The 69,260-nt window shown below is 40.0% G+C and overlaps 8 protein-coding genes across 19 annotated transcripts in view; 3 read left to right on the top strand and 5 right to left on the bottom strand.

The window, feature by feature from the left end:
- LOC4325033 (uncharacterized protein At3g49140) overlaps positions 1 to 2,409 on the top strand; it is a 4,965-nt gene extending 2,556 nt beyond the window's left edge. For 3 of the 5 annotated variants that reach the window (XM_015766913.3, XM_015766915.3, XM_015766914.3), the window contains 7 exons: positions 1 to 30; positions 674 to 830; positions 918 to 968; positions 1,049 to 1,158; positions 1,338 to 1,490; positions 1,610 to 1,705; positions 1,803 to 2,409. The exon at positions 1 to 30 is cut by the window's left edge and continues 66 nt beyond it. In XM_015766913.3, the coding sequence (XP_015622399.1) occupies positions 1 to 30; positions 674 to 830; positions 918 to 968; positions 1,049 to 1,158; positions 1,338 to 1,490; positions 1,610 to 1,705; positions 1,803 to 1,895 (690 nt within the window). In that variant the 3' untranslated portion in view covers positions 1,896 to 2,409. Of the gene's footprint in view, positions 31 to 673; positions 831 to 917; positions 969 to 1,048; positions 1,159 to 1,263; positions 1,491 to 1,609; positions 1,706 to 1,802 lie in introns of all 5 variants that reach the window. The other 2 variants (XR_010741226.1, XR_010741228.1) reach the window with 1 other exon arrangement.
- Positions 2,410 to 27,756: 25,347 nt separating this feature from the next.
- LOC4325031 (probable methyltransferase PMT19) lies at positions 27,757 to 31,350 on the top strand. The gene is made up of 6 exons (XM_015757708.3): positions 27,757 to 28,528; positions 28,782 to 28,992; positions 29,188 to 29,485; positions 29,910 to 30,281; positions 30,382 to 30,459; positions 30,654 to 31,350. Exons 1-6 carry the CDS (start codon positions 27,836 to 27,838, stop codon positions 30,871 to 30,873), a joined length of 1,872 nt encoding a protein of 623 aa, XP_015613194.1. The 5' UTR covers positions 27,757 to 27,835; the 3' UTR covers positions 30,874 to 31,350.
- A 454-nt stretch (positions 31,351 to 31,804) lies between these two features.
- LOC4325030 (papaya proteinase 4) lies at positions 31,805 to 34,948 on the bottom strand. The gene is made up of 5 exons (XM_015791093.3): positions 34,875 to 34,948; positions 34,553 to 34,621; positions 34,412 to 34,464; positions 32,509 to 32,600; positions 31,805 to 32,424 (listed from the first exon to the last, which is right to left on the bottom strand). The coding sequence occupies exons 2-5, from the start codon at positions 34,589 to 34,591 to the stop codon at positions 32,102 to 32,104; spliced, it is 507 nt and encodes a 168-aa protein (XP_015646579.1). The 5' UTR covers positions 34,592 to 34,621; positions 34,875 to 34,948; the 3' UTR covers positions 31,805 to 32,101.
- A 3,285-nt stretch (positions 34,949 to 38,233) lies between these two features.
- LOC4325029 (PTI1-like tyrosine-protein kinase 1) lies at positions 38,234 to 41,867 on the top strand. 3 transcript variants are annotated; one of them, XM_015765992.3, is made up of 8 exons: positions 38,234 to 38,438; positions 39,256 to 39,383; positions 39,514 to 39,764; positions 39,870 to 39,996; positions 40,135 to 40,408; positions 40,786 to 40,918; positions 41,109 to 41,195; positions 41,304 to 41,867. In XM_015765992.3, exons 2-8 carry the CDS (start codon positions 39,284 to 39,286, stop codon positions 41,439 to 41,441), a joined length of 1,110 nt encoding a protein of 369 aa, XP_015621478.1. In that variant the 5' UTR covers positions 38,234 to 38,438; positions 39,256 to 39,283; the 3' UTR covers positions 41,442 to 41,867. The 3 variants fall into 3 exon arrangements, with proteins under 3 accessions (XP_015621478.1, XP_015621477.1, NP_001415101.1); XM_015765991.3 differs by having other exon boundaries at positions 38,234 to 38,588; NM_001428172.1 differs by having other exon boundaries at positions 38,293 to 38,420; positions 41,304 to 41,866.
- Positions 41,868 to 42,570: 703 nt separating this feature from the next.
- LOC4325028 (CMP-sialic acid transporter 3-like) lies at positions 42,571 to 48,519 on the bottom strand. 3 transcript variants are annotated; one of them, NM_001428174.1, is made up of 16 exons: positions 48,323 to 48,519; positions 47,969 to 48,185; positions 47,136 to 47,252; positions 46,853 to 46,909; positions 46,442 to 46,519; positions 46,262 to 46,306; positions 45,928 to 45,987; positions 45,588 to 45,710; positions 44,932 to 45,009; positions 44,734 to 44,803; positions 44,140 to 44,247; positions 43,764 to 43,897; positions 43,612 to 43,682; positions 43,427 to 43,475; positions 43,268 to 43,352; positions 42,571 to 43,153 (listed from the first exon to the last, which is right to left on the bottom strand). In NM_001428174.1, exons 2-15 carry the CDS (start codon positions 48,134 to 48,136, stop codon positions 43,302 to 43,304), a joined length of 1,209 nt encoding a protein of 402 aa, NP_001415103.1. In that variant the 5' UTR covers positions 48,137 to 48,185; positions 48,323 to 48,519; the 3' UTR covers positions 42,571 to 43,153; positions 43,268 to 43,301. The 3 variants fall into 3 exon arrangements, with proteins under 3 accessions (NP_001415103.1, NP_001415102.1, XP_066166320.1); NM_001428173.1 differs by having other exon boundaries at positions 43,287 to 43,352; XM_066310223.1 differs by having other exon boundaries at positions 42,657 to 43,153; positions 43,259 to 43,352; positions 48,323 to 48,466.
- A 2,608-nt stretch (positions 48,520 to 51,127) lies between these two features.
- Positions 51,128 to 54,008, bottom strand: LOC4325113 (uncharacterized). The gene is made up of 2 exons (XM_015766037.3): positions 53,599 to 54,008; positions 51,128 to 51,875 (listed from the first exon to the last, which is right to left on the bottom strand). Exons 1-2 carry the CDS (start codon positions 53,996 to 53,998, stop codon positions 51,796 to 51,798), a joined length of 480 nt encoding a protein of 159 aa, XP_015621523.1. The 5' UTR covers positions 53,999 to 54,008; the 3' UTR covers positions 51,128 to 51,795.
- A 10,976-nt stretch (positions 54,009 to 64,984) lies between these two features.
- LOC4325111 (patatin-like protein 2) lies at positions 64,985 to 68,331 on the bottom strand. The gene is made up of 6 exons (XM_015768523.2): positions 67,256 to 68,331; positions 66,835 to 67,016; positions 66,422 to 66,620; positions 66,174 to 66,335; positions 65,645 to 65,947; positions 64,985 to 65,524 (listed from the first exon to the last, which is right to left on the bottom strand). Exons 1-6 carry the CDS (start codon positions 67,382 to 67,384, stop codon positions 65,264 to 65,266), a joined length of 1,236 nt encoding a protein of 411 aa, XP_015624009.1. The 5' UTR covers positions 67,385 to 68,331; the 3' UTR covers positions 64,985 to 65,263.
- Positions 68,077 to 69,260, bottom strand: part of LOC4325110 (uncharacterized) — a 2,065-nt gene continuing 881 nt past the window's right edge. For all 4 annotated transcript variants that reach the window (XM_015768535.3, XM_026022403.2, XM_015768550.3 and 1 more), the window contains exons 5-6: positions 68,792 to 68,879; positions 68,077 to 68,454 (exon numbers count right to left, since the gene is read on the bottom strand). In XM_015768535.3, coding sequence (XP_015624021.1) covers positions 68,351 to 68,454; positions 68,792 to 68,879 — 192 coding nt within the window. In that variant the 3' untranslated portion in view covers positions 68,077 to 68,350. The remainder of the gene's footprint in view (positions 68,455 to 68,791; positions 68,880 to 69,260) is intronic.

The following is a 69,260-nucleotide window of genomic DNA, read 5'->3' as shown; positions in this document are numbered from 1 at the left end:
CCAATTTATTTTGCGAAGTGTTTGACAAAGGTAAACCGTCAAAAGTTATTGCAAGCATCAGCAACCATTGAAATAGTGGAGCAGATGAAAACTTTAACTAGGATAACTTTCATAAATGTATTGGCAATGTGAACAATGAATATACTGTGAGTGATTAGTTAATTCCAACCTACATCATATTCTTAGAAATAATGTTGTGAAGGGTGCAAAGTCTTTATCTTCTGGTAACAAAAGTAAGAGCCTGGACCTCAACTTGATACTTCAAAAAGGGAAAAAGAAGGTAGAAATTCAAGGTATGGCCTTACCTATTTCAAGATACACTCTGTCAACTGTAACAGAAAAAAAAATAGAGATCTGAACTTAGTGGTCAGATAAAAGGAAGACAAAAGGCATTTTTGTCTCTTGTTCTGGGATATGTATTCAATCAGTTAGTACTGGTTGTATATGAAAGATATCATTAAAAAAATGAGTAAAATGGTAAACAAAAGAACAGGATGAACTTTTGAACCAGCAACTTGAACTTACTGTTTTGCTCCAAATTTTCCTATAACAGTTCATGAAAAGGTAGATGCTTTGGGAAGCATAGTTCGTAACCTAAATTATAACGAGCACCATATTACATATCAACCACCTAGTCCATGATAAATATACTGTGTATTCTTTTGCTATGCAGGCTGTTCATGATAAACACAGGGAAAAGATGGATAGTCCATCAAATGGTGTCTCAATTGTAGGATATTTGAGACCTGCTTTCATAGAAGAAGAATCTTATCTAAGGAGCTTATTTCATGGTGAGTGCAATGGTGATGGTTATTCGTCTGATTGGAGAGGTAATTCTTTGCTTTATCTTGGTTACTTCTGTTAATACTACTCTTTGATTCTGGTTTATTTGTTCTAATACACAAGAAATCAAATAGATGAATGCAAAAGAGAACCTGCACCAGCTTCTGGAACCAATGGCCTAATTGGTAAGTTGATCAGTTGTGATCAATTCATTCAGTGCACACTTTTGTTTAAATTTTGTTGCTAATGTTAATTCAATATTTAGATGATGATAAATCGAGATTTGATTTCACGAATGTGGGAAGTAGCACTGATTCAACAATCTACAAACTGGAAATAATGACGGTTGAGCTGTTTTCCATATATGGGAAGCAGGTAAGGACTTCCCTCTTCTGTCCAATGTATTGGATCTATACTGGTTCAGAATGCATACATGACTCGCATAACGGAAAGTTGAATCCATGTCTAAATGATAAACAGGAGATAATTTTCTCAACTTTCTTGGCTTGGTTGGTTGTTCTACGACATTACTTTCATTCTGTTAATATCTGCAGTTGATGATTGATCCACAAGATTTTCAAGATGCAGAACCAGATATTCTTGCAAATTCTGCTTCAGAAATTATAAATCGCATTAAAGAAAACGATGATCAGTGCGCTATGGCACTCAGGTCCCTCTGTCATAGGAAAAAAGGCCTCACTGTCGAGGTATGTTCCTGTTCATCAATGCCTTAATCCATGTTCCTTGTTCCTTATGTTTTCAGTTGGCATTTGGATTATTACTTCCATAGAGTAAGCTAAATTTTGCAGTATGGTATGTTTTACAGGAGGCTAGCTTGATTAGCATCGACAGTCTCGGTATCGATGTAAGAGCTTTCTCTGGTTTGGAAGCTCGGACAGTTAGATTTTCGTTTAATGCGCAGGTTAGCTCTTACTCTTAGACTCAATTTTTCGCATGTCCTGTCACCTATTTAATTTTCATGGAGCCTATAACAAATCATTTGGAACCTTTGGTTTCAGGCACTCTCTGAACGTTCAGCAGAGAAGAAGATAAGGCGAATGCTTTTCCCTCGTCGTAAGAACGTGAAACCTTCTACTGAAGATGAATGTTAACCTATCAAAACCTGGTTAGGACACAAGAGAGTAAAGGGATTCAGCATAAGATGTGCATCCAATCTGATGCGAATTCGTTAGAGATACTGCAAATCTGCCGACTATGAAAATGACCTCATTTCCTGAAGAGTTAGATAACTTTGATCCAGGTTTTGATCTGATTGGTGAAAGAAAAAAGAGAAAAGAAAGAAGGATCACCCATGGTTTCTTGCAAGCAAAGTGGTGGTCTTGTAAAGGTGAAAGAAGTGAAGTAAGATGCTAGCATCAATCCGCAACTGACAAAAAGTTTCATCAGCCACCCATAAATTTGTCATCAAAGAAAAAAAATAAACTGTAAAACAGGCCAGATTAATAAGATCTCTTTGGCCTGTAATAATCTCTCCATTTCCTATCAACCTGTAACTAATTTAACTGCCATTTTTCCCCCCTCATGCCTGAATAAAATGCAACTCCAATGTAAATCCACTGAGAAATCCTGATGTTTTCTGACAAGTGACATTCTCCTTTCTTGACAGGCGTGCGTGCTTGGTCATGAGTATTACTCTCTCTGTCCCATTTTAAGTGTAGTTCATCCGTCTTATTTAATTTTTTTATAATTAGTATTTTTATTGTTATTAGATGATAAAACATAAATAATATTTTATATGTGACTTATTTTTTTAAAAAAAAAGTTAAATAAGACGGACGATCAAACATTGAGGACAGACACCCACAACTGCACTTAAAATGGGATGGAGTAGAAATCTACATCAGAGAGAAAGTTTGCTATGAAAAATGTACTACTACTACCAATCTGTCTGTTGGTGAACATACTACTACAACTTTTTTAAAAATTCTTTTCCATCAATGAACTGACAAGTGATAAGGCTGTGAGCTAGTGAGGTTAGCAGGTTAATGTTCTTGTTCTTGATGGCATAGTGGCAGTCACCATCCTGAAACGAAACTAGTGGCGATGCTTTTCTGTACTAAGCTATAGCTCGATCGATGCAAGCACGAGTGTCAGTGTCATCTCTTTTTTGTTTTTTCTCGCTTTCTGCCTTGGATTGGTCTGGTCGTGCCCGCTTTTTTCCCGCGAAATTTGATTCGGGAGAGAAGCTGATGGGGAGAGCATTTCGGCGCCATCTTTGATTACCGCGTGTGTGCAGAAAAAGGCGCACCGGTGGCAGAGCAGAAATGAAAAGAGGATGCATTCACAGATTTAAGAGATATTTTACGGTCGTCGAGAATATTTTAAGGGTGAATAACATATCGCCTCTGGATAATATTTCGAGGACAATGAAGAATTATATTGAGTTAAATGCACCGATCACTTCAATTACGGGTAAAGGTAAAGAATTCTACTGAGACGATGCATCAGATGCATCAAATAGTTCAACCTAAAAGCTTAGTCCGATAAAAACTCTATTAACTCGAGACTTTTGGCTCAATGGAATATGTATACCAATCAACTGTTGGCAGCTTTTTTTTCAGTTCGAGCCCGGCTCGCAACAACAAGGCTTTTGGTCATATCATATCTCGGCGCCTCCCTTGACATGTTATAATGCATCCGCATTGGCAGCGAGTGGAAGAGTTGGGTTCGATTCCCTTTATACGCGATGTGGCGAAAAAGACTGATTCAACGAAATATGCCATGCCTGCATTAAGATTTAAAACGTGTCGTCTAGCACTAGACATCAACACCGTGGGGCCATTCCGGATAATGAGTTTCGCGCAGCGGTTTCGAAGACTGAAGCTCTTCTTGCAAGTATCAACAGGTCAGAATGCCAAATAAGAGTTTCTTGTGCCAAAGGTAAGGATCATCCCATACAGAGTAATGGGCTTCACCGCTGCGCGCCTTTTCCCTTTTAGCCTTTGACAAACCTGCAGGTAGCTCATTAGTGACCAAATAATGGAAAATATCCGCTGAGGTACTTGCATGCAGACCGGAGAGGAGGAGGAAAACTTAGAATGTCGTCTTTTGCGACATAACCAGGGCCCTCTTGCCCAAATTGAAACGTTAAATCCACGATGCGATGTCCATCTTTTTCATTTCATAATTTCCTGGAAAAAAAGAATTAACTAATGAATCAAACTTATCTTTATGGAAGATTCGGGAATATCTACACGAGTACTCATTTTGCAAACATAGCAGAAAATCTAAATGCGCCTTTGGTGTCTCGGCTGGTAACTTTCTCGTATTCTTAGTCCGTCAGAAGGGGATCGAGAAAATTAAATATAAACTAATGGTTTGCAAAATCAATGTCTTACTGGATTTCGTCTATCCTTAGCTTACTGCCCTAAGATTTATATGCTTGGATTATTCGTAATCTACCTCGTGGTTACGTTTTTTTATCTTAGAAGGAGTTGCAATCTACAAGGCCTATAACGCCGTATCAGATCTTTCCATTGCCCTATGGTCACTTGCTTAAAAACGGAAAAGAGACTGAACTTCACTTAGGCTTTCTCGCAAGCTTATTAGAGCATTGAATTGAGCTCTACTAAGAGTAAGATGGCTTTTATTCTACTAAATCCAAAGAATGCTGGCTAGGGTGACGCTCGTGCTTCTTTCGAGTAAGGCAAACTTAGTAAGGGGGTCGTGTTATTAAGTATATTTCTTAGCTACAAGCCTGGCCTTTCACTTTTCTTAGTTCCCCTTTTTCCAACCTTTTCCATTCCATATCTCACCACTCTTCTTTCCCGGATAGGTGCAGAAGCACACACATGGGGAGTGGATTCAATTAGTATTGCGCTCGCAAAAGGAATAGGAATAAGCCTCGTGATCTAGGCATCTTTCATCCCGAGGTAGTTCCCTACCAAACCCCCCATTGGTCTTTAAAAGGAAGGAACGGCATTTTTTACGAATGGGAGATCCTATAAAATGAAGAGCGGCTCAGGTGCTTTTTTCTCTTGCCTTCTGGATGGTTCTGAAGTAGTGAACAGCTTCCGACCATTATGACCTTTTATTGAATTTTGGATTTTCTATAGGAGCTCACTACTGCTGCATTTCAAATGTGCCCGCCTATTGCCTTAATTTACAGACCTCTGCGATTCACATATAGCCCCACTAATGTAAGACAGCTCAAGCGAGTCTAGCCTGAGATATAAAATCACACTAGCCAATAAAAAAAGTAGCCAAACAAAGCCAGGTAGTTTTCATCCAGGTGAACAAGTAGAAAGAGCTTACTTGGTAGTGGGGAACTCTTGCTGCATTATCTGAGTGTATATGCCTTTTAAAAACTAGCATCGTAGGAACTTTAAGAAAAAGGATATTGTTTTAGCAGCTCTTATTTCTATTTTACTGCTCAACTAGAAGGTAATGCCTTTTTTTTTGTGATTCGAGCAGTTCTTGTCACGAGATGATGGGCCAGAGAAAAGTTTGATAGGAAAGGAAGGCGACAGTTAAATAAAAAAAAGAAAGGGAAGATGATACTGATATAAGAGTACTGCTCTTTGCCCTAAGATTACGATCAGTCACTTTTTATGTTTCAATCAGCTCCTCACTTCTTATTAAGGTTTTCGTGACCGACAACAGAGAGGAAAAGAGGAAGCAAACATAGCTAGCTCACGAAAGAAAGCTTGCAACTACGCGTTATATATTTTATTTTCAACTGCGCTAATAAGGGCACATCCGCTTTCTCTGTATGTAGATTAAAAAAATACATACCATATTTTTTCCCTTGCTTTGCTATTTGAATGCTTACCTCAGTGCAAGAGCAGGGAAGAGGTTTGATTGCTAATAAAATGAGTGGAAGAAGGCCGTCATGGAAGAGTTTGGGGTCCAAAGCCACACCTTCTTTCTCCCATAGGAATAGAGGTCAGGAGCTGCCGGCAGGGCGCTGCTTTTAATCTGACTGATGGCTCAAGATAAGTTGGAGACGTACTTGAGATAGATAATTTATGTATTTCGCTACTCCACAGAGGGACTTTCCTGAATTAGTGATACGAAAAAGTAAACGAATAAATGCGGGAAAAGCAAGAAAACGTATGCGCAGGCGCAAGGGAATGAATATCAAATATTATCGGGACCCAATCGAATATGAAAGAAAAAAAGGGTTGATCGCCCTCCGATCTTTCCTTTGAACGAGCAGTTAGCGAAGCGATGAAAGTGCTTCGCGCGAGACTGCGGGTGGGTGTGGGAACTGTGGCGGCGTTGTGCGGATGGGTTCTTTTCCGCCTGGTGGAGGTTCCGCTAAATAAAGACCCTCTAAATCCCTGGGCGAGTACCGCTTCGCTCGTCTTATCAACTAATAGCGCTAGGTTAACTATTTAATATCTCTAGCGTATTCGCTCGTGCTGATGTTTAATCATGCGATGCCAATGATGTAAGCGCGGGCCCGCAGGTGCAGACAGGTTCGTCGGGGGTTATGCAAGCTTCAGAGGTGGGGGGTACGATTGTGGAAGATCGCGTGGAGGCAGGGGTTGGAGATGTGATGCAAGGATGCGGGGAATTGGGTGGAAGGACAGTCGTTAATGTGGAGTCAGGTTTGACGGGCGTGAGGCAAGAAGTGGAGGGAAGTGGGATCTAGATTAGAAGAGATAAATACGATATTCCTGATCTGATACTTTTCTTTTCTTGAGAAGTAGGGACCCAAGCCAAGAATTACGTATTACAAGTGGACTAGTATTCATAGGGGCCTTTTCTTTCGAGAAGGCTTTAATAAGAAAAGAATTTGGTTTGGCAGACCAAAAAAAACCTTCTGTCGACTAGAGTTTGATGTCGATTTATCCACACTTCCATGACTTTTAGAGGAAAGCTAACTGCTTGCTGGCTGGAAGCTGTATGAGCGACTGAGAATACCATAGCTATACTTAAAAGTAAAACACTAGGAAAAGCCCATATGCGACGAAGATTTTTTGTTGCTGTTGGAACAAGAAAAAGTCCAAACCCCATTGACATAATAACTGGAAGTGGGAGAAGAGGGATTACCCATGCATATTGATATGTATGTTCCATAAGAAAAGAAATTGCAATTTTTACTTGAAAATTTTACTTCAATTTTTCTATAAAATTGAAAAAAGTTTCCGATTCACCAAACTAATTCTTATCTATTTCTGAAGGAATAAAAAAAATACTAGAATTCTTAATTTTTCAAAAATTTTCTCATTGAAACAATCAAAAAATAAGAATAGGTTTTGTTGGTTAAAGTCAAAAAGTTAATGAAATAACTTCGTTACCTAGTTATTACCTAAAGAAGGACTTTTATTAAAATACAAAAAAAAGATTGAATCATTTTACTTTAATATTTTTTTGTATTAAAATGAAGCAGCTCCCTTGTTTCGTAACTCAAATTGATTGGAATTCAACCCTGCTATGATCCCTCCTGCCGAGAAGGGTGGAAGGACAGGGGAGCACGCCTGTGGTTGAGCTAGTGCTTCATACCTTACTGGACAAGGAAGGAAAGGCAAGGAGGATCAGTACGGGAGAGAAAGTGATTTAAGAATGTGAATTTGATTTGATAAGTAATCAAGGCAATTAGCTTAGGTTCATCCCGAATCCATTCCATGTTTCTTAAACAAGTCCTTCAAACCATCGTGCTAACAAGCCATTCTCCTCCGAAAGTCCCAGAGCTTTTTCTGGTCCATATGCAGCCTTGAAGAATCGAGATGCCATGTAGAACAAAGAGGCGCTGGTCTGGGCCTATTTACAAGCGAACCCGCTCTATGACGGCTAAGTTACATGCACACCCCCATTTTGAAGGCTTAGTTACACGTATAATAGTCTGCTTGCTCTCATGTTTAGCTGTGTACCCATTTTGGGGCTTTACTCTTTCATGATGGAACGAGGAGCTTGAGTTGATTTGCGGCAGCAGCGGCAAGCTTGTGTCGACTGCAGACAACTTGAATCCGTTAGCAACGGTAGTGCGAAGCAGCTTGAACTGACTTGTTCTAGCCATTGGCCGGCTGCGACTATGAGTCTTCCTTTTCTAGCCGAAGAAAACTATCATAATGCTTCCGGTCGAGGAAAGGTTGAAACCATTTTAGAGCTAGGCGTGGACGTATCGAACTGAAATAAGATCTAAGATTGACATCTTGATACAATGATTTACCATAATAATAAATAGAGTCAATGGTGACAAAGCCGTGGGAAGAGCCGCTTCTTTTTTGCGGCGGGGGCTTCCATTCACCAGCGGCAGCCCCACCCCCTGTAGAGTTACTCGGGCCAGCCTCCCCTTGTAGCTGGGGTAGACTGGTAGTAGTTTCACCTATAAAATTTTGCATTTGTGGAATGTAGGTTGGAACTACCTGTTCCGGGATTGTAGAAAGGAAGGGCTCCACAGTTGAAACTACCTGTTCTGGCATTTCCGAAAGGAAAGGCAGGACAGCTAAAAATAATTCGCTGTCAGCCGCAGTATAGATACTTCGAGTTTTGGTAACTCTGGAAGTAGCGCTACAGATTGAAGTTTTTCTGCCCCCGATTATAAGTTCTCGTCACTGCATTTCCTTAGTTGGATCCGCTCTTTCTCTCTCGTGCAGTTGTTGCTTCCGGCTATTTATTCAGTCGTCAATCAGCATTGATCCGGGTAGTTAGTCAGTCTCTCTCTTTTTTCCCGTCCTTCTCTATCTATGAAATTCCTAATTAAGGGCTCACCATTTCAATGTCTATATCTGTGGTTCCAGAAGTGGAATTGCCCGGAATCAAACCAGTGAAGGGAGTCCCGAGCGCACCCTTCCATCCCAAGCGTCCTTCCTTTTTTTTCCCGGTTCACCACCCACTCATTAAAGTGGCTACGTCCGGGGGGCTTACTTATCGACCACATACCCACTATTCTTTCCCGACGCCTCCTTTCTCTTGCTTGATGGAATAGTTCAATGCCCGAGCTCCTGCTTTGCTTGCGTTCTTCACCGGCACTCGCCAGATGTATCACTCATCCCGAAAATAAGGCAAGGAGTCTGCAGTTTGTTATAATCATTACGGCTTTCGCCCATTGCGGAAAATTCCCCACTGCTGCCTCCCGTAGGAGTCTGGGCCGTGTGGAGTTGTGGCATCCAAGACTTGTTTCTAGCAAGCGAGTTACATAAGAAACCGAATCTCTAAGTTCCTATGACTTTCGACTTGTTGAACCAGGTTCGGTACGACCTATAAGCGTAACTTTTGACTTCCTTGCCGTTTGTGAATTGAGTCAATCGAGTTACGTTTGCAAAATGAATGGAATTCTGGAGTGGACCGAATATCCATGGCAGAACCCCTTATTTGTGTTGTTGGTTGGTCTTTCTCAACGTGGTCTATAGCACGAAAAACCATTCTTTACAAGATAGGGCCGTTCACATGAAAGATAAGAAAAAATCCATTCTTCATGGTCGGGCGCATTTCTCCAAATCCTCCAGGATCACAAGTGGAACGCTAAGCAAGGGTGGGGAGGCTGCGAGCTCCGCGTCGAACAGAAAGAAGCAAGCAGGGGGTGTTGCCGTAGCGCGCTGGGGAGCAAGCGTAGGCAACCAAACTAAATAAGGCTAAAAAAAAGTAGAATCCAAAAATGTTGGGATTGTATTAATGGGCGATGGGTTGATGATACAAGAGGGCAGTTTTGTAAAAGCAACAGGAAGAATTGCTCAGATACCCGTGAGCGAGGCTTACTTGGGTCCTTATCCTGCAATTTGGAGAGTAGTTGATATGGTCTTTCTTGGCTTTGGCTTTCAAAGTGCAGTTCGAAAAGAGTGAGTTGCTGTCAATGGCGGGAATGAAATATATAAGGATAGGGTGGAAAAGAGTGAAATGAGACTACTATACGCGTTTTCCGAGGAGCAACATGATACTTTCTTTGCCGTTGGTTCCCAACTCTCCTTCCTTTTAATTTCCTTCCTCCCTTAAAGCTGAATCTCACCATTCGAGAAGCTATGGAATCGTCGACCCCCTTACCAAGTAGACTATGAAGTCACTTTCGTTTTTTTGGTTGTGTATGCTATGTGTTTGTGCCCCGTCATCTACGAAGTAAATTCGACAAGAAAGCTATCCGATGTATATTCGTTGGATATGATAATGAGCGAAAAGGGTGGAAGTGTTGTGACCCGAATACGAACCCTTGCTATACATCCTGAGTGTGGTCTTCGCAATTCTTGGGTTGGATGAATTATCGGAGGAGGATCGCGGCAATAATGAGCCAAACTAGTATTTGCGGTGAATCCCCCGGTTAAGTAGTCATGCATTACAATAGGAACCCCTAATTCCCTCGCAAATACAGCTCTCTTAATCATTTCTTCGCATGTACCTGCAGTCGCATTCAAGTAATGCCCCTTAATTTCACCGGTTTCGGCCTGTGCTTTATAAATAGCTTCGGCACAAAACACAAAACGGTCCCTCCAACGCATAAATGGTTGTGAGTTTACGTTTTCATCATCTTTGGTAAAATCAAGTCCACCACGTAGACACTCATAACATGCTCTCCAAGCAGAAATATCACAAGTACCGCCGCGACCAGGGCCGTCGCAAGGAAAACTATATCCAAAATCTTTTTTATCCGTGGCGAACCATGCTGCTTGCGTAGTGGGAGATGCCCGCCCGTCGGGCCCGGCCTGCTTCCTGCCCGAAAGAAGGCTAGCAGGACTAGTGCGAAGAACTGCTTCAAATACAGTATCGGGAAGCACTGCTTGGGGAACTTCAATATCCACAGGCTTATTCGCTAAATGGCAATTGGCACATACAATTCGTGGTCTGCAGCTCCTGCCTTTCTTTACCCTTCCGCTTTTCGGGAAACAGATTACGCTTTCACGTAGAAAATGGAAGGTCTTCGCTATATATAAAAGAGCTCTTTACCCTTGGCAATAGAGCAGCGCCTACGTACAGTACCTTTTATCCTTTTTTTATTCCTTTACTATTATGTATATGTATGTGGGTTTACATAACTTTTTATGAGCACAGGGTTTTTTATAATGTAAAATTTGGATAGGACCTTTTCAAAGGTTTACTACGACCAAGAAAGATGTCCCATCAGTTAATTCAGATAGTAAGCAAGAACTAGGTGGATTCAAACAATATTGTTCAGTTCTTTGAATAAATAATAAGACCTTTTTTTGTGCAGAAGCAATTGTCGTACGACCTGTAAGCGTAACTTTTGACTTCCTTGCCGTTTGTGAATTGAGTCAATCGAGTTACGTTTGCAAAATGAATGGAATTCTGGAGTGGACCGAATATCCATGGCAGAACCCCACACTGGTCAAAAATAAAAGTCAATCTCTCTAAAAAATAAGCACGCAGTATTTACAGAAAAAGTTTTCATTTATTGGGAAAGAATCAATGACATACAATGCATTACAGACGTATGATCATTACCCTTAGGGAAGCAAGAGTCTCATAGGGAAGGAGATCCTGCACAGACCAATCAGGAAGAGAGTCTTGTTGTCAATGAAAGCAATGAGACTATGTCACATATCTGCCTATCTCGTGTTGTGAGCTAAAAAGTACCCACCAGGGGGTGGACCAAGAAAGAGGCAGGCGATTGGGTCCTTCCCATCCTCTGTGATGTCAGTCTCTTTGTCATTCTTTCACCCTTGCTGAGTAGCGAAGTGAGCATACTCAAGATCCAATTCATCAATCATTTGAGTTGGTACGAACATAGGAATCCAGACTCCGCTTGATTCGATCTTCAGTTCGAAACCCGTGCTTAAATCCTACTCAAGGCCCACTACGGGTAGCGAGCAATTAACAAATAGAGACAAGGATGAGGAGAAATGACGCATATCAGCTGAAACAAAGAAGAGTTTGGTCCGCTCTTCATTCAGGCCCGGCCCGCCCATCTGCTGCTAGGTCCGAGAATGGCGCCAGGCGAGGGTGCCGCTATGCCCCGCAGCTCTGCTGTGGCCGGCCCCCAGACTATGCAAAAGAATCGAGGCCGGGGGATGTCGTCCATCAGGGCCCCCGCCTTACAAATGGGTCGTCCCCCTTAATGAATCGAATGGTCCTTCGACCCTCGTTTGATTCCGACGGCCGGCATAGATGAAATCCCATGAGACCCGCCCACTATTACTACAAAAAAGCCCTGCCCCTGGCACCTTCGCTACTTCATATTCATCATTTTCTAAAAAAAGGGTAAGGGGTCTCTTTTCTGCAACGGAAAAAAAATCAGCGGAGCTGATTTGACTCAGCACAACCTAACGATATATCCAATACCAATGATCTATGCCTACCGATACGATACTCAAAAAATAAATTACTATATAAAGAGCTAATGTCAATAAAAAGGCTAATGACAGAGAAGAGTCAATCTCCTTTACTCCTCCCGACACCTCAAGATGAGAAAATCCCTTCATCTAGGCGGGCGCTCATGCCTACTCAGGGAGCTACTTCTACCATGGCTGACACATTATCTCCACAAAAACCAACGACCCATCCCGAAGAGAAGTTGACTGACGGGGATGTCTCGAGAAGAAATTCCAGAATTGGTAGCTGGAATTTCACACCTATTTTCTCACTTCTGGACCAAGTCCTCAATTTACAGATAATCATGTTTTCTTGGTATCTATAATTATAGAGCATCTAAAAATTGTGATAGATTGCAGTCTTGATAATGCTAACATAGTATTGGTAATCTAACAAGCCTTTCGTTTCTTGTGCCACTCAGCCCTGAGGAGGGCGCCTGCTCGACCCAGTCAGGTACTACTCCGCCGCCGGCCCCGAGTAACTCTGCGGGGGTCGGTGCAGCCCTTTCTTCTATTCCGGAGTGTATAAACAAGGATCCTCAAAAAGTGAAATCATTTCGTTAATGGCATTTCAGAAATGAGTCATAGGCGCCTGTACAATGACAGAATAGAGAGTCCTTTTTTTCCAGAATGAATCATTCTATTCAAATGTCAATAGGAAACCTGGGTTCCGTTAGCCTCAATCGAAACATAGAGTTCAATCCCAGTGAGCTGTGGTTTCCTACTGTCCATTCGGCAAGAAGAAGTAAGTACATAGCGATTTCCGCCCTTTTTAAAGTCTATTTCCTCCCCTACACAGGATCACCAAAACGTTGTTTTTGTGCCTATGTTCACACTTCGTTCCTGCTCAACTGTGCTTTTTAGTTAAAACAAGCTAATTCGTTTGTTCTAGTCCGGTAAAACCTACTATTTGTGAGATTTCTTACTCCTCAATCCACTTATTCGTTCCCTTCTTTCATATACCTCCCCACCAATAGATAGAGACAAATGGAGGGATCTTGGAGTCATTTGTAGACTGGACGTGTTGTTCAGTTGAGTAGACTGTGCATATGGGAGTGGATCCTAGATGATAGGAAGCGCTCAATTTTTCGTGCTCTTGCTACAGTTAAACGATCCTCCTCCGATAATTCATCCAACCCAAGAATTGCGATAATGTCCTGAAGTTCTTTGTAACGTTGTAAAGTTTGCTTAACTCTTTGCGCAGTTTCATAATGTTCGTTGCCAACGATCCGAGGTTGTAACATAGTTGAGGTTGAATCTAAAGGCGGGATATCTTACTCAACTGCTAGCAGGATAGCCAAGCATTCCTTTTTATCTGGGATCCGCTTTCACTACGCTGGGTATGGTCCATCCCACAACCAAGTATCATAGCATCCTGGTCCGGATCGATGCCGTGAAGCATCTTATTCCTGTGGTTCTACAGCCGTAGGAGAAGATTGGTTTGGATTTCTCGCATCTTTTTGATAACTTGTTTTGCGAGTCTCCGACCAGGAAAAAAGGTATTACTTTACTGAACTGACCCCGGGCGTGTTAATATCAGTTGAAACACGCTTTGGTCCCTCATCCGTGAATCAATCCCTAGCGGGTCTTGTCTCGTAATCACCAGATCCTTTTTATCAAGCGTGCAGGACCAGTGAAGAAAAAAGATTTGCAAAAACACACATGAAACATATTGAACTCCTAAGAAACACCTGACCTCAGGTGCTTTTTTCTCTTGCCTTCTGGATGGTTCTGAAGTAGTGAACAGCTTCCGACCATTATGACCTTTTATTGAATTTTGGATTTTCTATAGGAGCTCACTACTGCTGCATTTCAAATGTGCCCGCCTATTGCCTTAATTTACAGACCTCTGCGATTCACATATAGCCCCACTAATGTAAGACAGCTCAAGCGAGTCTAGCCTGAGATATAAAATCACACTAGCCAATAAAAAAAGTAGCCAAACAAAGCCAGGTAGTTTTCATCCAGGTGAACAAGTAGAAAGAGCTTACTTGGTAGTGGGGAACTCTTGCCGACGAGGCGTAGAGCGTTTGCGATAAGATTGAATTGAAACTCGAAGTGAGGGCCTTTGGTGGTCTTATTGGCGCATACCACGGTGGGGTCTTCGGATTGTTTAAGCAATTCTCGTAATCGTCGACCCCTTGCCAATTGATTCTGACTTGTTTTATCGAGAGCAGAGGCGAATTGTGCAAAGGCTTGTAACTCTGCGAATTGAGCTAATTCCAATTTAGATTTGCCCAATCAGAATCTGAAGTCAGCGGGGTATTCCAATATAGCTACTTCTAAGGAGGTTCGCTAGCACTCAGAAACCCGGGAGGCCAGGCAGTGAAACGTTCCGTAGACTGCTCACCCGGCCACACCTCGGAGCCGATGAAGGCTGGCAATACAAGCATCATCTGTCCAACAGCCTACTTCTCATCCGTAAACATCACAGTTCGTTAGTGAAAGCGGCCGCGAAGCTTACCCAGGGGATGTTTTTTATTTGCATTCACGCCTTTTAGAAAGAGCCGCTAAATTAAATTCTCTTTTAGGGGAAGGAAGTATGACTGCTTTACCAATAGTTGAGACTCAATCTGGAGACGTTTCTGCCTATATTCCTACTAATGTAATCTCCATTACAGATGGACAAATCGTTGAAATGCCATAAAGCGCGAACCAACATCCATGATACGAAAACCAAAATCAGAATGAGGAAGAAAAAGATATCGTGATGTAAGTCAATGATTCCTTGCATCATAGGTGTTGCAGCGTCTTGAGATCCTAATTGCCATGGTTCCGCAGCATTACAAAGAGCGATTGTGAGGAATCGACATTCTAATGAACGAAGAATCATTGGAATTTCCCATCTTTTTTAGCTCTGCTCCTAGAAAGGAGACTGATCTTGACGTCGGCGTTGGTTTTTCCAACGAAAAACGAGAACATACTTTCACGAACTTCTAATCCAAAATGCTAGTTGCCTTGTAACGCATACACTGGAGCGTTTGTCCCATCGACGAAGGCCAATGAGACTACTATACGCGTTTTCCGAGGAGCAACATGATACTTTCTTTGCCAGGACCGACTTTCCCACTTGGATGTACTCATGATGGGTGACGTTTCCACGTCTTAGCGTTGAGTTGAAACCTGAAAACAATATTCAACTCCATGCCTTCAAGAGCATAAATGGGTAACAGCCAGAAATACATGAAGAATCACTTCTTTCGAGAATGTGCCTGAGCACGTGTTTCATTAAGAAGATACATGAAGAATCACATACCAGCAAAAATGTCTTCACTTAAATTTATACCACAGGAAGCCTTGCTAATGCCTCCTCTTGTAATGTTAAAAATCCTGTCGAACACATCAGGATGTCCATAGTGAAATCGTACCCTGCACAGAGAATGAAGTATGTCAGATACACAGCATTTAGACTACAAGTCTGATGCCTTCTGCCCTCTCAGACAGTACTGCCACACTTTATCCCGTCAACATGCTTAAACTTGAAAAGCTTCAATGCAGAAAAAAGTTTCAAGCAATGTAGATTATTGATCTAATCTGTAACACCTTATTTACTTGTAATCTCAGACACATGTTCATGTGCATTTTCAAGGGCAGAAAGAATATCCTTAAAGGGTCATCTCGCAATCTTTTTCTAGGCCAATTCTGGATCATCTTCTGGAATCGTATAACTGTCAAAAGTGAGTGACTGTTCATCGGAACTGTTATAGTCCGAATACTCATAAGGTTGGGTCGACGCCTGCCGTCCTTACATTCTATTTAGGATTAGGAATAGGTGTAATCAGACCTGCTTTTGACATATCTATCCTATCCTTATTTGGGTACCATATGCACTCGAAAGCGTTAGCACGCGCATCCGTTTTCTTGCTCCTTGGCTTCAAACAATCGATTGAATCTGGATTCCTTTGCTTATCCTTCCTGGCTATAGTCTCTCTTGTGCCTTCGGCAGTTCAGTTAAAGATTTCTGTATCAGTAGTTTGTTTCCCCATTTGCTAAACAATTATTTGGTTATGCCATTTTGGGCGTAGTACCGGTATTAGAGATCAGGAAAGTAGTTGGGAGAGCTCATGAGACTCTTTTTGTGAAATTCATAAGTCTCAATTCCCCAAAAACTCGAGTTCCTTTTGGATTTCCTTCTTGATTAATGACAACCGTCATCATATCGTATTATCATACCGTTGTCACGTTTGAGTTCTTTACATGTACGTACAATTACTGCTCAACTATATACTAATAAAGAATAAATATATAGTTGGTATTACGCTTGTCTGAAAACTTTGCAATCATTGGTATTATGAGAACCAAAATTATGCCACTTGCAATATCTCCTCTTGCCTAGTTCCTCAGCTGATGGAATTACATGACCAGCAGGAAGTTGAATTTGTTTTTCCCGAAGCAACAAATCGAAAATCTTATCAACCTTGGTGATATCAAAATCAAAATTTTCCTCTTTCCCAGAACTTCTCACCCATTGACATGGCACAACCTTCTTGCTCCTGACCCACTCGGCTGCTGCTACTCCGGATTCATCCTCTTCATCGGAACCATACATGTAAGTGTATATGTGGTTGATCTTTTTGAAATTTTTCTTCGCCTCTGCAAACCTTTGTTCGTGTAGGGTTACCTTCTGTGCAAGATGAGATAAGCTTTCAAACTATTATTACTATGAGATATTATTACTATGAAGGATAACCAAAGATCAAAACGCTGATTCAAAATTCTATTGCATCATCCGCCCACGAGGAATTGCCGCTTCAGGCTCGCGATTCGACTTTGATCGTTATGGATTGGTACCAAACCAAGATCAAGTCCTAGGCAAGCGGGAAACCTGAAAACCAAAATCATGCGATCATTCCTTCAAGAGCATAAATGGGTAACAACTAGAAATACATGAAGAATCACTTCTTTCGAGAATGTGCCTGAGCACGTGTTTCATTAAGAAGATACATGAAGAATCACATACCAGCAAAAATGTCTTCACTTAAATTTATACCACAGGAAGCCTTGCTAATGCCTCCTCTTGTAATGTTAAAAATCCTGTCGAACACATCAGGATGTCCATAGTGAAATCGTACCCTGCACAGAGAATGAAGTATGTCAGATACACAGCATTTAGACTACAAGTCTGATGCCTTCTGCCCTCTCAGACAGTACTGCCAGACTTGTGCGCGCTACAATTGCTTTAGAGGGAGCTGCTGTCGGTATTGGAAACGTCCTCAGTTCTTCGATTCATTCCGTGGCGCGAAATCCTTCATTGGCTAAACAATTATTTGGTTATGCCATTTTTGGCGTAGTACCGGTATTAGAGATCAGGAAAGTAGTTGGGAGAGCTCATGAGACTCTTTTTGTGAAATTCATAAGTCTCAATTCCCCAAAAACTCGAGTTCCTTTTGGATTTCCTTCTTGATTAATGACAACCGTCATCATATCGTATTATCATACCGTTGTCACGTTTGAGTTCTTTACATGAGTTTTTGAGCTCCATTATGTGGACTTCATCAATTTTTTAATTATGGACTTGGCGGTAGTGGTCAATACTAACTGCACCGTCTAAATGCTCCCTGACCAAGTTAGCGTACTCGCCAGGGTTGAGTTGAGGGGGCAGCCCGTGCGCTAATTGGGCTTCGAGGTTGGCTATACGCGAAAAAAGCTCGCTTTCTACTGAGCTGTCCTAAACTGTTCCAGAATGTTATTTGTTTCATAGGAAGATTCCAAAAGCACATTGTGATGCCGAAAGAATCTTCGGAACCGGTGGGGTTCTGATTGAAGGCTAGACAAATAACATGACTGAAATATGTAAATCAAACCAGTGAAATAGCTTTATAATATTATATAGATATAGAATACCAAAAGCCTGATAATGGGTTAAAAAAATCCAAAATAAGCTTTTTGCTTTCTTTTTATTTTGTGTGCGCTTTTCGCCTGCCTTCCCGACCACGGATAGGCTACGGGGCTTTGCACTTCTTCCGCGATATAGGACGATTCGCTCGCTATCTGAGGCGTTAATTTACCTACTAAAATATCGCCTGTTTCTACCCAGGACCCCAACTTCACAACTCCATTTCTTTCCAAATTGCGGAGTAAATGTTCTTCTAGATGTGGTATTTCTTTAGTGATTTTTTCAGCGGAGCCTTGGCTTGTCGTATCCGTCTGAATTTCATATTTTCGGATGTGAAAAGAAGTATAAATATCCTCATATACCAAACGTTCGCTAATCTCATTCCCACCCCGTCGTCGAGAGCAGCCAGCCCGACGTTTTTATGCGAGTGCCCCATGAAGAGATTTTCAATCTCGAATCTCCGTCTGGTTCCCAGGTGGGGTATTCATCCATTGATCGACCAACTGATAAAATAAGCAATTCTTCCACTTTCTCTCTGTTGCCTATCGGATTGTCGCCTGTTGATGGTAGGTTTGTTCTAGAGGTAGACGAGGCATTACTTTGGCTAGGTGGAGTGTTTGCGAGTACTGAAGTCAATCTTTTCCAAAAAAGGTTTAGTAAATGCACATCCTCGCCGCTCGGCTCCTCCCTCATTGCCCATAGTCCCTAAAGTCTGTATGTCTCTTGTCTCTTTGAGACCGGGGATTTCCCAACTGTTCCTTCCCTTACACCCTAATCTTAATACCCCTGTTACCCGCCTGTAGGCGGATCCTACCAACCAAAATAAAGTGACCGAAAGACACAATTGCATCGGTCCAATGAGACATGGAAGCACCAGTAGATATTGAAAGAAAAACTATTGTTCGGTATTATTGTTGTAGTTCTTTGTTCCTTTCGTCGATGAAAGTACAACCACCCATTTTCCACACTTTTTCATATTGACTTAAGTCAGCGAATTACCCGCGGCGAGGAGGAGAGATTAGAACTCCTGGATTGAAAAACTTTTTCTTCTCCTTGCTAATTGCCGTTCCTGCCCTTCGCTTCAGGCCATAGTGCTTCTGAATTATTTCTATACCCCTTTGATGATGCAGCCTCTGACTTTCGTGGGTAAACTCAAGTCTACCTCGTAAGCCACTTAAAGATCTTTGAGCAGCTCGAGAGAGAAATCCGTCTTCATTGGTACAAAATAACCTTCGACATTTGGTACTGGTCAATAACTTACGGCGAGACGAGCATCCCTATACCACGTGTATCCACACTCGTTTGTCCTTTTCTACTTAGTTGTACAGATCACTTCAGAAAATCGTATAAAAATCAAGCAAGAAAACGTATGCGCTTTAGCAACAAAGCGCTCATCCCTTCTTCTTTCGCTTGGAATCCCCTCGCTTCTTCTTTCGCTTCTACGCTCGTGCTTTCAGCAAGTTCGTACCAGTCGTCAGGAGCTCCAACCTCCGCGCCTAGCCGCAAGGAACCTAAATGCTGGTTCTATCCCGGCCAAGCAAGCAAGGTGAACCCCGGTGGGAAAGAAAGACCAGGGGGAAGAAGCTGTCAACACTTCTACAATCCAGTCTCTTAACACTAGCTTTACTTGGGAAAGTAGTGAAAGTCCTGCTGCTGGATAAAGATACTGGAAAAAGTCTCAAGTTCCACTAGGCGAGATGAAAAAGTTCAGAACTGGGATGCCAAAAAGAGCCGATTTACAAGCAAAATGAAAAAACTACCACTTTCCCACTATGTCGGAACTAGTTTTTTCGGCTAACCCTATCTATCTCCTTACCCTGTAAGAAAAGCAAGGCGCCCTCCAGTCTCGTTCGCTGGGTGGTCAGAGTACAGCTTCGCCTTCTCCTCAGGCGGCAACTTGAAAAACTCCATTCCAATCCCCAACAAAGCGGGATTCAAAATGATTGACAGGTACCAAAGCAAACATCCCTTTTCCCCTTGCCCCCATGAGGAATCCTTTGTCTACCTGGATCTTCAAAGAGCCTCATAGCCAAAAATTCTCAAGCAGAGAAGCCATTTCTTTCTCTCTTTGATACAAATTCCCATCTCATGAAATTTCTATTCAATTTTATTTTAAAAAATAGGGCTAAACTTCTATCTGAGCCTTTACGAGCAGGATCCGGAGTGGGTTGCGTTCATTCAGCAGATCACCGGCATACCTAGCGTAAAAGAAGAGTTGCTGCCCATCTGCATGTTCCATTACTTTTTCAAGAGCTAGGTCTAATGGAAAAATTCATTAATAAACTTGTTTTCATCTGGCAGATAAGCTTTTGAGAAGAGACCACTTTGATAACGAGCTTTCGGGTTGCCGTATTGATACCGCCCTTCGGGGGAACAGGATGACCTCGAAAAAGAATACAATTAAAGATGTTGATTCTAGAAGGACCTTAGAGTATTGTCACTGTTCCACTGGAATAAAAATATTTGTCAGTGGTCAGTTTAGTTCGAACAACAAAGTGAGTGGCTGGACTTCTAGTTTTGAACTCTGGCTAGAGTAACCAACCATCGAACCATCTCCAGGTCACAGTCACCCACCAGGAAGGCATAGAGGCAAGACAGAAAGTCAAGACAGCAGGAATCGAACCTAGTCATAGTAAAATGATCATTCAAAGTAGACTTTTGTCATAGGGCAAAGGAGCTTAGAAGGGTGATGTAGGGAAGTAGTAAGGGATGAAATCACTTAGATGTTGTATGACGGAACGGCCGGGATGAATCAAAGGCATGGAAAGGGAAGAGATAGCCCTACCCTTCAGTGAACCACTCAAGGTCAACCTACGCCTGATATCGGCGGTTATTATACGATGCAGTTCGTGGATTGGCAAAACCTGGGGCGCCCCGGCAGGAATTCTGTAAGCTTGACTTGCGCGCAGCGTTTGGGAATCAAAGATAAAAAATAACTCTATGGGACTTACGGAACTGGAAAGAAGGTAGCACCTAGGCGTAAGAAAGAAAGTAAATAGAGACAGCACCTACTACGCTATCTATTGAAGCTTACTATATAATATATAAAAGAAAAAAAAAGGCCATATAAGTGAGATCCTAGCCAGAGAAGAGCAACAGGAGCTATAAAAAAGGAACTTATGGACTTGAATCAGAGATTGGGTTGACATCCGAAACAGAGAGGAAAAGAGGAAGCAAACATAGCTAGCTCACGAAAGAAAGCTTGCAACTACGCGTTATATATTTTATTTTCAACTGCGCTAATAAGGGCACATCCGCTTTCTCTGTATGTAGATTAAAAAAATACATACCATATTTTTTCCCTTGCTTTGCTATTTGAATGCTTACCTCAGTGCAAGAGCAGGGAAGAGGTTTGATTGCTAATAAAATGAGTGGAAGAAGGCCGTCATGGAAGAGTTTGGGGTCCAAAGCCACACCTTCTTTCTCCCATAGGAACAGAGGTCAGGAGCTGCCGGCAGGGTGCTGCTTTTAATCTGACTGATGGCTCAAGATAAGTTGGAGACGTACTTGAGATAGATAATTTATGTATTTCGCTATTTCGAATACCTAAACTCAAGCGGTGCTAATTTGCTAATCCAAGCCGGTATTCTTAAAAAAAGAGGGGAAGCAGAACCAAGTCAAGATGATATGGGTCGCCCCTTCTTCTTGCGCCAAAGATCTTACCATTTCCGAAGGAACTGGGGCTACATTTCTTTTCAATTTCCATTCAAGAGTTTCTATCTGTTTCCACGCCTTCTAATCTAGATCCCACTTCCCTCCACTTCTTGCCTCACGCCCGTCAAACCTGACTCCACATTAACGACTGTCCTTCCACCCAATTCCCTGCATCCTTGCATCACATCTCCAACCCCTGCCCCAAGTAGCAATCAGAAAACCAATCAATCTTCCTTACACTACGACAATTCACTTGAACTACCAACATCATGAGTGACCCAGGCCGGCCGTATATGCGTCATTTCTCCTCATCCTTGTCTCTATTTGTTAATTGCTCGCTACCCGTAGTGGGCCTTGAGTAGGATTTAAGCACGGGTTTCTCTTTCGGTTACTCAGTGGAGTGATCTCTCTCTTAAATTCCCATAAGGATAAGGAAAAGTAGACGGTTCGAAACCCGTGCTTAAATCCTACTCAAGGCCCACTACGGGTAGCGAGCAATTAACAAATAGAGACAAGGATGAGGAGAAATGGCGCATATACGGCCGGCCTGGGTCACTCATGATGTTGGTAGTTCAAGTGAATTGTCGTAGTGTAAGGAAGATTGATTGGTTTTCTGATTGCTACTTGGCTGGCATAAGAAAGAAGGCGCCCCGGCAGGAATTCTATAAGCTTGACTTGCGTGCAGCGTTTGGGAATCAAAGATAAAAAATAACTCTATGGGACTTACGGAACTAGAAAGAAGGTAGCACCTAGGCGTAAGAAAGAAAGTAAATAGAGACAGCACCTACTACGCTATCTATTGAAGCTTACTATATAATATATAAAAGAAAAAAAAGGCCATATAGGCCTATTGGGTGCCGATCCACTCGATCCTATGCTATGCATTTGTGACCAAGGCGAGGTAAGATCATGAATACAAGATGGCGATGAGTCATGCCAAGTTTGGGGAGTGTTGCTCATACCCTCATTGCATGTTTTAAAATAGGGCATACTGCCTGTGATTTACTATTGATTTCCAAGTCGACACGAGATTCTATTTCTTTCCCTCTACACTATGTACTTACTTTTCCGGCTATGCGAGAGAGACTTTATCCTTGGTCTATAGGCACAAATCCAGTAGAAAATACCAATCCAACTTCCTCCTAAAATCACTTCTAACAGGCGAGCGTGACTTGTGCGTGCTACAATTGCTTTAGCGGGAGCTGCTGTCGGTATTGGAAACGTCCTCAGTTCTTCGATTCATTCCGTGGCGCGAAATCCTTCATTGGCTAAACAATTATTTGGTTATGCCATTTTGGGCGTAGTACCGGTATTAGAGATCAGGAAAGTAGTTGGGAGAGCTCATGAGACTCTTTTTGTGAAATTCATAAGTCTCAATTCCCCAAAAACTCGAGTTCCTTTTGGATTTCCTTCTTGATTAATGACAACCGTCATCATATCGTATTATCATACCGTTGTCACGTTTGAGTTCTTGTTCTTCCCCCGAAGAATCGCCACCAAAGACATTCTTCCATGGTTTTTTTTACATGGGGGGGGCTCGGTTTTGTAAAAGATTATGGGTTTGTGTCGAATTATTTTATTCTTCTTACCCAGTCCTTCGGTGGAATGATGAACATACAAAGCTCATGAATAGGATTGACTTCCCTAGGCGAGATTAGGGTTAGAGGAGATAGCAAACATGGAGATTAATGCTTCTTCAGGTTCTAATTGCTTTTCTGTTGCACTATTGCTTAACTCCTCCTGTGGATCTTCCTTTCACAAGTTGACAATCACAATCGCAGTACCTAAACGTCTTGCAGTGATATGGAGTTACCAACCACCTCGACCTAGCCAAAGGGCCAAATCAAGATGGGTTTTTGTAGAAAACGGCTAAACCGGCTAGCGGAGCTGATTTAGAGAGACCCGACGAAAACAGATTCGGGTTCGGACCCTGACGGTCAGACCGGCCGCATACCTGCGGTAAGACCGGAGTTCAGGCCACGGTCAGACCGCCCACATACCTGTGGTCTGACCTGTCCTGTGAAGGAAACCCGACACTTTCTAAACTTTGGTAATTTTCCTCTATTTCATCCATATGTGCCAAATTTGGATGTAAACATCAACTTAAATGTTTAACCAGAAAGATTAAACTGGTGAAAAAAGACAAAACAGTTTACTTATCTTCTAACAAATTCGAGATCTGAATACGATAAAGTCGTCGTAGCTTCTGGCACCAATAATACGCCTGATTCTCATGCTCACAAGAGCACAAAGTAGCCAGGCCAGCCTTGTTGCCTTCGTTGCATGGAGAAGAAAGATACACATCACCAGAGTGTGGGATCATACAGGAGAAGAAAAGGATAGAACGAAATACCACCTTCGTCTTTTAATATATGACGATATTGATGTTTACACATACTGTTCACCATTCATCCAAATTGAAATACTAAACAAATATCATTTGTAACTTGTTTTTGTTATTAAAGATTTTTTAAATCATGACGTATTTTTTTTATTTTTGCAATAAGCTTTTAAATAAGACAAATCATCAAACGACACGTCCAAAAAAATTTAAAAGCAAAGAGCATTTTTCAGCTCGAAGAACTAAGAAACATAGGGAGTACTCTCTTCGTTACGAAATAAGTTTAGTTTTATCCATCACACATACCAATATAAAATTAAAAAAAAAGACTACAATACCCGAACTTTATTAAATCCTAATGCAATTATTCCTATCTTTATCTACTCCCAAATCCCAATGCAATTTTTTACAAACTCTGATACAATTGCTAAAGATAAATTTGTCTTGAGATTAACAATTGAGACATAAATAAAGTCGTTTGGGATAGTGACACGGTCTCCAAAACACAATTTTGACTTCCTGTTTTTATAAAAAATATTTATTGAATTTTATGAAAGTATTTTTCAAGACAAATCTATGTATATAGTTTTTATATTTTCAAACTCAACAGCTTAAGAGTTATTCATGATTTATATTCCTAAGATTTGACTTAAACATTATTCTAAATGACTTACTTTATGAGTACGGAGGGAGTACGAGCTATTAGCTCCGTCCAAGAATGTACTCCCTCCGTTTCTAAATATTTGACGCTGTTGACTTTTTAAAACATGCTTGACCATTCGTATTATTAAAAAAATTAAGTAATTATTAATTCTTTTCCTATCATTTGATTCATTGTTAAATATACTTTCACGTATACATATAGTTTTACATATTTTACAGAAAAAATTGTAAATAAGACGAACAATTAAATATGTTTATGTGCTAAAAAGTCAACGGTGTCAAACATTTACAAACGGAAAGAGTACTAGCAAGCACACATGTGCGTTATCGTCTTCTCCCGGCGCGACCGCATGCGGAGGAGAGGGACGCGACGGCCGGTGGCCCGGGCGTTATCATCAAAACCATCAAATCAGCCGTGTTGTCGATGCGGCAGCCAGCCGATCGGCTCGCCGGACGGCCGCCTGCGTTTGTCCCATCGTCCTCGCGAGTCCTCCCCTCCTAACCTGCAGTGCTATATATGCCACGACGAGCAGGAGGCGACCAGACGGAGAGAGAGATCGATCGAACGAGGCGTCGCCGTCGATCGCCGTCGTGCCGGATCGTTTGGTTAGCTTGCAAGACATGCTTATATACTCCTTCCGTTACATATTATATTATAAATCGTTTTAACTTTGTTTTAATTTTTTTTCGTTTTCAAAGTTTGATTAAATTTATAAAAAAAATAACGATCCTTTTAACATAAAATAAATATCCTATTAAAATATATCCAATGTTATATTTAATAAAACTAATATAATATTATATATAAATGATGCTAAATTAAATTAAATCAAAACGAGTTATAATAGAAAATAGAAAACAGATGAAGTATATATATACTCTATACTGCGCGGGCGTATGGATCGCCGGAGTCGCCGTTGGAAAACTACATGCGTGAATGCGTGATTAAAAGTCGGCATGATCCACCACCGCCTGCAGAAAGAACAAAGCACGACAGATGGTGACTTGTGGTAAAGAGATTCTGTGAAGGGGAAGGTTTAATTTTATGCTGTCAATTAAGTAAGTCTCTCATCGGATGGGCTAAACAGTCAAAGAATAAACCAAAATTTAAATTTTCAAACTTAATTTTGAGATTGATTTTGAGATATTTTCAACGTAGTTTCTTTTTCAGCATTGACTTTTAAGTCACCAAGAACATATATATAAAAGTTTTATCTAAAAATTCATTTTTATTCTCTAATAAGCCGTTTTGGCTTATTAGGGAAAAAGCCAAACGATGAGAGCCTAACCTTTCAAGACTAAAAGAAAAATATTATTTTAGCAGTATATAGTTTATTTTTCTCTTCCATGATGTTAAACCCAAGTGTATAACAGATAATATGATCGATCTGATGGCGTCTAGAAGGCTCATGGACAATTATTATATGCTGCTTTTTACCATACAGTATATTGGGATCACGGTGACCTAATTTTAAGGACTTTTTTGAAACTCAAGAATTTTATAAGATTTTCATAGAGATCCGTTCGAAGCAAGTAAATGTTTTTTTCCTATAGAAGCACCGCTATGATCTTATAAGAAGCAGCTAGTATGTAAGTCAGTTGAAGGAATATGAGAATCTGAAAAAAAAAGTTTTTTCACTTATATTTCTAGTTTGTTATTTCCTCCATCCCAAAATATATTCGTAGTGCTAGTATGTGGCACTTCTTATACCAAAATCTCTTATATCATAAAATGTGGAAAATAGTTAGATTCTATAACTACTGATTCCTAGAATCTTTTGAGGACCTGAAGATTTGGAATAAATTACAGGCGTAAGAATCTGCAATAACTGATTGTTTAGCATTATGAAAAACAACTGATTGGTCAGCTTCTGTAATCTGCAAAAAATGGCTTTTTATCTTCTCTCTTCTAGTTCATGAATCTCACAACCACATATTCTCAATGTTTAGGTATAACTTTATTTCTTCGAGAGAGCTAAACATTTTGAGAGAGGCAATACTTCTTGAGAATGCTACATGCTGGGTCCCCTTGTCCCCTGCCTATCCAAGGACGAGTGAGCTGAGCAACAAGGAGGAGGGTGCCCACCGGCGAGGACATTCGACGTGGGCCGGGGGAGAGGACCTGTTTAGCGAGAGGACGTGACCACCAGCGACGAGCACTAGCATGGGGGCGTGGACGACAGTAGGCTGTGTGGTTGGCGACGGTAGCGGTGGCTACTTCTTCCCTGGGTCGCCATGGCCGCGCGCGAAGGTGGCCACCACCGTTGTCGTCAGCGGATCCAGCAGAGGGAGGATAGGAAGCGCCATCGTCACCGCCGCTGCGCCAAGTGAGGACGGCCAGATCCTTCTCCACTGATCTCGATTCCCCACGGCAGCAACGATGACAAAGGCTGATGGAACGTGTAGCTGGTACTGATGGATACCTTGTCAGTATTGTTTGATACCTATAGGGATCGACCGGTGTCAGTGGATACCTATAGGTATCATCTGATACCTTGTCAGTATTGTTTGATACTTGGTAGGTATCAGATCCAGGATTCCGTGTTTCGCAAGCCCCATGTACGCAAGAAGCTTTCCAAATGCAATTCGTGCATTCGTTAGGGCATGAGCAACGTATCTTGTCGGACTCGGTAGTAACGTGGGCCCAAGATACATGTGATAGTAGTATATGAACTTACCCATAATATTTATTCGTGTGAGTGAGAAGTAAGGTAGGGTCCACTTAAAAGTTGATTCCTATGAATGGTGAGAAACAATAATTTCATGGTTCCTTATACTAATATTTTACTTGCATGTGTCAGATTTACTGTACAAATAATGATATTTATTTCTTATGTTGCTACTTGGTAGCAAGAGTGCATTCAATGCTTAATACCTAGTTTTTCATCACATTGTGGATGTCCTTAGAGCAAGTTTAATAGTATAGCCAACTATTAGCTCCAATTTATCTATAGCCAATCTAATAACTCATTCATACAATAGTTACATACTACACTATCAATAACTGGTCCCACCTGTCATACACACAGTGTCTTGGAGTTCGTATTACAGCTAACTACAAATGTGTAGCCCGCTGCTCTTCTCTCCTTATTTATCTTCTTAAAATATGTTTGGAGCTGCCTCCTGCTATTTAATCTGCTCTTAGGCATGCTGAAAATTGAAATGCAATGACCGGGGCCCACGCGTCAGTAACGGATTCCCACGCCCTCGCGCCTCCTCAAATACCACCACCCACTCCACTCCGCTTTCCTTCAACATTCGCGACGAGAAGTTCAAAAAAAAAAAAACATTCGCGACGAGCATCCGATACTCGCCGCCGCCGCAGCGCGCGCCATGCCGCTCTCCGCAACGGATGCGGCGGCCGCCGCCGTCAAGCCGCTGCCGCGTGCGCTCTCGCTTGCGGGGGCGGCCGTGGCGGCGGCCACCACGTCGCTGATCCTCATCTCCGTCGTCGTCTCCCGCGCCCACCACTCCGCCTCCTCCTCCTCCTCCTCGCCGCCGCCCTCCAGCAGCGCCTCCACCGCGGCGCCGCTGCCCGCGCCACCCACCCCGTCGCCCGTCCCGGAGCACCTCCACCACCACCCGCCGCCGCCGCCCCCCGTCCCGCCGTGCCCGCCCAACGCCACCCACGTCGTCCCCTGCCACGAGGACGACGAGCTCTCCGGGGAGCGCCACTGCCCGCCGCGCCCGCCGCCGCCGCCGCCCCCGCACCCGCCCGAGGACCCGCCGCCTCACCCGCCGCACCCCCCGGACCACCCGCCGCCGCCGCCACCCTGCCGCGTCCCGCCGCCTCCCGGGTACCGCCAGCCCATGGCGTGGCCCGCGCGGCGTGACCGCGCGTGGTACGCGAACGTGGAGCTCCCGCCGCTGGCCCCGGCCAAGCTGGCCGGCCCCCCTGACCCCGTGCGCGCCCGCGGCGACTGGCTGGTGTTCCCCAAGGGGGTGGGGACTTACGTCGAGCAGCTGGCCGGCATGGTTCCTCTCCGCGGCGGCGAGGTCCGGACCGCGCTCGACGTAGGATGTGGGGTAAGGCTAATCCAATCATTTCTACGAGCTTTCCGTTTCATATCCGAGACGTTGAGATTTCAATTTGTAGGGGACTGAACTGAACTACTGATAGTGAATGGTACAAAGTACAAACAGTTAATTACTGTCACCTCTGAAGTTAACCACTGAATCAAGTAGTACTGAAAATTTCAGTGTCAAAGATGACTCTATCAAGTTAAAATTTGACTACCGAATAGTGAATTTGAATGTGATGTCTGTCTCTGTGCTACAGGTTGCGAGCTTTGGAGACTACCTGTTGAACTATGGGATACTGACCATGTCAATTGATAGGAGAAATAGGCATAAAGCACAAGTGCAGCTCGCCTTGGAGCGTGGTCTGCCAGCGATGATCGGAGCACTCGGTGTTCGCAGGCTGCCTTATCCGACGAGGTCGTTCGACATGGTGCACTGCGCAGGCTGCCTTGTTCCGGGGAATTCTCATGGTAGGACATGAAAGATACATACTCTGTGATAATTCTTGATATCTTGTTGATCATGAAACTCGTCTCCATGTATAGCTTTTGATTGGTTGCATATATCAATAGCTTTGAAAGTTGGCAGATGTTGTCATCAGTGAGAAGAATTATTGTGTGGTGAAGTGCTTTAGTTTGTTCTCATTCACCTATAGCTGATTTCAGATGAACTCTACATGCTGGAAATTGACCGTCTTCTCCGACCTGGTGGATATTGGGTATTGGCTATGCCACCAATCAGCTGGAAAACACAGTATGATGATTTGAACCGTACAGCCAAGGGTATGCCAGGTGAACAATTAGCTTTGGAAGAGATAGTGAAAAAACTTTGCTGGTCGAAGGTTTCAGAGAACGGTACAATCGCGGTTTGGAGAAAGCCTATAAATCATATTCAATGCGAGCAAGATGCTAAGCTCTTGAGGTCACCACCGTTCTGTACAGGAGATGATGCAGACAGTGCTTGGTAAAGTTTTCCTTTCCACCTTGTAGCTCTGCACAATTTTATTTTCTGTTATCTGATTTGTGTTACCATGACGTCTGTCTATTTCCTAGTCATCTATTGCTTTCAGGAGAATTGTCCTTGTAAATGTTAATTCTGAAAATCAGTATATAGTATCTGGGGTATTTTAGGAGAGTTAAAAATTTGACCAGATCAAAGTTTATCTTAAGTTGCACCATGAGTACGACGTCCAAGTAAGAGTATTAGCACAGTACCAGTGCACTTCACAAGGAGCTTACTGCTAAATTTATGAAAATAAGAAGAGAGAAATTGGTTACTGTAGTAGTATATAACTCTATCGACTATAGATTATATTGGAGAATTGCCCATTCAATTCGTCAGTTATGTAAAACTCATTCATAACAAATGCATTTTGATTATATTGCAGGTATGTAAATACTTCAATGTGCCTAACTCGTCTTCCAAGAGATATTGCTGGTGGTGCTGTGGAGAAGTGGCCTGAAAGGCTCACTGCCATACCACCAAGGATAGCCAGTGGAGAAACAAAGGGGATGCCCATACAGACATACAAACTTGACAGTTTGGATTGGAATAAAAGAGTTGATTTCTACAGAACATATTTGAATTTATCTGATGGGAGTTACAGGAATGTCATGGACATGAATGCCGGCTTTGGTGGCTTTGCTGCGGCTATGTCTGAATATCCTGTTTGGGTCATGAATGTAGTTCCTGCAAATCTGACGGACAATACACTTGGTATCATCTATGAGCGTGGCTTGATAGGAACATACATGGACTGGTAAGTTACAGATCAGATTTTGAAGCGTTATTTCTACTTTTACACTAAACATAACAGATAGCTCACCATCCTGAATCAATTTTCTTCTTTTCATTGTCAGGTGCGAGTCTTTCTCTACTTATCCACGTACATATGATGTGCTACATGCCAATGGAGTATTCAGCCTGTATATGGACACGTAAGTGACGACTCCTATCAAGTAGTAACTCAAATTGTTCTCGTTCTGAGAGAAGATATCATTCAGAAAAGAGACATGACATGCATTGCTACTCTGGCATGCAACTCCTCTGGCTCGCTTAGCTTGATAGTGCCAAAACTAATCTCAATGTTAAGACGTACCGATTCCTTTACACCAATCTTTGTGTTGTTCAGGTGTGGCATCCCTTACATCATGCTCGAGATGGATCGCATTCTCCGGCCAGGAGGTGCTGCGATAATCCGGGACGCGCCTGATGTGGTTCACAAGGTGAAGGATGCTGCAGACAGGCTACACTGGCACAGCGAAATCGTTGACACTGAGAATGGGGGCCTGGATCCTGAGAAGCTTCTCATCGTGGACAATTCTCTTCCATTCCCAGATCACCCTGCATGATGTTGATAATTTCCACATCTTCTCTGATCATCATCTTCAGAATCAGAAAAGATTGTTCTTGGATGCTTGTATACATGCACAGATGAAGAGTATAAGAGGACTCTACACGCAATAGTTACATATCCAGATGACCACATAGCCGAATAATCCAATGTATTTGAGCTGTTTACTCCACTAGACACTGTCAGATTCCAATAAACCAGTATAGGTAACTTAATCTCCTGAGCTCTGTGTTGTTCCCAGCATGGTGTTGGATGTGCAGAGATGCAACCATGCTCGATTCTGTAGAGATGTAGTATCTAATTGCTCTGCATTTGTATATTGTATACTAGCTGTGTATTATCGGTGAGATTTCTGTGAAATTCCTTCAGAGTTTGCCTTGCTTTGCTTGCTAAGCAATGGCATGATTCATGTATGATGATGGAATCTGTAGCCTCTACAGTTTTGCTCAGGTACTTCCAAATTTTTCAGGCTAAAGGATGTTCAAAAGATGCCTATGCTTGTTTGGGATATTGTACAAGTAAAGTGAAGCTGCAGCTGATCGAATATGGACATGATATTTTCGCCTCTTTATTGAACATTGAACTGAAAAGTTTGAGCTTACTACGATGGCCTCTGCTACTACTGCCGAAGTAGTAGCAACTTGGAATGACTGAATAGATTAATTAATAGCAATTAGTACTAGCATGCAACATTTTTGCATGAGAATCTGGAAAATGTATTAATCTTGTGGAACACATAATCCCCTTTGCTAATATGATGCTGGAAACATGTATATTTATTTGGCTATCTATATTCACAACACACAAGGTAGGTTACCAGTACAGCCAACTGCTACTCCAGGGCCTTGATCCAAGTTAAGCAGCTGAAATGTGTATACAGTCAGCAGTCAGCACCAGGTGCTTCCCATAATTCATGGCTATAATTTATATACAATGAACTGGGGTATTTCCTTCCAATATAGTAGTATAACATAAACTTATTATTACATATAAACGATACATATATAATCAAAAGGCACCACTGGTTCAACGAACCACTTACACTTATATCTCTACGGGTTTCTAACCAGAAAGCACACTAGTTGCTGTTGTTATTTTTCATAGTTGCACACTAGTTGGCTATAATAATAATAATAAATATAGTTGCTGTTTTTTTACATAGTTGCAGACTAGTTGGCTATAATAGTAATATAGCCAACACGCCCCTATAATAATAATATACCGAGCTAACACTGCCTGCTTCTTTTGCCACAAAACTTGTTCGAGACTTCCTCCACAGTGAGATCCGCAAATTTGTTTGTACCTAGTGTGCATTTGCAGCAACCATATTTTTTCACCTGTTCAGCATTGAACTTTTCGACATACTGGACAGTAGACTTGAATACCTCAAAGCGATAAGCCTTCTCTGCCTCGTCTTTGTAATTACGGTTGAACTTGTTCATCCACTCTTGGAATCTCACCTTCAGGGCCTGCTCCTCGTCTTCAGACACCTTCTTGGAGCCCTCCATCCTCTCATCACTGTCGCTTGTCTTCAGATACTTGAAAGCTTCTGTAATTATGAGGTATAGTAGACATTTCTTGTTAATTATGAGGAAACAAAAAGAGATTTCACTTCAGGCAAAGCTGTCCGTACCTGGTTCCCCTGCAGTGTTTGTGGTTGCCATAGACACTTCCATTGTGTTACCAGGCCTTAATAATTTGAGTTCACGTTCCCCTGAAGGCACCCTGCAAAAGGTAACGAAAATGGAACATAGTTAAAACATGTAGGGTAATGAGTGATGAAATGCTAGATTTTTTTCTTTTGCTCTAACTTTTCTGTTCGTAAAGTTGATTGCACAGATCAGAAAATAATAGACAGAGATATAGTAACTTCTTTTTTCATATTTTTGCTCTAGCTTACTGAATCCTTAATCGCTTGGGTCTTTAACGACGTGTTGGCTTGTTAAGGGCGTTCGTAATGGTACCGGTAGCAAATAAGGGACAGTTTTTGGGTCCGCTTGGCACAACTTTTCTTAAAAGCTGCAATTGATATTTAAATTTAGAATTTGGTTTTAAAAATTATTTCTTGAGGTTTTCCTTTGCCACTTCCATTGCCTAGCTCTCTTTTCATGATTGATATACATATGAGTAAAACCTACCTAAAATTAGTCTTAAAAAACACATCAAAATTTGTCTTTTTTAAGAAAATGTGCTTCTAAAAGTTTTCCCTCCACAATATATATCTTTTGCCTATATAATTAAGTTACTCTCCTGGTTCAGTGAAGATCTAACCATCATGGCAATAACTTGTGGGTTGAAGATGGCGTGTGTGTATCACATCATAACTTAGTTGATAATCATTATATGACAATAATAGGAACGCCGACAAATGCTTTTAGACTCATGGTTATTGCAGGGTCCTCGAAAGAAAGAAAGAAACATGGTGTAATGAATGGCAGAAGCACGTCGGAAGCTATTCTCCATGGTTTAGCTTATATGTTCTCAATATTGCTTACAAACAGAAACATCTCAATAAATAAAAATAAGTACTATGCTATGAGAATAATCAATTCTATTGCTAAATGCATTCTGGAAAACATCAATCAGATTTATTTTAGTAAGTCATGCGCACAATCTCTCTTTCTCTGTGGACATTGTATATTTGTTTACATTCGACCAAGATACTATCTTTCAGTTAGCAGGACATGAACATTAAAGGGAAAAAAAAATCAATGCAATGGAAAGAATGGAACCCTGTGCTTCTGTACTTGCTGTTTATAATAAGTTTAAGATTATAAAAAAATCCTGTCATAAATAGCCACAATATCGTAATTATAATCACCTAATCGCACAGACCAATCCAAATCATGACACATCAATACAAGCCATGACGACCGGTGGACAAGTCAAGTGGCAGGCTATTGTACCATCGTTGATTGGTGGACTCATAAGCATCAATTACTACTCCCTCCGTCCCTAAATGTTTGACGCCTTTGATTTTTTTAAACAAATTTGACCGTTCATCTTATTCAAAAAATTTAAGTAATTATTAATTCTTTTCCTATCATTTGATTTATTGTTAAATATACTTTTATGTATACATATAATTTTATATATTTCACAAAAGTTTTTGAATAAGACGAACGGTCAAACATGTTTAAAAAAGTTAACGGCGTCAAACATTTAGGGACGGAGGGAGTATTATGGCTGTGTTTAGTTCAGCGCAAAGTTTGGATTTTGGTTGAAATTGGAGATGATGTGACTGAAAAGTTACGTGTGCATGACAGGTTGATGTGATGGAAAAAGACTGAAGTTTGGATCCAAACTTTAGATCTAAACACAGCCTATGTAACCATAACATTACATAGGAAGAGTTGAGATATCATAACATTTTTTACTGAAAAGACTAGGAACCAACTGATCAATGGTTTAATAGAACATGATTGAGCAAAATCATATAGGTTTCACATCAATATTTACTTAATTTGTGTAAATTGTAGTTAAGAAATATAGCTTCTTTTATTTTTAACAGAGTCAGCAAGAAGGGTAAGTAGTACCTTAGAAAAGAGCCCTGCAGCCTTGTGGTTCTTCCTGCGTTGTAAGCACGGCCCTGAAAATCATACTCTCAGTAAAGTAAAATCAGTCAATTGAACATTTGGAGCGGGTTTGTGAGAGTAAATAAATAAAAGAAGGCATACATGGAGGAGAAGACTTGCTGCTCTGCGCAGAATCCTCATGGAGAAGGATAAGGATGGATGCTAGATGACCTAACAAGAAGACGAATTCAAAGATTCAGGGCCTATTCAGACTGTAGTCAAAATAAATATTACTAAATATTGTCAAAATTTTAGTAGGATTTTTTATATATTTATCAATTTTAACAACAAACTAAACGTAGCCAAAATTTTAACAACTTTATAAAAAATAGTATGATTAAAAATAGCATCAAAGTGAACAGGTCTCAAATAGGAAGGGAAATCAGATTCGACTTGACAAATGAACAAAATAAACACGCCCTACCAGCAGCGGAGCGGATTTGGTTTTCGAGGGAACTCTGAAAGGCGGCGGCGGCGATGGAACACGGAAGACAGGACGAGTATATGGATGAGATATGGGCCTTTTAGCAAAGTGGGCCTTTCCTTTAAGAGTTATAAAAGGTTCACTTTGGATCCCTCAATTTGTCACCGAGTTCGAAATTCATCCCTGGACCACAAAACCAGATATAGCGTATTCCCCAACTTAGAAAACCAATGCAATGACAGGTAAGCTCACACAGAAAAGTGACGTGTATATCTTTGGAGTTACAGTATTCTCTTGGAACTTCTGACAGGGAGAAACCCAGTGGACCATACAATGCCTAGAGAGGGCAGCAGAGTTTGGTTAGATGGGTAATGTTCACATCTATTTATTTTTCTTGTTAGATTTGCTTGATCACATCTGAATATCTGATTTAATTAACAATGTCAACAACTAAGGGGGGTGTTCAGATCCCGGGGTGTAAAGTTTTGGCGTGTCACATCGGATATACGCACACACATTTGAAGTATTAAACGTAGACTAATAACAAAACAAATTACATATTTCATCTGTAAACTGCGAGATGAATTTATTAAGCCTAATTAATCCGTCATTAGAAAATGTTTACTGTAGCAACACATTGTCAAATCATGGAGTAATTAGGTTTAAAAGATTTGTCTCGCAATTTACACCAAACTATGTAATTAGTTATTTTTATTGTCTGTTTAATACTCTATACATGTGTCCAAGTCTCTATCTCTCTCTATATATACACATGAGTTTGACGAGTCATGGCACAATCCGAGACGCACCTGACCTGATGTGGTTCTTCACAAGGTGAAGGATGCTGCAGACAGGCTACATTGGCACAGCGAAATCGTTGATAATGCTTCTCATCGTGGACAATTCTCTTCCATTCCCAGATCACCCTGCATGATGTTGATGATTTCCCCGTCTTCTCTGATCATCTTCAGAGATATTGTTCTTGGATGCTTGTACATGTACAGATGAAGGAAGAGTATAAGAGGACTCTACACGCAGTAGTTACATATCCAGATGACCACATAGCCGAATAATCCAATGTATTTGAGCTGCTTACTCCACTAGACACTGTGTCAAATTCCAATAAACCAGTACAGGTAACTTAATCTCCTGTGCTCTGTGTTGTTGGATGTGCAGACATGCAACCAGGCTCGATTCTGTAGAGATGTATCTAATTGCGCTGCATTTGTATATTGTATACTAGTAGCTGTGTATTATCTGTGAGATTTCTGTGAAATTCCTGTCGGGTTCGCCTTGCTTTGCTCGCTAAGCAATGGCAATGATTCATCATTCATGTGTGATGATGGAAACCGGTGAAATGGGTTGCATGTACTTGTCTTCTCTTAATCTCTTCATCTACCAATCGTTGGACGATGTGATTGGGTGATGTTCTTGCTTGTCCTTTCGTCCTCTCAAAATTCCAATTTTTCCCCCTTTGCTTCGTGCAAAGGACATCATAACTGGTTTTGTTAGACGCACACAGTGCTATACATCTCCATTCTCCAGTTCTCTGCTTTGCTTATTCTATTACACTCCCTCCGTCCCTAAATGTTTGACGCCGTTGACTTTTTTAAATATGTTTGACCGTTCATCTTATTCAAAAACTTTTACAAAATATATAAAATTATATGTATACATAAAAGTATATTTAACAATGAATCAAATGATAGAAAAAGAATTAATAATTACTTGATTTTTTTTAAATAAGACGAACGGTCAAACATATTTTAAAAAGTCAACAGCGTCAAACATTTAGGGACGGAGGGAGTACTAAAAACTTACCAACACATCTCCTAGTGCGTTTAGAGATGGTAAGGTCTATGGGTTTTTTCACAAACCCCATGTAGCCTTCATATATTTTTAGGTAAAAAATGTGTAAAGATTCAACCCAACGTTGTTCTAGCTGAGCTGTTAGGTTGTGTTTTGAATAACCTGACGATTCGTTATCCTGATCGACATGTTATTGATTTAAAAGGATCTCACATACTACAAAATATGCCCGCCCGCACATAAGTCCATTAAATTACACGCTCACACGTAACGAAATACATACAACCTGTTTGGTTTGGGGGAATTTTTGGGAGGGATTGAGAGTTTAGAGATATGAGGCAATTTACTGTTTTATTTAGTTGGGAAATGAGAATTTTAGTGGGATAGGGATTGGAATGGGGAATTTGGGAAGGAATTTCCTCTTTTTCATTTTCTGTGTAGGAGGTGGTAATTGGGAGGGAATTTCTCATTTACTTTACCTAAACAAATCTTAATCATCCGTTTTTGTTAATAACCTAATCTCTAACTAAACCCCTATCAATTTCCACCACCTCTACCAAAAAAAATTTTAGGATTAAAATTCAAATTCCTATCTTAATCTAACCATCAATTTTCTAACTCCCAATCCCCTTCCATCAAGTTGCCAAACGAGCCAATAGTCTATTATAGCCACAACCCAACCTTTTCTTCTTCTTTTTCCCCCTATTTTGATGAACTAGGTGAAACCCCGCGCATTGCTGCGGGAATTTAGTATGATAACAATAAAAATAATAACGTGTAAAATAGGTAGATAACATCAGATTAAGTAAATTAATATGGTTTATAATAATTTAAATTTAAATAGTATGTAGAATGGTGATTCAAATGTAAAAAGTAAGGTGGTATGACTTTATGGAAGAAGAAAAGTAGGGAGATAGTTTGAACCGTAGATTAATCATCTAAAGGCTAAAAACAATTGATGTGATATAACTTAATTAGAGGAAAAAAGGAGAAAGATAATTTGGACCATTAATCATTTAAGCACTAACTAAGTGAGGATGAACTATATAAGTATATAGGATATCATAAAACATAATAAAAATATACATTGAAATATTATGTGAATTATGTTGGATGATAATTTAACATGTTTGTATTTGAAAAGCTCTTAAATTATAAAAATACAAAGATATAGCATGTTTGCATGATGTTTAAATGTGATGATTGTTAGTGGATGATGATGTGGCATATTTGCATGTTAAGCTTAAAGAGTTAGTGGAGGATAACTTTATACTAAGATAGGATAGGTGACAAACACCATCAAACCTCATTCAGTTAATCCTTATCAGGGAGAGATTGGAGGGGATTTATTCTACTTCTATTGTGGTGTAGAATTATTCCCCCACAATCCCCTCGAAACCGAAGAATGCCTCGACGATATTAGTAATAGCAGGGTTTCTAGTTGACAGTTGACTCGTTAGTAGCTGACAGCGGGCCCACCCCGTGTGGGACCCACCGGGCAGGCACATCTGATCCAATCCTACCAGCTTCTTCGGCTCTTCCCATAAACTGCAGAGTACTACGCCGCGTCAAAACGCTTAGAAATAGGCAGCAGAAAAAAAAAAAGAAAAGAGGAAACCGAACTCCGCTATAAAACCGCGCCTCCGCCGCGACGAAGCCGACCAAGTGAAGCAGCGCCGCCGCCGCCGACGACGACGACGACGACGACGAAACCGCCGGAGGCAGAGAGGAGCAGAGGTACGCACACGGTTTCAGGTTCTCCCCCCCTCCCTCCCTCCCATGAAATCCAACACCGTTTTCGAGCTTGATCGTCTCCGATTTCGTTTCTGGGCGGCGGCGGAGTACTAGTGGAGACGACGCGGTTTGTGTGGGGGATGGGATTCGTCGGCTCGGCGCTGCGCTGGGGTGAGTGGATGTGGGTGTAGGCTAGTGGGGTGCGCGTGCGTGCTAGTTTGATTGGTGTTAGGTGACGATTTTTTTTTTTTTTTGGATGCGGCGGTTTGTTAGGCGCGTGGGTTTGTGTTGTGCGACCATGGTTTGGATCTCGGAGCTACGCATGCGTACTGTTTTTGTGTTTAGGTTTATTGGCAATTATGGCTGCCTCGTGAGTACTGGCTGTGTTCGTGATGAGATAAGTTGATTGACCAGTTTTTCATGTTGAATGAATGAAATTGTTTTGAGACTTTGTCTTTGAGGGTTTATTTGTTTATTGACTATGTGGTTTATGTTACCGACACCGTAAATTCTGTGTACAGAAATCTCATGTATGTGATGTATGGAGGTCACCATTTTTAGCCGAGAGAGCAATTTCATTTTTAGACGATCTGGAATTCTCTCCTTCTGAATAGCATCAGCATCATAGACGCCCATTGTGGCAGTACATATCCTGAATTCCTGACGCTGTATGTCTCTGCTGACAATGTCTTAATAAGGAGCGAACGGAGAGGATTGCCCACTGAAATTTATTAAGAATGGGGAACAATTTAGGCTGGAACATTTTACAACCGGTCTAAGGACATTGTCTCTGCTGACAATCTGATATATTTCTTGGTAAAATTTATGTGCTGTACAGACTACAAGGGGTAAAGTAGTGAGAAGAGATGGTAAGGTGGCGCCGCTGGATCTGCTGCAATTGTCAAGTGAACGAGTCTGATCAGCTTGAAAATGGACATGCCAAGGTCCTGACTAGTAATGCAGATGGTATGCTTCTTTGACCTTGCTTGTGTTCTCTATTTATATTTCTTAGTCCTGCAGTGTCACTTCATTGATTGAAAACTTAAAACTCCGTTTCTGATTGTTCACCTTTCTACATTTTTTTCTCCTTTTCCAGGAGTGACAAAGGGTTTGAAAGATTCTGCTACTGAAAAAGCTCAGCCACAAAATTCGGCTCTCACTATCAATATTCCTGTTCTATCCTTGGACGAACTAGTAGAAAAGACAGATGATTTTGGCTCAAGTGCTTTGATAGGCGAAGGTTCTTATGGTAGAGTGTACTACGCTGTTCTTGACAGTGGAACAAAAATTGCAGTGAAGAAACTTGATTCTAATGAAAATGAGCCCACTTCAGAATTCTTGACCCAGGTTGACTTGCTTTTAGAGATATGAATTATTATTATTTGGTTATAGCATTAATGCATTTCTACAGATGGAGGATCCTAAACAACACTGCTTATTTTCTGATGCTAGGTCGCTTTGGTTTCAAGATTGAAACATGAAAACTTTGTAGATATGTTGGGATACTGCACGGAGGGTAACCTTCGCCTAGTAGCATATGAATTTGCCACTATGGGTTCACTGCATGATGTTCTACATGGTATGGTTCGGCATATCCATCATGTTCTCCAGTTTGACTAACTTTACTACTGTTTTTGGGTAGCTGGGAACGGGTGCTGTATAGCTGCAGCAGAAGCAGATCAATTGTTGATATATCTTTTTTAACTTTGTGTAACAGGAAGAAAAGGGGTGCAAGGTGCACAACCTGGTCCAGCACTTGATTGGATGCAACGAGTAAGAATAGCTGTTGATGCTGCCAAAGGACTTGAATATCTACATGAGAAGGTTCAGCCCTCCATTGTTCATAGGGATATTAGATCAAGTAACATACTCTTATTTGAAGACTTCAAGGCAAAAGTTGCAGACTTCAATCTCTCAAATCAGGCTCCAGATATGGCTGCTCGTCTGCATTCTACTCGTGTACTGGGAACCTTTGGTTATCATGCTCCAGAGTAAAAATTCTTACCATATTCTGTGATGAACTTTATTTTACTGTTCAATTGTAGTTTCTTTATAGCATTACTTCTTCAATTAACTTTGGAAAGGACCAGTATACAATGTGATTATTATAGTTTGTTGAAAAGGATCCAATAAGTTCTATTTATTCATAGGCACATTTAGGACTCCTGCAGTGAAAGAAACTGGTCTTACTCTACGATATTTCTTACTTTGTGGCACTTTCTACATATAGGTTTTTATGCCTGGGTTGCTGTAGAGCCCATTATTGCCTCTATATGACATTTTCTGATGAATAATCAAGATATATATGTAACACTGTTTTTATGCTTGAAATGATATCATTATCTGACCCAATATGTGAACTTTGCAGGTATGCAATGACCGGTCAGCTGACACAGAAAAGTGATGTGTATAGCTTCGGAGTTGTTCTCTTGGAACTTCTGACAGGAAGAAAACCAGTAGATCATACAATGCCTAGAGGGCAGCAGAGCTTGGTTACATGGGTAATGTTCACCATATAGTTTACTCATTTATCTTGTCGTTAAGTTCAGATCACATCTGAATATCTGATTTAGCAGCTTATAGTGTCTACAGTTAACACCTTGATTAGTACAATGTAGCAATACGCAGCCCAATCCTTTAGTGGCTACTTTTTACCTAGTTCTCTGAGCATGTCTCAGTTCTGTTTTGCAGGCTACACCAAGATTAACTGAAGATAAGGTGAAGCAGTGTATAGATCCACGGTTGAATGGTGAATACCCACCAAAAGGAGTTGCCAAGGTCTCGATCTCTATACATGCACACAATATTTATACACATGAGTCATGATAGTCATCCTTTCCTTCTCTTTTCCCCCACATTTCTCACTACTGCACTTTCTCGATGCAGCTTGCAGCGGTTGCAGCATTGTGCGTACAATACGAAGCTGAGTTTCGCCCAAACATGAGCATTGTGGTGAAGGCTTTATCTCCACTGCTCACAAGTAAGCCGACTCCACCCGCGCCTCCACCAGCTCTGGACGGTTGATGTACAGAATCATCAGAGAAGAAATAACAACTAAGACCATATAAGCTTCTAAGGGTCAGGGACTATTGTTTTTCCTGCTTGGTCATTTTGCATGGCATACCACAGAATGGAGCTACTTGCTTATTGCTTCTCGGAATTCAGGCTAACTGCATGGAGAATGTGTTTTGCCTTTTGAAGGAACACGATCCGAGCACAATAACATACTTAATTTTTGCAGACGGTGTCTAACAATCGGGATTGCATTGCATATACTGTCATTCTGGGCCAACCATAGGATTTGCAAGTATTTAGGTGCCTGTTTACAGAAGATTAGACGATGGCTTGTGTTCTAGTAGTCGTTTATTCAGTGAACTAGAGATGATGTACTGCTGAATACTGATGATGTTCTTTGATTCAAATAGTATCGCTGTTACTTGTGTTGCTTTACCGTTCGTTCAAGTCTTGGGAGATAAATCAAATTAGTCACCACATGTTGCTACTGCTAAGTTGAGGGATACTTTCAGAGAAAACTCATTAGCGCATGTTTAATTATTAATTATTATAAAATTAAAAATAGATTTATTTGATTTTTTAAACAATTCTACATAGAAACTGTGTAAAAATATATCATTTAACAATTTGAAAAACTTGCTAACGGAAAATGAGGAACTCAAAGCTTAGAGTTGAGAAAAAAAACTGGCCCTAGCTGCTAGCCCATGGAATATGGTTAAGAAACGTGCACGATTCTGTACGATTGTGTGCATCTTGTAAGCAGTCACGTTAAAAAGAATATTTTGTATATATGAGACTTGACTTAAAAGACACATTCCAAGTTAAATGCAGAGCTTAAGGTTTGTTAAGCCAAAAACGACCTTAACAAAGTACTTACTGAGTTACTGTAGAGCTGATTAAACATTAGCACGAAGCAGACCACCCCAGATGCACATATATTCTTGCTACAAGATCATTAATACCTAACTTATGAAAAAAAAAACTCTATTCTATGCCACTAGTATATACCAAGTTCTAGCTCAACGATTTATCGACTTCATTAATCATTTCTATAACATATCTAAAGTTTACACATACAATTTAGATTTAAATTCAAATCACCCGGCAAAAAGATTTAAATTCAAATCTAAATATTTTTAAGTTAAATGTTTTAATATTAAAAATTTGTACGTATAAACTTTTCTGGTCCGCGCTCGAACGCTTGCCCTTTACACCCAGGCAGGATGCTCGAAAAACACATTTAATCCATCCATAAAGGACGAGCCTTTCTCAGCAAATCAGTCGGCTCTTGTCATGCAACAACTGTACAGTAAGTACAGCACGGAACAGCATCTGTTTAAATTACTATGCAAGACTTGCAAGGGAACATATTGCTGCTGCTATCTACAAAACCAACACAAACGAATGGAATGGATGAATGCTGCTTCGATTCAAGCTTTGTAAGTGTGATCTCATCACACGCAACAACGCTGAAGGTATCCTTCATCCCCCCGCTACTCTATATCAGTAAACTCACACGATTCGGTTGCGCCACTGAATTAGATATGCAGAGGTGTTCTTGCCACAGTTAACTCAAAATGGCGAACATTAGGTCAAAAAGAAGGCTATGAACACCATTATAAGCTTTCAACTCTCTACTTCTCTAATGAGGACTGTGTTGGTAAGATGTATGCTGCTTCTCCTTGGTGTGGAACCAAGCTGAATTGTATCAGTTGGCAGCTCTGTCAGAAATGTGAGCTAGTTAGGAGAGACGTAACTAAATCAAAGGATAGAATGAGATTAAGATTATACTGGACTTTCTTCGCAAAAAAAAAAAGAGATTATACTGGAATTACACTGTGCCAAGAAGAAAACCTCAGGAATAGAGGATCAAACAGGAAGAAGTGGCTGCCTCTCATCAGTACCGTGCCTGTGTTTAGCCTGCATTGTATAGATCCAATGATTTGTATCCAAAGAAAAACAGGGGCAGTTTTGAATTTGATGTGAATAGTTACCTCAGTAGCAATAGAATCAGACACGTTGACGACTACAGATTCCTTCGATCTGAGGAACAAGGCATCCATCAAACCAAATATATTACTAGACAATCATGGAAATAGCAAATGGATTTCTACTGATGATAGACCACGGCATGGAAAAGTGACAAACTACAATGTTCTATAGTGTTAAGAATCCAAACCTGTGCTCATGAGCATCACCCATCTCAATTTTACTGCTCGGAACTTCATCCTTAATTTGGTTCGAGAGATACTGAAACAAAAACACCAGAAACATGTAAAATCACTGAAAGAGTCAGTACTAATTGACTAGACAGGAAAAAAGAAAGGTTACCTGATGCATAGATATAATTACTATTGATATTGCAAGAACAAAATTTATGGTCAGAGTATGACCAAACAACACAGCAGATGCTACTCCAGTAAAGATTGTGGCGATTGTTGATGAGTACTTCTTCAATATTGTATCTGCAGTCAGCATTAATGTGTTTTAAATGAACTGCAGTACAATTACCAAAACTGGCATATTAAAACAAAAACTCATAAAAGCAGAATTAGCTTATCCATGTAGGTGAGATCTTAAGACATAATCACAGCTTTGCATACTAACTTTACCAAAAAAAACTGGTCAACTGCATCCAGAACATGTACAAAAACAGACTTCAAGGATATTAAAAAGTACCATTTTAAGAGTCAAAGGGAAAACGTACCTGCATATTTGAAGAAAAATGACGATAATATGCCCTGAGCGGCATTGTTGCAAATAAGAAACATTGTGGCCTTTGAATGCCCTTCCAGAATATTAAAGCTACTAGGACCTGGACGAAATTACATAATAAGTGATCTTTATAGCACCGAGTAATGCATGACACAAAAGAAAAGTGCATAGCTATAGTGGCATCGTAGAAGTCAAATGGTTGATACATATGTACAAGAGGACATTTCAGAGAAAACACAGTTAAGGTACAAGATTTCGTTGCGCATATTGTCATCCTAAAAGCATAGTTGATTGAATAATTGTGACAAAATGGAAAGCAAGAAGAAAGAGATTCCATTAATTAAACTATTGAAGCACTTTATTATGATCTATTAAATTGTAGCCATACCGAGGTGTAAAGAACTAAAGATATATATCACAAAATGACTGAATTAACCAAATAAGTACCCTATCAAAATCCAAGCAGGCATAGGGCTAGTAATTAAAAGTAAAGTTATTGACAGCAGATCACAACACATAATTTGGAAACTATAATATGCAAAAAAAATGCATTTCTTATCATGAGATATAAATTCTCAACAATTACCTTGGATGATGGCAGTGATCACAAGCCCTAGGAAATTAAATATTGCACCATATCCATACAGAAATAAGTTCTGTAAACATGATATGACAGTCATGACCCTTGAAAAACAATAGCTTTAGGAGATACAGGCTGATAGTTTAGTACATTATCATTGAGTAGCACATGGTGACTGCAGGATAAGTATGCATATGGTCATACCTGAAGATATATACTGGTATCAAACTGGCTTTTCAGAGCCTTTTCATTGTAAACTGAAGCCAATGCAGGAACTGTTACCTGATTGCAGAAAATGTTAGCATGGAACATTAGATTGTGTTGGCTATTTCTGTTATATAGGAAAAAAATTGAGCAATCAAATGAAATTAAGCTTGTTTCCAATGTGAAGTATTCAAAAGCAATAATGTAATCCCATGTGCTGAGAACTACTGTAGCTATTTTACTCTGTCAGTTTACCACAAGTTCTTAATCCTACCATGCTACATATTTTTAACTATATGTGAATCAATAAAATGCAAAACACTGGTTCAAAGCACAACATATAAGAGTTCAAGCATTGTATCAATAACCCAAATGTCTGCTCGTCTATAACTATATGCAGATAAAGAGCAGGCCAGATATAGCATCATTGTATCGTAATCTACGGACTACCAGAAAGCCTTGCTTGAGCTGGGCATGAAAATGAACTCTGAAAACTAAAAGTTAACCTACCTTCCCAAATTACACAGAAGATACATTAGTCTAGTCTAAACCTACATGTTAAATAGAGTAGCACACCATGCACTAATCAGATATAAGAGGATGAAAAGAGGTACAAGAAAAACGAATGAACAAATGAACCAATAGACAGAACTTACGAAAAATAATGTGTATAGGTAGGCACCAGCAGCAACAGGAAGACCAAGTGTACTAGAACCTTCAGGCAGTGATTTGAGCTGATTAACCGATATACCAATCAACAAAAGAGCAAGGGCTTCCCACTGTCAACACGCCATAGTATGATGTCAATTACATAAAGTTTGTGGTGTTGCAAAAATATTTATTAAGAGTTAGATATTAATAGATAGATGTAAAGAAAAACAGGAAGCCAATCGGCTTAAATAAAAAACCACATTTGGACCACCTCTACTTTTAAATCCTGAAAAAAAAGCTCAAAACTGATTAACATGACAAATGATAATTAAAAACCAAACCTACCTGAATTGTGGAGAAACGCCTCCTCATTATCACCTTTAGGAGCACAGCAATCACCAGAACCTACAGAACAAATGTGTGATGACCAATACAATCAAAACGTAATTCACATGTTGCCAAACTCCAAAGAAATGATGAAAATCAACTAGAAAAATCACAAGGTTGGGAGTTGGGACTATTAGGAGCTTAATAGCTTTTCTGAAAACAACATGGACAAGTGTGTGCGTGTGCACGTACATACATGTGTGGGAGGTGGGTGAATGCACCAACGTTGATGCTATGTAGCTACTACGACAGTAAGATAATCTTTGAAAAAAAAAAAGAGGGTATAACATACCTTGAGATTACCCAACATTTTCACTGTTGCAGGATTAAAATATAGCTGCACAAGACAGGATCAATGGTTAGAAGAGCTGCATCAGATTGAAGGTAGGCAAAAGAAAGATCTCACAGATTGGTTCAAAGAAAGTCAAGTTCCCACACGGTCTGTAATTAAGAGGTCTTTATGATCCTATACCTGCATTACAAACTTCATGTAATTGTTGATAGCATAGAAAAGAGCAGGAACTGCAAGAAGAACATTGTTGCGAGCAGCCTGCCAAGTGAAGAAGAATAATTATGATGGCAGAAAAAAATCACTAACTTCTTGCAACAAATGGGAGCATATGGCCAGTAAGAAGTAACACATGATTAAAAGATAGCTTTCTATGTAAGTTTTAATGCTTTCTGCCAAATGACAAGTTGCCCCATAATGTATTCGCGTGCGGTTTATACTGTTAGGCAATGAGGATTGACTACCTCTCTTCAAAATAAATAGTGAGTACTTCAACTGTGGGGTTTGCAAGAGAAATCAATATTTGAGATTTAGACCAGGCAAGGAATCACCTGATCCAATCAGTAAGCATGGCATACTTGATGGTTATATTACCTGCATGAATGTTGAAACTGTGAGAAATGGCTTCTCTCCCACCTTTAGGCGCCTGGCCTGCAAAGGGCAGAAACCGATTTGACTAGGATATCCAAGAATTAATAGAAACAGAATTCTTTAGTAATCAAGGTTGCAATGAAGTTCTAAGACATGAAAAACAATCAATATTCCACTTGCTTAGCAGTACATGAAGAAAATGCATCTTGCAGTCACCAATAAACAAGTATAGGAAACAACCGTATAAACAAATACGCTTAATGGAACAATAGAAGGTTTTACATACCTGGATGCATAGCATGATGATGGCAAATATAATTTTTGTAATCTCTGTCAAGAAGTTTACACTAACTGGGCTAAATTTGAACTTCCCATCCACTTTACACATGTACACCAATATAGGCTGCAGAAAAAGAGGTAGAGATGCGTCAGGCAACATAAGAGTTCATAAAGTGGCAACAGAGTAATGACTTAGCAAACATTTCTATGGATGTGCTCAGATGGCTAAATAACTCAGCAACAAGTTGTGTTTCAACAGAATGTTCCAAAGTTTAAGATCTCTAGAGATATCTAATAAGCAATGAAAATGATGGAATGATAATGACAGTAGTAACTAGACATTCATTCTTTTCCTAGCAGCTAGTATGTGTATCTAGACATTAACATTAGCTCAGGAAAGAATACAAGTCATCAAAACCCCAAATAACTACTGCTTGTTCACGTACACAGATCAATGAAACCGATCATGGTGTGATGTGATAATACATAACACTAGACATTTACATGACGCTCATTTTACCAGACATCAGCACAGTTTAATAACATTAACACATTCATAGAAAAAGTAGTCACAGACTCATGGCTAATTAGTAAGTTTTTGTTTAGCATGAACTGTAGCTAAACAAATGCAACAGAGGCACAAACTTTGGTACCATTACAGTTTCACTGAGCAGCAAGCTACTAATCCTAAATCTAAATCCTCTCAATTCATTATCTCACGCAATCCACCAAAACCAATTCAGTCCGCGCGCAACACCTGGCGGCGATTCGGGACCAGGCACGCTGATCAGACCACCAAAACCCAGTGCAGGAAGGGGGGGGGGGTGAAGCATTATCCACCTGTAGGCCGGCGAGGACGCAGTCGCCGGAGACGAGGAGGACGTTGAGCGCGCGCTGCCTCGACGACACGGAGCTCCGGTGGATGTCGTACGCCTTCGACACCGCCGCCGCCGCCATCGGCACCTGCACCTTCGCGTGGCACACTCTGCATTCCACCTCCCCGCTCATCTCCCCCACCGCCGCCTCCCCCAAAACCCTACGATTCCGATCTCTCCCGCTACAAATCACCCAAAAACATCAGCAAAATTCACCAAAAAAATCGAGAAAAAAAACAAAACAAAATAAAATAAAATCAGAACCCGCCCTGGCCGGGACGAACTAGGGTGGGGGGAAAGGGAGGCGAGGCGAGAGAACCTATCCTCTGGAGGCCACCATGGGAGGGAGCTCGTTGCTGGGCCGAGGTGGGAGGAGGCGATCGCGATTCGAAGATTCTAGAAGGCGCGAGTCGGCGAGGTGGGGGGAGACACGGGGAGCGGAGGCCCGGAGAGGGAGAGGAGTGGGAAAAAAAATTATGTAAATATAAAATAAATAATTATTCGGAGGAATATCCCACGAGAACGAAAGGGGAAGGGACTTTTATGTGAGGTTCGTGTGTTTCTAAAATGGACCCTTGAATTTTACTGATTTTCAAAATGGTCCTCGTAGCATTTTTTTTTCTCCTTTTTTTTGGGTGAGGTTTTTGCTGATTTGGGATGGAATCAAAACCCAGGATATGTGTGATATCCAAGTGTCAGTAGAGACTTTCGGTTTAGAGGGAATGTTTAATGGCTAGTGCTAATAGATGAGTATTAGCTGTTGTAAGGTCTTGTTTTGTCGAGTGCTGGTGGATGATGGATGAAATTCAGTTTATGTCAATTGTTGGATGTTATAAATGAATGAATTAGATGTTAGAGAGTTAAGAGTTTGTTTTGTAAAGTTTTGAAGAAATGGTTATGAAGAAAGTTGTCAAAGAGATAATAAACTTTTAGGCCTTGTTTGAATAATGGGTTAGGGAAATGTTTTTTCACCCACCAAAAAGCATCTTTAAATCCTAACCATTTATTCTTACTCTTCCATTTAATCCTAACATTTCATTCATTTCCCTATCTCAATCTCACCCCTTATTTCCCATTGTCCAAATATACCCGTAGGAGCTTAGGAAGTAGCCATGATAATAAAAAAAAATATCTTAAGCTGAAAAGGATGAAATTTAAAAAGCACTAAGTGGTGAAGAGGATTTTGATGCTACACCATATTCGCCATGATTACACCATTAGGCATATCATCTTTCTATAAGGTGGATAATTAGTATATCCTCATGGAATGTTGGAAATATATAATTTACGTTTTTCTAATGTGGGCACCAAGCAATTACCAAACAGACAATATTGTACGAATGTGTTATACTATAGTGCATTACCATATATGCATTACAGCATAAAATTCATTAGCTGGGTCGAAATACAAATCTGTAAATTGATTTTTTTTAAAAAAAATATTAATGCGATCCTTTTTCGGAAGGAGAGTTTGTTCGACCCATCCAGCATAAAAAAATCAAATAAGCAGGAATGCAAAGGTCTAAACTGACAATTGCCACGGCCCTTTCTGCTTGTTCACCGGTCACCACCATGGACGAGACTTGCTGAGAGAATCGCCGATAGAGACGACAAAGTGGAGACCTCCCAGACATGGAGACCTAACATTCCGAAACTGCCACCTATCCTCCTCAATCAATTCACAGAAAACGGGGGGTACTACCGGTATTTCGCCACTGCACAGGTGCAGTCATACCGAACAGGTAGGCAGGATTAAACTCAACCCGTTTCATGCAGTTGTGAGTTTTTATATCTAACGTTTGATCATCTGTCTTATTTAAAAAATTTATGAAAAGTTTAAAAATAATAAATTACTCATAAAATATTATTTATGTTTTATCATTTAATAAATATAAAAATATTAAATATAAAAAAATAAATAAAATAGATAGTTAAATGTTAGACAGAAATTCACAACTGAATAGGATAGGGGAGTATAGAGTATACACGACGCTTGGGGATGCGTAATCCAGAGTCAAGGCTCCACATGGAAGCTTCGGAAATCATCGGGACCCATGCGCGCGCCACGTGTCCCTGCTACCAGCACTGGCGACTCCTCACCGACAAAAAAACGAGAGCCTCTTCCCCCTCTGTACAGTTGTGAATACAGTGGTTTTCTGTAAAACTGCACAGGAAATGCTATTGAATCTTACAACTACAGCAAAAAGGAGATCTTACATTGGAACTTTGTTGTTCTTTTTTATAAAAATAAAACTTAGTAGTAGATTAATGTTGGTTGGTTGCTTGGTCTGTTTGGGCAGATATTTTAATTCCTAAATTTAATCTTAAGAGTTGAGTACGAAGCCAACTTAGCCTGAGTTCGGTAGAACAGGTTGGGAACTAATCTCCTCCGCACGGAAAACGGAGCGGTCTATTAACGCGTGACTAATTAAGTATTTGTTATTTTTTCAAAAATGGATTAATTTGATTTTTTTAAGCAACTTTCGTATAGAATTTTTTTGTAAAAAAACACACCGTTTAGCAGTTTGAAAAACGTGCGCGCGGAAAACGAGGGAGACGGGTTGAGAAAAGGTGGACCCAAACACAGCCATAGAGCAACCAGAATCTACCGTCACCTTTTTAGTTCAATTTGTGATAACACTTCAGCATATTACAGTTCTTTTTTTTTAGCTGAAACTGTTTGGAGAGGTGGAAGTTGGAATTCTGCAAAACAAGCCCTTAGGTCCTGTTTGGCTCATGGGATAGGGAAATCATTTTCCACCCACTAAAAGACATCTTTAAATCTTAACCATTCATTCTCCATCTTCCATTTAATCCTAACCCTCATTTCCCAATCTCAATCCCACCCCACATTTCCCATTATAGTTTGTGGCTTACCCAATTTTTGCTAGAGTTTTGAGGGTAGTTCTGAAATTACCAAAATTTTAATAAGATTGTGTTCGTACTGATATGTGTTTGGTTTGTTGTCTTGCCAAATTTTTATAATGTTAAAAATGACAATAAAGTGAACACACCGTGAATCTGACAATAAACTGGATATAAGCTCTGAATTGCTAATAGTAGGATCTGAATTGGATAATTTGTGGATCCAACAAGTTCATGCAACAGTGTTATCCCAGCAGCATAATCCAATCAAATCTTTTACCAGTCTCAAACTGAAAGCATTGAGAATGGGGATACAGGCATACAAGTTCAGTAGCATCACATGGTAGTACTACACAATATCAGCAGCTACAGTTTATTGTTAGACTGCATGGATAAATCATTTTTCGGAGCATACTATCTGCAAACTTTGCAGTATAGCAGAATCTTCTACTTCAAAGCAAATGAAAATTAAACAGAATATCAGAACAAAGCCATACTGAAACTGATCCACCCATGGATCAGCCAAACCCCCGCCCCACCCGGTACAGTACAGCAATTGGTGCTCCTAAAGATCATGACAAGAGCAAAAACTAGCAGGTCTCGCAGTTGCAAACCCTGCACCATGCAGAGACCTCCATGAGGAATGACAAGCTTCTGATGCCTTCAGAAAAGCTCGGACCACGGATCACCTTGAGTTTTCTTGCTGTTCCGTGGGGTGACCAGTCTCCCCTTTGAAGTTTTGCGAAATAACTGATCGATCGTGTTGCCTCGATAACACGAGGCATAAGCACCTCATCAGTGTATTTGCTCACCTGACCTCAAAACCATATAAGTGAAATTCTTCAACTTCAACCACCTTCATTTCCTCCCGTCAGTAGGATAGACATTATGAGATGAACCAGCAGACAGCCAACCACCAGTCCACCACTAACTGCAGAGTTTCACAGTGCATGCCACTGCCTGAGCCCAATACTTCAGTCTAGCCTTCACTTCCTTTGGGTCATCACCTATAAGAATTCAGAACCTATTGATCAGCAAAGAACAGTATGGCTTTCATAGAGTAGATACTATTATAGTTTGCCACACACATCTCAATATCAAACATCTCGATTAAACGGACAGTACATCTAATAGCTACAGAGAACATGCTTAGGTACTGTTTATTTTAGAAATAAAATTTTACATTCTTGATAGGAAGAATAGAATTTCTTCAAATTTGTTTTTGAGAGAAGAAACATGTGTTGGAAAGGAGAGAAGCATAATTTCCTGTGGGGCTACTCTTGCTTTGCTTGCTTGTGAAGACTGTTTTGCAGAAGACAGTTCGCACTTACTAAGAAAAGAGACATCATGAACAAAGCAAATCTGTCTTTTATCTTGAGTGCTCTACCTGAGAATGTAAGCATTTTTTCCTTCATTTCCTATGCTAAAACTTCCATTATCCCTTTCCTGTATGTGTATCAATTCAGAGAACCGTAACTTTCTAAAAAAAATTTTAGAGAACCATTGAATTTACAACAACCAAAAGGTTGGCACAATTTGCAGTCTTGAGTGTCTAACATCCTCATTTCTTTATGAAACAAAGCAAAAGCAAGCGAATCTGATTCTCTCCGCCTAAACAACTTGTGCTGTATGTGGTACAAGATGCAAGCGTCATCAAGACAACAGAAATCCTAACTCCACTCTCCCCCACCAGAGAGAGAGAGAGAGAGAGAGAGAGAGAGAGAGAGAGAGAGAGAGAGAGAATGATTGAATCAATATCCTAAGAATAAGGGTTGAATACAGGATACAACAATTGGTATTAACTGTGCACGAGAAAGTTGGCAAATTTTCAGCGGATTTCCTTAAAGAGCTACAACAAGCTGGTATCCAAAACATATATCCAGCTGGAATTGCTGTTATAAGTTTGTTATAATTATTACAACTGTGCATCAGTTGAATAGAGCAAACCATCAATTCATATGCACAGGGCAATCAAAATCGAAATTAGGCATCCAGTAATCTCCAACAAAATCCAGGGTGTTCAATATAGCCTGTAAACTGGGCATCGATTGTCTGCAAGCATGTTGCTTGAAGCCTACTCCATTCCGTTATGAATATCTCATATCTTTTATTCATTGCGAGCATCAGATTTCAGGATGTTTATTCATTGTTAGTGCCATCCTATAGCAAAGCCACTTGTTAAAAAAAACAGTGGTGTAATCTACACAGGATTCAACGAGCAATCTAATGGAGAAACCCACCTGATATAATATTGCAAACATACTCTCATCCTACCTGGGTAGAACATAGGATAATCAATTCTTTCACGATCAACTAAGTCTATACTACTTCGCTACACATATCTCAATATCAAACATCTCACACTTCAAATGGACCAAAAAATCCAAGAGATGCACTTGATAGTGCATTGGCAACGGGTGTGTGGTTTCAACCCAAGTTCCCGTGTTCAATTCTCGACACGCTGACAATTTGTTCTTAAAAAATGTTTGGAGGGACGTCTCTCCCTTCAAATCTCGTTTTTCTTTTTTGGACCCAAAAATCCAAACCCTGCATCTGACATCCCAAAAATTCACCTCTAAACCTCTCAAATCATACAGCTCCAACAAAACAACAGAAAAAATCGATCACACACCTTCACAACCAAGAAGTAATCAAGTATATATTCACACAATCCCAAACCTAGAACATTATCAGAATCAAAATCTGCACGGGGGGAGGGGAAAGCTTTACCGGGGCCAGAGATTCTCCAGTTGGGGAGCGGCGGCGTGGCGGGCGACTCCGGCTCCTGCCCGGGCGCCCTCTGCTCGTCGAGGAACCTCCGCGTCATGGAGTAGCAGAGCTCCAGCGCCGGGAGCGTCCCGCACAGCTCGGGGATCTCGTGGTAGGCGAACCCGAACCCGAGGTCGAGGCAGCCCTTGAGCTCCTCCAGGTCCTCCTCCGTCAGGCTCCTCGTCCTCCCCACCGCCCCTCCCCCTCCGCCGCCGCTCCCGGACGCCGCCGCCGCCTCGAGCATCACGAAGCTGCTCCGCCGCCGCTGCTGCTGCCGCCCGCCGGACTTGGCGGCAGCCGTGGCGGGGAGCTGCGGCTGCGAGGAGAAGTAGGCGGCGGTGGTGGTGGAGATGGCCGCCATTTTTTGCTCCGATGCTCTGCCTGATCAGGGGGGGCTATTTATAAAGAGGTAAAAAAAATATTTCCTGGTTAAAAAAATTGCTTTAATTAGGTGACATTTTTTTTTTGGATTAGTTTTAGGTGAGTGCTAATTTAGCAAGGATTTCTTTTTTGGAGTGTGTTTGTTGTGTTTTATTTAAGCTGGCTCTATTTTAGTCATGCATCCCTAATTGCAGTTATCTGTCTCTACAGTAAAGAGCAGAAGTTGTTTTATTTTTCTCATGTTGGTATAAATAATTGTATCATTTTACTTTAACTGCTTAGTTATAAAGGAAAAAAAAACTTCGGTATAAGCATATTACCTGGTACCTGGATGCTCCCACCGTGCACAAATATAACGGATTTTTGGATTGTTCAACACAATTTAAGCTTAAGTTGAAATTGCTTTGATGTCACTAATTAAGATTTTACTTGATTGTAAAATTATGATGTCTAGCGAAGTAGCGATGCAACTACCAGTGAGCAATAATAGTGGAATTTATAATCCTAATTTTCGTAGATAATTTTTAAATCATAAAATGCCCAATATTTGTATTTGTGAAGTAGAGATCACTTGATAGTGTAGTGGTGAGGATGTGTGGTTTTAACCTGAGATCTTATGTTTGATACTCAACATGCTCATAATTTCTTCTTTTAAAAATTTAGAAAATTTTCTCCCTCTAAATTATTGTTTTTAATTTGTGAACTGTATATATATATATATATATATATATATATATATATATATATATATATATATATATATATATATATATATATATATATATATATATATATATATATATCACAGTTGATATGTGCATTTTGGGATATTAAGAAAAGATAATAATCCTAGTACTAAATCTATATGCATTCAGTGCACGTAGATATATGTATACACACCACTTGCCCATGCGTACGTGCCAGAAATTATGTCGGAGCACTCGACCGGAGGAAGGTGACGTGGACTGAAAATTACGCGCACCTTGACTGCGCTTGTCGTGGGGGACGGGCCCACCTGGCAGGGAGCCGGGCATCATTAACTACTAGTGGCCGCATGCTGAGAGGCATAATTACTCCGTCTGTTCTCTGGTGACGTGGCACTGTTTTCCCCCTGCCATTAATTACATCTAGTAGTCCACTGTGATGACACTATCGACGCATGCATGCACTTTCTCATCGATCTTACGTGGTACTCTTAGCTACAGTAGATAATATACTTACACATGTAAAAATCACATATTTTACATGTACATTATACAGCATTGAACTTGTAAATGTTTTTGTTCAGATCACTTGGAATTGGTATATATACTAGTACTTAATATATAGAGAAAATTCCCTATCTAGCATAAAAAAATGTTGCTCTTCCCTCTATAGCACCCAAACTTAAAAAGTTACCTATCTAGCCACTTATAAAATTTCCCTTCCCTATATAGCACTTCCGTTAGTTTTTACACTTGACGGTGTTAACTAGCAAGAGAAAAGACGGTTCTGCCCTTATTTAGTTTTCAGACTTGCCCGTACATGGTCGTTGGTATTTTAGACGTGTTTTCTCTTGATTTAACGTAACACTGCAAATATAACATGTCGATCCACTCTTTTGAAAAAAATAATAATTATCCTCTTGTGGTTTCACTTGTCATTAATTAACTTAAGCAATTAATAACCAACATGATGTATAGGCAAGTCTGAAAAATAAAGAAGGGCAAAACCATCTTTTCTTCTGCTAGTTAACATCGTCAAGTGTAAAAACAAACGGAAGTGCTACATAGGGAAGGAAAATTTTAGAAGTGTCTAGATAGGGAACTTTTTAAGTTTGGGTGCTATAGAGGGAAGAGCAACTTTTTTTTATGCTAGATAGGGAATTTTCTCTAATATGTACTTACTCTCTGCTTTACAATATACTAGTAGATGTTTTGGGTTTTAAGTATTAATATTTTTTACCCTAAAAAAATAAATATTAATATTTTGGCAAATTTATTTTTGACAAACTGATATACAGTAGAAAATAATTAACTAATTGATACTCTTGCTGGTTAACCCTACTTTCGAGTTTCGATTCCAATATTTAATTTCTCAAAAAGAAAATCTAATATTTAATCACACTTAAAGCTATAAGCTTAATTACTCCGTAATATACGAGGACTCGATCGATCGCGTGTGGCTGACTCTGCTACGTGTACTTAGGTGGGGCCCACGGGAGAGGAAAAGTGGGCCCGCCCGCGCTACGTGGATGGATAAGCTCGCCGGGGAAGTTTGTGGCGGAGGAGCGGCGAACGCCGGCGACCCCTCGCACACGGCGGGTGTCGGCGTCGGCGGCGACGACGACGACACAGCAATGCATGCATCCACGTGGCGCGTGTGGGCCCCACTCGAACGGCAGAATCTTCCTCTGACGTGCCGCCCTGCGTGGGTTCGACCAATCCGTAGCCAACTCTCTTAGATCCACGTCAACCTCGCTGCTATTGGACAATTTAGTTGATCAGCTGCCAAGCAGGATAAATACATGAATCAATCGCATGGATAAACTCATAAACATAAATCTGTTTTTTTTAATTAGTTCACAACAAAGACTCATTGCGTCACATCACTGCACACGTAACACCACATTCATACTCCCGTGAATACCCTAACACACACTCTAAGTGATGAAAATCAACGGTACAACTTTGACCTTACTAAAATTAAAAATACGTTGAAAACCAACCTGTATGTACGTAATATTTGTGAATATCAGGATTTAAATTCTCTTGGGTAGAGTCACGTGCCTACGACACCACCACCATATACCACCATATCGCTGATGTTTCCCAAAGATAAATCCATTTTCTACTGACAAACTTACCATCCACTTGCATAGAACTTGCTACATAAGAAACATAGCCGTAGTTTTTTTGTTCACTTTTCATGACGAAGTAAAACGATATGATTCACCCGTAGTTTTTTTTCACTTTTCATGACGAAATAAAACGATATGATCCATCCATCCATCGATAGTGCCATGCATACTGGTAAAGTGGGAAGTCACCATCGATATCAAAAAACCAGCTGCAATTAATCTTGTAATAATAATAATCCAGAAATCGATTAATTTCAGCCACGCATAAACCGGCAAGTGAGGATTCGGCCCCACAAAACCCCTTTTCTTGTGGCCAAAAGTTAATCCCAATTTTAAACCAAAAAACTTTAAGCCAAACGGGTCACTACCCTCTTTTTTTCTATCTCCAAAAGATTCTCCACTGGACCACCACTATATCACTAGCTATATAGTCAAATAAAGTTTGTTCGGTGAATTCAACCTTTTGTTTTTGATTCGACGAACTACATTACAATATATATAATGTGACGTCGACTTGTGCATGTCTTGGTGTTCACAATAAATTTATAGCAATTTAACCACAAGACCAAATAAAAAGTTGCAAACGCTATCAAGCTAGCTAGCTACCAATTTCAAACTTGGAAGATTTGTCGGCAAAAAATGGCACCTGAATTTCCTTGACCACTAGCCTTTTTACTGCACGAGATCAAATGCGTGATGGATATTTGCTATGCATGCAGCTGTTCTTCAGAGATGTGTGTGCTTCACAAATCTGAAGAACTCGAATGCATATCTTCTTCAGTATTTGTATTAATTAAACTGTCGCTGTTGATCACACACGTATGTGTGCTTCAGTAAGTGTGAGGCTGAGAGAAATCATGCAGAGAGTGAGAGATCGATCGATCGATCGATCAATTGATGCAGTCATGTAGCCTGTATATGTATGTGTACTATGAAGTCACTGTCAGGTTCAGGGATATACAGAGGAATAATTCTCAATTACGATTGATCCGTTTCTTAATTGGGGTTAATTAATTGCACTGATGGATGGATCACTTGTGTGGCTCTTGTAGCTTTCGTCGTGTACAGTTTTGCATGGTCATGTATTAGCCTTCAACTGAAGAATTGAGGTGCTAGCTAAGCTAGCTATAGCTTCTGAACCTCACTTGAGAGAGAAGTGTGCCATTTGAAGGCTGAAAGATGGCATAAACTGGTGATGATCATTATCACAGATCGGCACTAATCATCATTACTTCCATAAAGATGCCATGCATTATTTTCCCTGCTTTAGGGGCACTAATTAATTAGTTTAAGTTCATCGATGATCGGCAGGTGGCTGATCAATATGGCCCTATATGGTCAACAGCCACCATATAGCGGTGCTACTAGTATGTACTATCATGTAGTGCCAACAATGAGAAAGTTTTAGATTTTATTTAGTTCCAAAAAGTTCAGTAAGTTTCATGAATATTTCAAGTTTCACTATTCATAACTTACTGAACTTTTCATCAGGTCCTAGCAAGAAGATTAATCCTTTGTTATCTAGTATCATCATAGAATTTTGAATTAATCACATATTCGTATCTTACTGAAGATTAATCCCAGCAGAAGTTATGAGTATTTTATCTAGTATCATAATATTTCAAGTTTTATCAGGTCCCAGCAAGTTTCAGTTAGCAGTTGATCTGAATAATGCAAATGTTTTACTTGTGCCAATATTATCTATACTCCCAAATCTAATTTGCTATCAACCTATCAGCTTGAACCACATTTTAAACTTCATTTCACACTCATGACACCTCTGATTTCTTAATCCTGAGCTGCTAATCACTGAGATAGCCGCATGCGGCGCATCCATGCATATGCAGAGCAGTTGATCCCTGCACATTATTCTAGGCAACTAGTAGTACTAATCCTGAAGATAATTAGGGATTGATACTACTCAATAGCACTAATAATCAATCAGTCAGTCAATCATGCATGAACTAGCTAGTGCTGCAGTTTTTTTTTTTTTGGTTGCGCCTGTTCTATATGGTTCTAGCTGTTGAAGTGGGTCTCGAGATTGTAATTTAAGCAGCAAATGGTGCAAGCCGTTGGCCAGTTTCAGTTTCAGTATTTAATCTGCTTGTCTCCAAATCCAAAACCAGCCACCCTAAATCCCTAAATAAATCTGTTTTAGTTTGGTCCCATGAACTTAAAAACTATCATCATTATTCTGCCGACTTTCCGTTAGATACAGAAGAGAAACACAAGAGAAGAAAGTCTGAATATGGATTGCATGGGCACACATAACTAGATAAACAGAGGGGAGTAGATAACGACTTCAAAGGATTAACTATGATATTTCTGAGCATCATATAAATTTTATTGCATAACAAGAAGCTGTATAAATTTTAAGAAGAAACAACTCTTTCTGTTCACTGAAATCTCAGAGCTTATACAGTTAGAGCTAACAGTTGGTACATGTTCTCTGAAAGTCTGAAAAAACAAGGTCGGTACAGGTCAAGTTCAGCTATTAACTGTTGGATGGGGGATATATATCAATATATCATACTGTACAACTATATATGAGGCCGGTGCACATGCAGGAGGATATCGATCATCTCTGACGTGCAAGCCAAGATATATATCTGCAACGACAAGAATTATAGCGATGGGCCGGCACAAAACTGGCTCAACTCAACCAGACTCCACCTATCTATCTTGCTGGGAACTTACCTGAATCATCCATTGATTGAGAAACGAACAGAGGTCTTCTTGCTAGCTTCACAAGATGGTGGACTAGACGATCTGGGTTCGAAGCCTCATCTCTTCTAATTATTTGATATTAGTTCATTCCCTAATATTCGTGTTTTTTTAATCATCCATTGAAAGATTTGTGCTACATGCTGCATGAACTGTCTGATTTTGCAGTATAATAATTAATGCATTCATGTAATGGTTTAATGTGCAGTGAAGCTGTGCAAAGATTTTCATGGGTCTAGTTGAGCCCAAGAAGGCAAGAGTGGTCTGAAACTGAAAGCCTGAAACTGCAGTGATACAGTGGTAGTATCTCTCTATATGTTGTGCCAAGCAAACCTCCTCATATGATATTTAATTTGATATCTAGATATGTATTTGGTCCACCTTTCAGTAGTAGCAATCACATCAGGGTTAGTTTAGCTCAGCCTGTTTAGAGTGGTATACTTAATTATGCAAGCCATGGCCAAGACAGGGTGTTATGAAAAGGTGTAGTGTGGTGGATGTACCCAGGAGGTAGCCACATTGATGTGGAAGCTTCTAATTAACGGTACTAAGTACCACACTAATAAAGAAAGAATGAAAGGTCTTTTCTTGTATGTTTAATTAGAAAGGAAGCATGAAGCAATGATTGGTTGAGCTGGAGGAGACCTAGGCCTGCAGCAACAAAATAATGTAGATCATTGGAAGGAAACTGTCTGGTTATAGCATCACTGAAACGGCCATTTAAGATTTCAGAGAAAATGATATAGTAGTAGTATGGAGCACCATATGAATACCACACCTAAGTTTGCAGACATTTAATACTAACCAAAATGCTGGTAATACCAACAAACCACTCGCAGAGGAGGATTGTTGAAATCACACACATGCATATGCTCATCGTTTCGCTTATGCAGGTTATAAGTCATAATGGTTCATCAATAAAAAAAATGAAAAAAAATTGTTAGTAAAACCTTTTGTATATGTGTTCTTAACGATTTAAATGTAAATGCTGAGAATTGAATTGCGATGAAGAGATAGAGATAGAGATAGAGATAGAGATAGAGAAGAGATTTCCTCCCCCGCAATCCCGAAACAATTCAATACTAATTGCGCCCCCCAAGTAAATCTCACGCCCTGTCTACTGCGTGCGTCCGCCTCCGAGATGGGAAGACGGAGAGCAACCCAACTGGCACGCCTTTCCGCTTCTGCATCCGGGTAACGTAATTTCTGCAATACGTTTTCACTTGCGACGCAATCCGAAAAGAAAAGAAAAAAATACAAAAGCTTCATGCCAAATTTGTATTAATTCTACACGGACACTGAAAGCCTCTTGAATCTTGATAATATAATACCCCGATATATCTAACAGAAGCCAATCCAGAGGCTTAATTCCGGCGATCTCCCACCGTTTCGTCTCGTAACTCCGGCGGCGGCGGCCATGACGTTCATAGTCCCCCCGCCGCGTGCCCGCCGGGTCGACGATGCGGAGGCGGCGGCGGCGCTGCTGCTCGAGGAGCTCTCGATCCGCCTGATGGAAGAAGGCAGCAGCGCCGGCGGGCATCCACCTCCGACGAGCTGCAGCGACCACGCCTTGCGCTACTTCATCCGGGTAATTAACATTTAAACAGCTCTTCAACAACTTGAATTCACTTCTAATTTATTATACTCTCTCCGTCCTATAATATAAGGGATTTTGATTTTTTTTGCACGGTTTGACCACTCGTCTAATTTAAAAAATATTTAGAATTATTATTTACTTTGTTTGTGACTTGCTTTATTATCCAAAGTTCTTTAGACACAACTTTTTGTTTTTTATATTTGCATAAATTTTTGTGCAAACAAAAAGTCAAAATTTCTTATATCATGGGACGATGGGAGTAGTCTCTTTCATCATAAATACTCCTACTTAGGGTAGATTCAGCCATTTTTTTAAAAAAAATTTAACCATCATTTTTAAATTTAAAAATCGAGATCTTTTACTGTTCCCCATGTACCGTACATTCGCGGTTCATTTTTTGAGGGATAATTTAGAAAGGGAAACAATGTAAACAGGTGTAGTTTGGTACTCCTACTTTTTATAGTCATACCATCTCTAACTCATCTTGTATATACTTTTTTTTTACAACTATCAATGACTAAGCCGGAAACTTTAAGGCTTTGTTCTTTTCCCCTCTTTCCTAACTCACTTTCCCTTGTTTTACACACATACGCTTTTCAAACTACTAAACGATACATTTTTTTTAAAAAACAATTTATATGAAAGTTGTTTTAAAAAATCGTATTAATCAATTTGTAGGCTAATACTTAATTAATCTCACTATAGTCGTGTGCTTTGTTTTTCGTGTCGGGACCGAGCACAGCCTTTTAGACTATGACTAACTACTAAGTTAAGGCTTTTCACAAATGAAGTGTCAGTTTTTCACAAAATTTACATGATGATTTAACACAATTTAACAAGATTTTGAAGGCAGGCCTAGGCTTAATAGCTGCTCTAACCCTTTCTCCGCCACAACTACCATCGAGCTAATCCTCGTAATTATGTTCTCCTTGCGCTCGTTGCTGGTTTGCGTTTTTTATCTATTGTAATATTTGACACAAAATTACATATTTAATCTTTCACCTAATCTTTTAATTAAGTTAATATCTAGCCCACATTTTTAAGTACCTGGGGTTTAAAAAAACATTTTTAAGTACCCACCCACACATACCTTCTCCTATAGATAGTTGGATTGCATCCTATCAACGGATGTCATCATTCCCAAGCACCATAGCAGGTCTCTAAAAAATTATATTATTCTTATATTACTCTTCAATTAAATGCACGCATATTTCTTTTTTTAAAAGAAAAACTCAAACGTTTGACAAATTATTGATAGCTAGAATTTCAAGAGGCTGACCAACTCTTTATCCTTTGTTAAATATTTATTTACAGTTGGACAGAGTAATCCTTAACATATCTTTTAATTAGATGGTTAATGGAAATCAAATTAGTGTACTTAGAAATACATACTAGGCAAAATTTACTAGAGGATCTTCAAAATTTGTATAATTTACTAGTAGACATCGTAAAAACGTATGACGGCCACTATAAAAAAATTGGTAATTTGCTAGAGAACACTTTCGGAGAGAAATTCTTAAAAAGACAAGAATAACCCTATGGTCAAAAGCTCTTGAGCTTAGGTTAGAGTGAAAATTAAATATGATGTATGCTAGTGATGTACTTGGAGTGATGGCAAATTTAGAGTTGCATAATTTCTAAATTTTTACGCTAACATTATGTTTGAAGCTTGTGGCCCTAAGGGCATTCTTGTCTTTCTTAAGAGTTTATCTTTTTAATTGAGCCAAAAGTGTTCTCTAGTAAATTATATAGTGTCTTTTAGCTTTGACACGTTTTTATGATGTCCACCGATAAATTACATAAATTTCAGGTGTCCTGTAGTAAAATTTGCCAACATACTATTTCCTCCGTTTCATATTACAAGACTTATTAACATTTATATGAATATGGGCAATGTTAGAAAGTTTTATAACCTGAAACGGAGGTAGTATATCCTTAGATTAGATGAATCTTGGTCACATATCCTAATGCAATTGTTGTTTACAGGGATTTACGACTATTGTCAGCTTAGTAATGGTTGCCTGGCTAATCTATGCGAGATATACGACCGACGATTCAGAGCTTCATGACCCCGCAAAGCTGTCATTTTTAATTGTTCTCTCTCTTAGTTTGGCGGCATTCGGCTTCTGCTCTACTTCAGAAACTGAGCTACAGAGACTACTAGATTGATGAGTCCTAGCAAAAGTGGAACACAGTGTCATAGTGTGCATGGTCCTAGAAGGAAAACTTCATTGTGTTGATATATACTCTTTCCTTTTCTTTAATACTAATTAATACTAGATAATACCGTTAACTTTTACATACACGTTTGATTATTTTGATCTTATTAGAAAAAAGCTAGCGATAATTTCACCGGTTGATTTGACCAAATGGCACAATAATTTTCTGACACGTGTCATAAGAGACTGTTAACAACCAACCATCAACTACACAAAACAATAAGTTGACATACACCCACTAAAAATTGAAACAGTCATCCAGCGAAACGCAATGCAAACACAATACGTTCTGACAAACTCAAAATTTAGGGATGATATGTTTCATCATAAACCAACTCTCATCACAGTCAGAACTCAAAATTTAGGGATGATATGTTTCATCATAAACCAACTCTCATCACAACAGAATTTAGGGATAATATGTATCATCATAAACCAACTCAGATATAGAAAGAATGAATGTTTGATTCAACTAGTAGAACTGTATAGGGACAAATCGTATATATCACCAAGACCAAAAATTCCCTTGCAGGCAACAGGTGACACCCAAAAAATGAAGCCAATCAAAGAATCAGTATGTCTCTATGAGGTTATGTGCATCCTATCTCTGTGCAATTATATGTGCAGTGATAAAAATACCTGCAACACGCAAACCAACATATGAGCAAACATTATCAATAGAAAAGAACAAAGTTTAGGACAATGTTTAAGTCAAAACTTGGGAATATAAATCATGAATAACTCTCAAGTTGTTGTGTTTGAAAATGTAAAAATTATATGAATATATTTGTCTTGAAAAATACTTTCATAAAAGTATACATATATCACTTTTCAATAAATATTTTTATAGAAACAAGAAATCAAAGTTGTGTTTTGGAGACCGTGTCACTGTCCTAAACAACTTCCTTTACGAGTACGGAGGTAGTATGTATTTGGTCCACCTTTCAGTAGTTGCTAATCACATCAGGGTTAGTTTAGCTTAGCCTGTTTAGAGTGGTATACTTAATTATGCAAGCCATGGCCAAGACAGGGTGTTATGAAAAGGTGTAGTGTGGTGGATGTACCCAGGAGGTAGCCACATTGATGTGCAAGCTTCTAATTAACGGTACTAAGTACTACTACTAATAAAGGAAAAAATGAAAGGTCTTTTCTTGTATGTTTAATTAGAAAGGAAGCATGAAGCAATGATTGGTTGAGCTGGAGGAGACCTAGGCCTGCAGCAACAAAATAATGTAGATCATTGGAAGGAAACTGTCTGGTTATAGCATCACTGAAACGGCCATTTAAGATTTCAGAGAAAATGATATAGTAGTAGTATGGAGCACCATATGAATACCACACCTAAGTTTGCAGACATTTAATACTAACCAAAAAGCTGGTAATACCAAACAAACCACTCACAGAGGAGGATTGTTGAAATCACAACAATGCAAGCTCATCGTTTTGCTTATGCTGATTATAAACCATAACGGTTTATCAATGATAAAAAAAAATATTGTAGTAAACCTTTTTATACATGTGTTCTTAGCGATTTATAAGTAAATGCTGGGAATTGAATTGCGATGAAGAAGACATAGTTATACAATATATGCAAATACATCGTTTTTCATAAATTCACCATTACAATACATAGTTCTACATTCTGAACAGACACCACACATCACACAGATATAGGTAGTATAAACTTTACCAACTAGTGTTTTTTGAAGCAAATAAAAGCAACATTACCACTACTGTACAAAGTTCTTATTTTTAACAGTTCAGACAGCTATTTCACAATACAAAATTAATTGGCTTAGTAGGGGACACGCAATCCTATAGATGAACATGAGACATCTGTTCCAAGGATCTCACGTTTCAATTGTGCTAGGGCTTAGCATCCAGCTTCATGTTGTGGAGCCTTAGCTTCCTCTCGTCTGAAAGTAGCTTTGCAAACCGTGTGAGCATATCTGCATAGGTCGTCACATGGTCACCATGAAGGTTTGGCTCTGGCTCAATGTTGTTCTTCTCACACTCTTCCTTGCTTAGTGGCTTCTTGAGAAGGTTTTCGCCTATCTTAACCAACAGTTGAAGATGATCCTTCGTCGAGAGGTCATTGGATATTGCCCCTATTGGGATGTTGTGATCCTGTAATGGTGAACAAGGTATAAATGTTTTTTATACAATATTTTTTAGAACATGTCAACAAATAAATAACTAACTTGGATGGCACCCATGACAATAGATTGTAAAGCATGGGTCGCGTACCTGAATGCGCAATAGTTGGTGTGAACATCCGATTGCTTGAAAGAGGTCTGCAACGAGAGTATCGGCCATATCTGAGCTGGCATGAAAGAACATGTTGAGCAACGGCATTGTATCCTTATCAACTAGCCATCGAAAAATGCCCCATTTGGCAACATTTCTTGCATCAAACATGATATCGTGCTCAGGCAGACCCGTGCCCAAAGATATCACCAGATACTTGCGGTAATCCAAGGGCTCGGCTTTCGGGAACTCCTCGCTCTTCCGCTTGATCTGCTTTGTTATCTCACCCATAGTCACCAAAGTCTGCCAAATTAGAGACATCAAGATAAGTTAGCATCTTAAATATTACCATGTCCAGTTTGGCAACAAAGGTTGATGTGAAGTCTATACAAAACACATAATGAAAAAAGGCATATTGCGTTACTGGGTAAACATTATTGTTGAAAGACAAAAGTATAGAGTTTTTACACAGGAATTTAAACCCAACAAAAGTTGACAATTTCAGAAAAATGATGAAGAAAAAACATACTGGATTGTTTGCTGCCATGCCACCATCAATAATGTTGAAGCTTTGCGATGCACCCGTGTGATCCACGGTTTCAAAATAGTGTGCAGGGAGAAAGGTTGGTGCTGCAGATGTACCAATACATACATCAGCAAGACAAGCATTCTTCAAGGGCTTACGTCTCGCCTGCATTGTAGCATATACATTAGTTCACACCACTCCAAAAAATTGTCATGTGAAATCCACACGCTAACTCAGTTTAGAGAAGGGACCTTGAATGTGCTGAATATTATTGGCTTCACACACTTCACATCAAAAGTGGGAATCACAACATTTGTCAATGTTTCTTTCATCCTCGTCTCGCCAAGAAGATCATTGATTAGTCTGTGAAGGTATTTTCCATCATACTTTGGCCCAATGGCCATCTTTATGATGCCCAGGATGTTGAAGAACCAACCAAAAAATCCAGTCCTGGTTGCAAAATCCAGTTGACAAAATACCATTTATATTTTCATAGCTAGTTAAAAAATCAATTAACAAGAGAACAGTTCAACTCAGAAATTGGTTGACCATAAACACTTAGATATGGTCATAGCTTCTCTACTGACCTCAGACAGAAACATACAACTACATAATTGCAAAGATTGTTATTAGTATTAACTGAAGCCTGTAATACATACTTTACCTGTGCGGAAAGATGTGGGGGGAATGCTTGAGGTAAAATGGGACAATATCCTTGGCATAGCATGGTTGATTGGCATTGCCCAGTGATGGAGCTGCTAGCATGCCTGCAATAAGACCACCTGTGCTTGTGCCAGCAATGGCATCAAAGTAGTTTGCAATCCGAGCATCCTTCCCATCAAGCTCCTAGAAGAGCAAAGCAATTCAACAAGTAAGTTACTGCCAGACATGCGCAGAGAAAGAATGTTACCCAAAGAGAAGAATGACTCTTAATCATGTAGTCGAAAGGCCAGATGAAAATTTCAAGGTGAGAAGATGTTACTTAGAAAGGCTATGAATTCCATTAACATAATTTACCCAAGCCTACTGATCACTAAGCTATACACAATTATACATGGGAAGAAATTAAGAAATATAGGATTGACCTGAAGTTTAGATTCCAGGAATGAGAGGATGACAGCAGGAATGATACCCTTCACCCCACCTCCATCAATACTCAGAATTGTGATCATGTTTCCCTTGCTTGGTGGTGGGCATGCACAATTCTTCTCCATGGCAGAGGCAAACAAGTCAGCTGTTGATCACTTGCAAATTTCTCTCTCTGGTGGTCTTTCTCAACAAAGGAGAGCTATTTATAGGTGATGAGGGAAAAGATAACTCAGGATGAAAAAAAAGTAAAATGTTAACTTTGAACCACAAGCAATGTTTGCACGTATTTTACACTCAAGCATTCAGCATCTGCCAAACTGCTGGCAAGCTTATCCAAGCTTGTTCATGCGTTGTATGTATCTTCTTCCAATGGTCCAGTAAGATATGAAAGTCTCATATCTTCGACCATCTACGTGTTTTGCCACCTTTAAAACACCACTTTTATGTTCTAATTTTGGCTCTAGTTGACACCCCATATGAGTACACACTTTTATGCCCTGCAAGTCATGTTAACACCAAATGGAAACTGACAATGCAAGTAAACATTCACACATTCTGTCACCTGCTCCCTCACCCTGACCTTTAATGCTCTAGACTTGTCACATTGTTGCATCTTTTAACTTTTTTCTATTTAATTTTGTATTTAGTAGGGGAAAAGGAAGAAAGATTGAAATTTGAACATTCACACCCTTCATGCATCATGAGGTGATGCACATTTGCTTGGGAGTAAACCTGGTTACCATTTTATGGCTGTTTGGGGTGGAAAGAAACAACATATAAAAGCATTTGCAATTAAAATGACATGGGAAACATAACATGAGACTAAGCCAAGTTAAACTCATTTCAACAACTGGTGTCCCCAGAAAATGTGAATGGGAATAACTACAGTCTACAGAGATAGCATTACACTACAAGAAGGAAAACTAGCAACACAACAAAATATCTGAGTCAATTTGGCTGCCCAGAATAGTTGGATTGGTTAAGAGAACAGATACAACACAAACAAAAAAAAATTGCAATACAACTAGATGTACTAAGAGTTGAACATGATCCCAGTACACTGTACTACAAGAGTATGAGACCTCAGGAAATTATGTTCCATATTCTTCCTTGAGCTTCAAGTCTAAATTGCAATTAGCAAATGTTTCATGTTCGAATTCCAAGTCAGAAAGAACATGATTGGCGTTGTGTTCACCTGTAAAAAAAAACCAATAGGTTTGTTTCAGAAGTTACCCAAAAAAAATAAAGATTTTTCATGCACCAGCACACGTCGAACATCCCAAGCAACTTTCTATACAGAAGTACATTTAACTAGTTACAAGGTCTGCTAGAAGAAAGGAGAGCGGCATGCATAAAGTTTCTAGCAATGGCTTGTTCTCTTTGGAGAAGAAACAAGGCTCTGGATTGATGAAAGCCGAATACAGTGGCTCAATTCATTTGTAGAAGGTTACTAGAAAATCATTCAATTTTGTAAATTGCCAGCCACAGATATACATGTGCCAGTGCATGTAAGAGGTGCAGAAGAAGAGAACCTAGTCTTGAGCTTAAGTATGACATTGGAGGAAGAAATTCTGTATCAAGATCCAGTTCTGTTTTATCTTCAGGATCCACCATGCATGCCTGAAATACAAAAATAGTGCAATTATCAACTGAAAGTACACAAATGCATACTATATTACTATACATTATCATGTGCTCATGGCATTAACAGAACAAGATCAGCTTGTACTTATCACCATTCCTACACGCTAATAATCCATCTTATAAGATTCACAAAATGGTAGGTGAGGATAGAAATATCAAGGCAGCCTAACCCTAATGTAATTCGAGAGTGCCGTGCTAAGATACCCGCTAACTAGAGAGAAATGCTTAAAATCATTGTTGGCAACAATTCAAAACTTCTCAATGATATTAATTCATTGCCACTAATACTTAGGGTACTTATGAAATCCCTCCTCTCCATTCTGGCACATCGCCGTGATTACGTTTTGCCACTCTTGA

Source organism: Oryza sativa, chromosome 1 (assembly GCF_034140825.1).
Source record: "Oryza sativa Japonica Group chromosome 1, ASM3414082v1".
NCBI lineage: Eukaryota > Viridiplantae > Streptophyta > Magnoliopsida > Poales > Poaceae > Oryza > Oryza sativa.
This window is presented reverse-complemented; position numbering and strand designations above follow the sequence as displayed.

Excerpts from the sequence above, each read along its gene's own strand:
- LOC4325028 (NM_001428174.1), bottom strand. The coding sequence starts at position 48,136 with ATGAGCGGGGAGGTGGAATGCAGAGTGTGCCACGCGAAGGTGCAGGTG. Across the intron at positions 45,711-45,927 it reads GGCGTTTCTCCACAATTCAG|TGGGAAGCCCTTGCTCTTTT; the intron begins GTAGGTTTGGTT and ends GCGTGTTGACAG. Across the intron at positions 44,248-44,733 it reads GATCACTGCCATCATCCAAG|GTCCTAGTAGCTTTAATATT; the intron begins GTAATTGTTGAG and ends AATTTCGTCCAG.
- LOC4325030 (XM_015791093.3), bottom strand. The coding sequence starts at position 34,591 with ATGAGGATTCTGCGCAGAGCAGCAAGTCTTCTCCTCCAT. Across the intron at positions 34,465-34,552 it reads CAGCAAGTCTTCTCCTCCAT|GGCCGTGCTTACAACGCAGG; the intron begins GTATGCCTTCTT and ends TATGATTTTCAG. Across the intron at positions 32,601-34,411 it reads CTGCAGGGCTCTTTTCTAAG|GGTGCCTTCAGGGGAACGTG; the intron begins GTACTACTTACC and ends TACCTTTTGCAG.
- LOC4325031 (XM_015757708.3), top strand. The coding sequence starts at position 27,836 with ATGCCGCTCTCCGCAACGGATGCGGCGGCCGCCGCCGTCAAGCCGCTG. Across the intron at positions 28,529-28,781 it reads CGCTCGACGTAGGATGTGGG|GTTGCGAGCTTTGGAGACTA; the intron begins GTAAGGCTAATC and ends TCTGTGCTACAG. Across the intron at positions 29,486-29,909 it reads GATGATGCAGACAGTGCTTG|GTATGTAAATACTTCAATGT; the intron begins GTAAAGTTTTCC and ends ATTATATTGCAG.
- LOC4325111 (XM_015768523.2), bottom strand. The coding sequence starts at position 67,384 with ATGGAGAAGAATTGTGCATGCCCACCACCAAGCAAGGGAAACATGATC. Across the intron at positions 67,017-67,255 it reads TCCTGGAATCTAAACTTCAG|GAGCTTGATGGGAAGGATGC; the intron begins GTCAATCCTATA and ends TTGCTCTTCTAG. Across the intron at positions 66,621-66,834 it reads CCCCACATCTTTCCGCACAG|GACTGGATTTTTTGGTTGGT; the intron begins GTAAAGTATGTA and ends TTTTGCAACCAG.
- LOC4325029 (XM_015765992.3), top strand. The coding sequence starts at position 39,284 with ATGGTAAGGTGGCGCCGCTGGATCTGCTGCAATTGTCAAGTGAACGAG. Across the intron at positions 39,384-39,513 it reads CCTGACTAGTAATGCAGATG|GAGTGACAAAGGGTTTGAAA; the intron begins GTATGCTTCTTT and ends CTCCTTTTCCAG. Across the intron at positions 41,196-41,303 it reads CACCAAAAGGAGTTGCCAAG|CTTGCAGCGGTTGCAGCATT; the intron begins GTCTCGATCTCT and ends TTCTCGATGCAG.
- LOC4325113 (XM_015766037.3), bottom strand. The coding sequence starts at position 53,998 with ATGGCGGCCATCTCCACCACCACCGCCGCCTACTTCTCCTCGCAGCCG. Across the intron at positions 51,876-53,598 it reads CTGGAGAATCTCTGGCCCCG|GTGATGACCCAAAGGAAGTG; the intron begins GTAAAGCTTTCC and ends GAATTCTTATAG.